Here is a 72,089-nt window from a genome sequence, read left to right on the forward strand (position 1 = left end):
CATGAGGAAGTATATTACCCGCTTAAAAGTTTACGAAATCGGCGAACCATGGTAGTGTTGATACGCTAAACAATGATTCATCTGGAAAGAACTCCTTGATCTCTCTTTGCACGTCGGTTCTATGTGGTTCAAACTCCAATCGTGAAAGGTGATCGGCAACTACATTAGCTACCCCTTTCGTGTCTCGTATCTCCAAATCAAATTCCTGGAGTAGGAGAACCCATCTGATCAATCTCGGTTTTGCATCCTGTTTAGATAAGAGATATTTTAGTGCGGAATGATCAGTGTAAACGATAACTTTTGAAAGCACAAGATAAGAACGAAATTTATCAAAAGCGAAAACAATTGCTAGTAGCTCCTTTTCGGTTGTTGTATAATTTTGTTGTGCTTCATTCAACGTCCTACTAGCAAAGTATATCGGTTGAAAATTCTTATCTTTTCGCTGTCCCAAACATGCTCCAACTGCTAAATCGCTAGCGTCACACATTAGTTCAAAAGGTAAACTCCAATTAGGACTAATCATTATTGGTGCATCAATTAACTTTTCTTTCAATAGTTCAAAGGCGGATAAGCATTCTTTAGAAAAGTAAAACTCAACATCTTTCATCAACAGTTGGGTCAATGGCTTTGAAATTTTCGAGAAATCTTTTATGAAACGCCTATAGAATCCTACATGCCCGAGAAAGCTTCGGATAGCCTTAACAGAATTAGGCGGTGGCAATTTTGCAATTACCTCCACCTTTGCCGGATCTACTTCTATGCCTTGACATGATACTTTATGGCCTAGAACAATTGATTCATTGACCATAAACTGCCATTTTTCCCAATTTAGAATCAAATTAGTATCTTCACATCTTTTAAGCACTAGTTCCAAATTATGCAAGCAACTATCAAATGTTTTTCCAAACACGAAAAAATCGTCCATGAAAACCTCCATGAAGTTTTCAATCATGTCATCAAAAATTGCCATCATGCACCTTTGAAAAGTAGCCGGGGCATTACATAATCCGAAAGGCATTCTACGATAGGAAAAAGTTCCACATGGACATGTAAAAGTTGTTTTCTCTTGGTCGCTTGGAGCAACCGGGATTTGCATGTATCCGGAATAGCCATCTAAATTACACATATAAGCATGTCCCGACAATCTTTCAAGCATTTGATCGATGAAAGGTAAAGGAAAATGGTCTTTCCGAGTGGCATCATTCAATTTTCGGTAATCAATACACATGCGCCACCCGGTTACCTTTCTTACCGGGATTAGTTCATTTTTTTCATTAGCTTGAACAGTTATACCTCCCTTTTTAGGTACGACTTGTACCGGACTTACCCAACTACTATCCGAGATTGGATAGATGATACCTGCATCAAGGAGTTTTAGAATTTCAGTTTTCACCACTTCCTTCATGCTTGGGTTTAGGCGTCTTTGAGGTTGGGCCGTCGGTTTAACTTGTTCTTCCATGAAAATTTTGTGTGTGCAAATAGAAGGACTTATTCCTTTGATGTCCGCCAATGTCCATCCGAAAGCTTTCTTGTGATCTTTGAGCACATTAATCAATTTCTCTTCCATTTCACCTGTCAAAGAAGAAGAAATTACAACAGGTAAGTTTGAGTTTTCACTTAAAAATGCATATTTCAAATGAGATGGTAAGGGTTTAAGGTCTAATTCGGGTGGCTCTTCCAATGATGATTTGGGCCTCGGTTTGTCCCCTCGAATGATTTTCTCATATTGGTCACGGATCCACATGCAATCCTCAGGGTCATAAGTCAAATTGGCAATTTCTCGATCTATCACGACCTCCTCTTGATTTGACCCGAGACCATTTAACATTACTTTTTCCAATGGGTCTTCACACATGTCATTCTGAAAAACATCTTTAACAACTTCGTCTGTTATATCAAGAAAGTTGCAATGGTCAATATTTTCGGAAGGATACTTTAAAGAATTGAAAACATTAAAAATCACTTCCTCATCTTGTAACCGGAGAATTAATTTCCCTTGTTGCACATCTATAAGTGTTCTCCCGGTTGCTAGAAAAGGACGACCCAAAATTATCGGGACTCGATCATCCTCCTCCATATCAAGAACAATAAAATCAGCCGGAAAGATGAATTTATCCACCTTAACCAACACATCTTCTACAAACCCTTTGGGGTATGCAAGAGAACGGTCGGCTAATTGTAAGGAAACCTTAGTGGGTTTCGGCTCTCCTAAACCCAATTTTCGAAAGATACTTAATGGCATGAGATTTATGCTTGCTCCAAGATCACATAGAGCTCTTTCGAAATACATACCACCGATAGTACACGGGATAGAGAAACTTCCCGGGTCCTTCAATTTGGGTGGTAGTTTATTGAGTAGGATAGCCGAACATCCTTCCGTTAATTTCACTGTTTCATTATCCTCCAATTTTCTCTTTTTGGAAAGTATATCTTTTAAAAATTTAGCATACATGGGCATATTTTCCAAGGCTTCCGCAAACGGAATATTTATATGTAATTTCTTGAAAATGTCGAGAAATTTGGAGAATTGCTTTTCTTGTTTCTCCTTGTTCAACCTTTGGGGAAATGGAATTTTTGTTTTGTAGGGTTGAACAAGTGGATCTGCAAAAAGCTTAGGAGGAGATGGATCTTGAGGTTGAGAAGTACTTACCTCATCCGTGGTATCTTTTACCTGTTTGCTCGGAGCCGATTGTAACTCTTTGTTGTTTCTCAATGTGATGGCTTTCACATACTCCCTTGGATTTGTTTCCGTGTTGCTTGGAAGGGATCCCATAGGACGTTCGGACATGGCTTTTGCTAATTGGCTTATGCTCGTTTCAAGCCCTTTTGTGAACGTCTCTTGATTTCTCTTCCATTCCTCCATACCTGCAAGACGAGATTCCATTTTTGCAAGAATTGTTACAATAGCCGAAGCTTCATCACCGTTATTTCTCTTTTCATTAGGATTAAATCCGGGTGGAGGTCTTTGCGGATTTTGCACATTTTGATTATTAGTCCATGAGAAATTAGGGTGATTTCTCCAACCATTGTTGTACGTGTTGGAATAAGGATTAGATTGCTTAAAATTTCCCACAAAGTTTGCACTAGCGGTATCCCCAAGGAATGGGTTTGCCGCTTGACAATCCTCACTCTTATGCCCATTTAAACCACATAAATCACACAAATTATTTTGGTTCAAATTAGCCATTAATAGATCCAATTTTTTATTTAACTCATCAATGCCAGATCTTGATGACGAATCAACCAAATATGTTCCCGCTCTTGTTTCGAGGTTTTTCTCCGCTTGCCAATGAGAGCACCTTTCCGCCAATTCTTGGATTAAATCATAAGCCTCCGTTTGGGTTTTCTTAAGAATGTTGCCACCTGCGGCGGAATCAATTGTGGCACAGTTAGCGGAAGATAAACCATTATAAAAAATACTAACCTGTTGCCACTTCTCAAATCCATGATGTGGGCATTTCTTCAATAGTCGATGAAATCGCTCCCACGCATCATATAGTGTCTCTCTCTCGGTTTGGCGAAAAAAACTTATCTCGTTTTTGTACATCGCCGTTTTAGATGGAGGGAAGTACTTAGCTAAGAATTTCTTAACTAACTCATCCCATGTTCCAATGGATCCGGCCTCGAGAGAATCCAACCAGTCAGCTGCATCATCCCTTAAAGAAAAAGAAAACAATTTTAGTTTAATAGCTTCTGGTGGTACCCCATTTTGCTTAAGCATAGAACAATGTTTAACAAATTTATTTAAATGGGAGTTTGGATCTTCTCTCGGATCTCCGCCAAATTGACCGGAGTTTTGTATAAGTTGGATCATTGCCGGCTTGATCTCGAAGTTGTTTGCTCCAATGGTAGGTTCCACGATACTTGAATTCATGTCCAAACGGTTCGGAGTGAGTAGATCCATGATGGAACGTTCCTCTTGCGCCATGTTTGCTCTTCGATTAGCCAAGTTCCTGTGAAAAGTACGCTCAATTTCAGGATCGGGCAATAATAAAGGCCAACTTAAACTTCTTGTGTTCATAAAAACAACAAAAATAAAAGAAAATAAAACGTCTAAATTAATAGAAGCTCGACTAGATTAATATTATAATTCTACTATCCCCGGCAACGGCGCCAAAAACTTGATGCGCGTTTTACGTATACGTGCATGTGAAGGCAAGTGTACCTTAGTCGTGTATCAAGTAATAAAGTGAAAGTAGAGTATCGTTCCCACGAGGATGGTGATTATAAGTACTAATCTCTTTGCTTACTATCTATTATTTAAACAACCGAAATGTAGAGTTTGTTGGACAGCCAAGCTAAGACTTAAGCAAGAAGTGAAATAAAAATTACACAAATTAAGTGAGAGATTACTTATAATAAAAGAAACTAAGGCTTCTAGCTTCACTTAACCTCTTTGCTTGGTAAAACACTTAACCCCTTTTAAGTTGTTTATCCTTTTTAAGATGGCGATTTTTCTTATTAACTAATAGTTCTCGAGATCGGTTCTAAACTCTCGACTAATTACTTTCCCTTGGTCCGGCTCAAGTAATTAATCAAGAGAAGCATTAAGTTTTCTTAGTTCCAAACCTTCGATTTATTACTTTCCCTTGGTCCGGCTCAAGTAATAAATCTAAGATTTGTAACAAGATTAAATCTAAACCTTTTTAACCTATTTTACCTTGGTCCGGCTAAAGTGATTACCTAAGATTCAAGAAAAACCGCTCGAGTAATTAGTTCTAAACTTTCGATTAATTACTTTCCCTTGGTCCGGCTCAAGTAATTAATCCAAAGAAGCATTAAGTTTTCTTATTTCCAAACCTTCGATTTATTACTTTCCCTTGGTCCGGCTCAAGTAATAAATTAAAGATTTGTAATAAGATTCATGAAAAACCTTGGAAAACTAATAAGCCACACTAAATGGTCATTAGGTCCAACTTATGAATTTCGATTAATCAATTTAATCACGGTCAATATAAACGATTAATTATATCCAAGTAGAGAGTTGGCTCATCTCCTACAAGCATTAAGAATCATAAGTTAGTTCTCCAAAAGGATAAAGATAACTTAAATAGGTTAAACGTAATTACCACATAATTAAGGTTAAGATCCACTTTTAGCCTTAGTTAAGAGGGGTTTAGCCCATCATTAGATTAAAACACATTTTAGAAAGATAGATAATAGTGTTCATATTAATAAAAGAGATTAAAGTTTAGAAGAAACCGTAGTGACGATTACCGAACGAACTTCTTCGATAACTTGAAACTTACTTTTATTAGATGAACTTTTGCACAAATAACACTCTAACAACAATAAGAACAACACAAACAACTAATTCTTAAGGATAAGAATCAACAAAATAACATTATAGAGGGAAGAATTAAGCCTAAGCTTGGTGTGTCTTCAAATGGCACCCAATGCCTCCTTTTATAGTAAAATGGTACACAAAATTCCAAAGACCAAGTCATCCTTATGGCCTCCCACTCCTTATCATCTGAATTTAGCATTTAAGAGAGCATGGGGGGAAGATTTTAATAATTTAGGAGTTGAAATGTCAAAGGAATCTTAGGCTTCAACATATTCATCAACTTTGGATAATTTTCTGGGCCTGATGCACTTCGAATTTGGAGATGATTATTATTAAACATTTGTTCATCTTTCTCTTAGCTTTCCAACGCATTTTGAATCGCCTCAATCCGAGTCCGTATGAGGAGAAAAGTTGAAAATACGAAAATGTGTCAAATCTGTCCTAGTGTGAACAATTAGACTCTTATCTTGCAGCACCTATCCGCGACGAAGTGCACGCTGGGTGTCACTAAAGATCCTCTTTTCTTGTCTCTTTTACTCCCGAGCTGCCGCCTTAAGCCCCGACTTGGTTATTTGTACCGAAAACCTTGCGAAAATGCCTAGAAAACACATAAAGTGGCTTAGATACATAAAATGAAGAAAAATACAAAAACCATCATTAAAATTTATTAAAATGGTACAAAATAGCTAGTAATTAAATACTAAAAATGCTATAAATTATGACGATAACAAAGTGGACAAAGCAAAAGTAGAAGTAATAGAAAAGTTAGTTGTTCCGGCCAGTGTAAAAGATGTGCGAAGTTTTCTGGGGCACGCAGGGTTTTATCGCAGGTTTATCAAAGATTTTTCAAAGATTGCGCTTCCCTTGTCTGCCTTACTTCATAAGAATTTTCCTTCAATACAAGCTGTTTAAAGGCATTTGAGCTCTTAAAAAGCAAGCTGGTCAACTCACCTATATTGGCAGGACCTGACTGGGATCAACCTTTTGAAATGATGTGCGACGCGAGCGATACTTAAGTTGGTGCAGTTCTTGGACAAAGGATAGAGAAAAAGTTTCGGCCAATTTACTATGCAAGCAAGACATTAAACGAGGCCCAACAGAACTACACCACTACAGAGAAGGAGCTTCTTGCAGTTGTATATGCCTTCGACAAATTTCGACCCTACTTGGTGTTATCCAAAGTGGTTGTGCACACAGATCACGCTGCGTTGCGATACTTGTTCGCGAAAAAGGATGTTAAGCCTAGGTTAATCCGCTGGCTATTACTGCTTCAAGAGTTTGATCTCGAAATTCAGGATAAAAAGGGAATGGAAAATGTCGAGGCTGATCATTTGTCAAGGATTTCTCACCAAGACAGTCAGGAACAACCAGAGATTTTGGAAAGGTTTCCAGACGAGCATCTATACACCGCACAGCCTGCGCCATGCAAATGCATCTAAATTATGCATTGAATTTTTCTGAGTGGGCCAAATCTCCATTGAAGCTATCAGTAATATTGATCATTTTTTCCGTGAAGAATTCAATTAAGTTAGGAAAAGAAACAATTTTCTTCTCAAAGATTTCTTCATTCCTCCACTTCCAAATCTGGTAACAAACAATAACAAAGAAAATATCACCATGCTCGAGGATACCCAACAACTTCCCACTAACTCCATCTATAAACCAATCCTAATCGGAGCGAGCTAAGAAAGTGGGAAGCAGGTTGTGAGGGAGAACTTTCCTCCACACCTCTTTACTACTAGCACAGTCCCTTAGAGCATGGCAAATAGTTTCCATATGCCCTCTACATTTGCTGCACGCACCTGAGTCCACCAGATGCCATCTATTTCTATCCGAGTTAGTGAGCAGTCTGTTTTTAACAGCAAGCCACAGGAAGCTCCTAATATGGTAAGGAATTTTCAAAGCCCAAATGGTTTTCCAAACTTCAAAATGAGGATCCGAACCATTAAGGTTGAAAGCCTCAAAGGCAGACTTGCAGGAATACGCCCCATTGTTTGACACAGCCCAACAATGACTATCCCTATCTTCCTCCCTATTACTTATCTTCACCCCTCTAATTCTTAGGAGAGTATCCAGGTTCAAAAAGGATTCAAATTTAGCCCAAATCCAATCTCCTTTAGAATGCACCACATCAGCGATCTTCCAATTTCGAATATTACTAGGCGGCTGGGATCTACACACCTCTAATAAGGATTTGCCTCCAATCCAGATATCATTCCAGAAGCTGATGGACTTCCCATTCCCTACCTCCCAACCTATCCCAGAGCAGAACTCTGAAAACACAGAACTGAGGCCTTTCCAAAGAAAAGAACAATTGACCACCCTCTCCTTGGGACCCCCAAAAATCTTATCTTTTCTATATTTGCCACAAAGGAGACGAACCCAAAGAGAATAGGGGAATTGCCACATTCTCCACAAAAGCTTCATTAATAAAACTTTGTTATTATCCTTGGCTTGTCTAATCCCAAGGTCTCCCATGATCTTAGGCTAGAAAACCTCCTTCCAAGGAACGAGGTGGATCTTTTTCCCCTCAGACAAGTTCCCCCAAAGGAAACGTCGATTGATCTTATCAAGATCATTGAGGACCGGCTCTGGCAATCTACAAGCTTGCATAATATGATTGGGAGCCGCACTATTGACAGATTGAATCAAAGTAAGACGGCCAGCAAGAGACAGAGTATTAGCTTTCCAAATGGCACAATTCCCATTAGATTTGTCAATAATATCTTTAAAGGAAGCTTTAGAAACCCTGTCACTATGAAGAGGGACCCCTAGATACTTACCCAAAGAAGTAGTCAAAGATACCAGAAATATCACTCAGCCTTTTGCACACACATCTTGGATTTTTGAATATTGATCTTTTGACCAGAAGCATCATAGAAACAGTTAAGCATGTCCATAACCACACCAATCTGCTCCTCGTTCCCTTCCACGAAGATCATAACATCATCAGCGAAGAACAAATGGGAGATTGAAGGGCAAAATCTGTTGATGGACATAGGGTGGAAATTACCATTACCCACAACCTCTTGGATTAGGTGGGACAATCTTTCCATAGCAATAACAAATAAGAAAGGACTCATAGGGTCCCCTTGACGGATACCCCGGGAGGGAGTAAACTCCTCCGACATATCACCGTTGATCAAAACCTGAAAGACATGAGAGGAAATGCAGATCTCAATCAACTTCATCCAGTCATCCGAGATACCGGCATTCTTCAGACTATCCAGAAGGAAACTCTAGTTTAAGTGGTCATAAGCTTTCTCCAGATCCAGCTTAAGAGCCACAATATCTTTCTTATCTTTCTTGATTTTCATGGAATAAACCATCTCCTGGGCAATAACAATATTATCCATCATTTGTCTACCAGGAACAAAACTCCCTTGATTTTGGCTGATAATATCAGGAAGAATACCCCGAATCCTATTAGCCACAATTTTTGTAATAGCTTTGTACAACACATTGCAAAGACTAATAGGCCTCATCTGTAAAATGGAAGAAGGTTTTTCAACTTTCGGAATTAAGACCAGAAGAATTTATTAACAAGCTTAATATCTCCAGTACCACTGAAAACTCCTTTAATAAAACTATAAATACCTTCCTTCATGGTATCCCAATGTTTATGGTAAAAGCAGGCAGGAATACCATTAATCCCAAGAGCTTTAGTAGCACCAATGCTAGAGAAGGCCAAATCAATCTCTTTCTAGTCAACATGATGGAAAGCTTCCTGAATAGTCCCCTCATACAACCTAGGAAAGGAAGTTCCAGAACGAGCTCTCTCCAGATCCACACTCTCCTCTTTGAATAAGTCCTTATAAAAATTAAGGGCCAGACGACTAATATCCTCATCCTCATAGACCTAATCTCTATTTGAATTTTTGATAGCATCAATCTGATTCCTCTGCCTTCTAATAACGGTAGAAAGGTGGAAAAATCTAGTATTGCAATCTCCATCTTTGATCCAAGTCTTCCTTGATTTCTGAAACCACAGAAGCTCTTCCTGCCTAAGCACAGCTTCTAATTCGTTCTGAAGAGATCTAAGAAGGCCATTCAAACCATGATCAAATCTAGTCTCCAGATTCCATTGAATGCCTTCGATTCTTCTCAAAAGCTTATTCTTTCTTTTGATAATATGGCCAAAGACACTTTTATTCCAACCCACCACATTCTTTCTATACCCCTTAGCAGCAAGGAGAACATTGGAGTGGGGCTGCTAATTCTCCTGAACAAAGTTTTTAAACTCAGGATGAGATTCCCAGGCCACTTGATACCTGAAAGGTCTATCCCCTTTAGGCCAACGGTTTCTAATCAAGTTAACAAGAATAGGACAGTGATCAGAATGGCGAAAAGGAAGATTTAAAACTTTGACTTCAGGAAGGCTGCATATAGCCGCCATATTCGCATAAACTTTATCCAAATGAACAAAAACATTATTGCATTTCCATGTAAATTTATGACCAGCAGCTCCTAGATCAGAAAGCCCACATAAATCCATATTCTGCTTATGATTAAGACATCCATTAACATAGTGGTTACCACTCCCTCTTTGATCACTCATTAGACCAATGCCATTAAAATCCCCTTCCACAAACCATGCATCCAAAATACTAGTGCTCATAGAATACAACACCTCCCATAACCTTTTACGATTGGCCAAGATAGGATTAGCATAAACAATGGTGATAAATAAGGGTTTATTACCAGGATAATTGACCTTATAGTGAATAAATTGTTTATCCATATTGATGATATCAATCAGAACTCGATCCGACTTCCAGAAAAGCCAGATCCTCCTAGCCCTGCCAGTAGCCTCCGATCTGACACAATTCCAGTTTCTAAACTTTCTAACCACCTCATCTGCTTTGCTACCACTGATCTTGGTTTCCAGCAAAGCAAAACAAGAAGGATTAAATTGTTTAATTAAATCTTTAACATGGATACAGGTAGCCTTACTAGCCGCACCTCTAATATTCCAAACAAAGAAATCCATCAAAAAGGTGGACTACTGACCAAAGGCCCATAACCTAAACAAGGTATTTATTTTGGGCTCCCGGGAGCCTAGACGAGGCACCAGCTGGCCCCCTTTTATCCCAAGCATCCAAAGAGCTATGGTTATTCTTCTGATTAACCTTAGGTTTTTTCATACTCATTTTATTGACCCCTATAGCCTTTCCATTAACATTATCGACACATGTTTTCAGAATACTAACCTCATTATGCTGCTTTTTCCCAAATGTGGCTTGACCCTGGGAACTTCCCAAGGTAACAACTTTGGATTCAAACAGAAGGTTAATAGTCTCCACTTTCTTGGCTTCCGGCTCAGTTGATTCTAACCCTGGCATGCTCAGCTCCAAATGCTCATTTGAATGATCATATTCGTGGGCTTCTTCAGTAGATCAGACCCCAAATCTGGATCCAGAACCGAGGACTGATTCTTTATCAGACCCAGCTTTCTTATTGGGGGGCCTCCTTTTGATCTCAGGGTCAATCTGGAGAGAATGCATCTCTTTGCTAATGTCAGGAGGACGGTTCTGAGCATCGGGTGCCCGAGTCCTTCTTCTAATTGGCCTCTTAGCTAACATCTAGGGGCCAAAGTTCCTCTCTTCACCTTGAATCCCTGCTTCTCTTCCTTTATCAGCCATCATAACCTCCTCGACCATCTTCTCTTTCTTTGGACACCCTTCGAAAGTATGGCCAAATATACCACACTCATAGCAAATATTATGAATGCCTTCATACTCAATATAGTAAACCAAATTCTGGACACAGAATTTAGACAAAAGAGGCCTAGCTAGATCAATATCAATGCAAACCCTGGCAAACTTGCCTCTTACTGCCCCAATGGTTGTTTTATCTACGTGGTGAACTTTCCCAACAAAACCACCAACTTTATTAAGAAAGCTCTCATTATAGTATTCAATAGGTAAACCTGGAAATCTTACCCACGTAAGAATCCTATTAACAGAATAGTCGTGAGGATTAAAATTAGGAACCTATGGCCTTAACGCCAAAACATGATTAGAAATGATATAAGGACCACCATTAATGACAATATTAAAGTCTTCTGTCCTAGTAAATTTGATAACATAATAGTCATTCTCAAGGTCGGTAATGGTGACTTTCCCTTTTCTTGCCCACTGTGCCTGGATCCTCTGAGCAAAATAATTGAAGCTAATTCTTTTACCAAGCACAGTCACAATTAAAGCCAGCTTCCATTTAGACCTAAGCGCCCGTTTATTCGCTGAGGATAGACGAATCACAGGACATAGTGGATCATCCTGTTCTCCATCCTTCTTGTCAGAATCAGAAAAGTCTTCCTCTAAGTCATCCTCAATGAACTCATCATCTACCACGGTATCCTCCTCGACTACTCCCATCACAGTATCCTTCCAGGATATTTTTCCCATAATTTTCTCATTAGGTTTATAAATTTCCATATTAACGGAAGACTTAGAAGCCACTTTCTCGACCCCCTCCTCCTGATTACCCCTATCGACCAAGGCTGACTCTATGGCTATCACTGCCCCCTGAACAACATCCTCGTTCCCAATTAAAATCGCCCTCCCTTTAGCCTGGACGGCAGGCGAGCAACTACTGCCAGCGCCCGAGATACCACTACCGATCCCCAAGTGGGCCGCGCCCCTTCCCTGCAAGGAGTCAAACGCTCCTGGCTTTCCTCCTTCAATCCCCGACTTTCCCCCCAGCCCCGAGCTAACAACCATCGATAAATCACCTCCACACCCAGCCTTCCTCGCGCCCCTGCCCCGATCCGGCCGCTCATCCTCCGCCCTAGATCCGCCTAAATCCGACCAGATCTCTCCCTCCTCATCCCTACCGCCATCACCTTCCACCCCATCCGGCAAAGCACGACCACCTAGCCCCTTACCCTCGAGCCGATCTGCCTCAGCCGCCCAAAACCGACCGCCCAATCCGCCGACCGCCCCTCTTTCCAACGATCTCTCCCTGACCCTTGCTTGCTCCTTCTCTCGGTCGCTTCCTTTGGACATCGCGCTATAAAAATACTAACTAATATAGGAAACAATTGCATTTAGGAAAAATAGTAAATAATTTTTATATGAATAGACACAAGTCTGATATTTTCTGGTATTTTAAATTAACCGTTTAACAAAATAATAATTAAAAATATGATTTTCTGATATTTTAAATTAAAAATACCATATGATAATAAAAGATAAAATAGATTATTAGCTAATTGTGAAATTCAATCATGATTTTCTTTGTAATTTTTCCTTAAAAAGTTGTTCTCATAGTTTTTCCTAAAAGTACATGTGGTGCATCCCACTTAGTTGTTATTTTCTACTCCCTTCGTTCCACAAAATTTATTTTTCTAGAGAATTTTTTTTTTTTTTTGAATCACTAGAGAGATATTTTTGTTTCATATTATTTGACGTTTTGATGTACATTAATTGATGTTTTACCAAATATACCATTATTTAAGTTGCATTTTTATTTTAGGAATAGATAAAAGTTAATTAGTGGATGCAATTAATACAAAGGTAACAACAACTTTTAGTTAAAACTAATTACATTTTTTTAATTCTTATGCCTAAATTTTAAAAGAGAAATATTATGAAACAGATGAAGTATTAGTTAGTAACAAACAAGACTATGAAAGTTGTAACTAAAGTTGGTTTGTTAACAATTTTAGTAACAACCAATGAAGTATCCATTAAATCCAAAATTTTCAATTTTCAAAGTTTTTGATTCATGGAAGGTGTCCAAAGTGTTAGATTTAGCGCGTGGCTTACACTTGCCAAATTTGGCGAGTTATGCGCTCTCCTTTCATTCCAGAATCTGGTTTTTAGTAAGGTAAAATTATAGTTTCGATTCACAAAAAAATTACAATTTTAGTCTATTTATAATTAATAAGTTTTTCTTTAACCTCACTGTTCGATATATATGTGTTATATTTGTAAATAAATCAAGGTAAATCAATTAGCTTAATTAGGTAAATCAATTAGCCTAATTAGCTCATTGATTATGGTATTATTAGCTCCTTGAATTATAGTATTATTATGGTATATATACTCTTTGTGATTAATGAGAACAAAAGGGGATTTCATCATCTTTCATGGTATTAGAGCACATCCTCATTTTTCCTTTCTTTTCTCTCTTCTTCCTCAGAAACCTAAATTCAATTTCCTTCCACCACCGAAATCACCATGGCCGAAACATGGCACATGGATGCGGGTGCCTCCTCCCACATGACAACGGACTCAGGTACACTCACTTCCTATTTTAATTCGAGCACTTATAATCCTATTGTTGTTGGCAATGGTAAGACTATTGATAGCTCCCATTTGTATAGGGTTTTTAGACCGTTTTTAGTTCATTTTCGCTTTGTTTCCTTTAAGTTTTCTAGTCGTTTTGTTAACTTTTAGTTAAAATAAGTAATTTCGAGTATTTATGCCATTTTCTGTGTTTTCAGGTGTTTTTAGGCTTATTCGAGTATTCTCAAACCAGACCCGAGCCTTGTGGAGCAATTCCAGACAAATCAGGGACCGTCAGAGCACTTTTGGGATTCATCAGAGACCATTAGAGCGGAATTCGGAAGCCTAAGGACCAAAACAGAGAAACGCTGGTCTTTCTGCCCCTCAGGTTGTCTGTCTCGCCTAGACAGAGGCCTGTCTCGCCGAGACATTAGGCTGTCTCGATGAGACAGCCACTCGTCTCGATGAGACAGCCTCTGTCTCGGTGAGACGAGGCGGGAGAGGCGCAAAAACGCCTCTCCCCAGCTGGAAACTCGAGCTTAAAGCCCTATTACACTATTTTAGCACGGGAAAAGACATTTTTACCCCCGGAAAACCTAGGTTAGCCGCCTGCAACTATAAATAGGCAGCTTAACTCAGTTCTAGGGGACACTTTTTATCTCTTTGTACCAGTTTTACATTTTTTTAGGTTTAGACTCAAATAGTTTGTAGTTTGAGGCTTATTTTCTTGGAAGAACAGCTCAACAGGTGGAGGATCTACCTGCTTTGTTATACTGTAATCAGAAATCGGGTTTTAGAATTCTCTTTCTCTTTCCCTTTTATCTCAATTTACGTATTAATCAAAGTATGCCTTCGTTTATTCAATTTTGCATTATAATTGCGATGAGTTTGTCTATGAACTGATCCCCATCCAATCTAAGATGGAGATGAAATTGGTATAATTGCTATGAATGTTTAGGGTTTAGGGTTTGAGAATTGGCTTTTGATTCGATCAGTTTATGCATGCTTTATGCCTAGGTGATGTTAGGAACAGGATTAATTGCTAGAATGAGCATTGATAATGATCAACTAGCGCGTTTATCTAAATAATGTGCCTAAAGCCTGTAACCTTGATAGTAGCTAGATGATAGACAGATGGATTCTTGATCATGGAATAATCTGTACCGAATTTGCATTAACCTGACTTCACTAGAGACCATTAGGAATGAGGCTTTGTGGCTGAGCTACGGCTTTAGCCTTAATTGTCAATAAACCTAATGCTTTGCATGACCTAGGGTATATGCCTAATCAAGCCATCACCCGAGTGCATGTGAATAGGAAGGGCAATACTGATCACATTAGTCCTTCACTAAGGACAATTACCTTCAATCACTAGTTGGACTTGAACCTGAACCCCTGTAATCCCATTCATAGGAATTAACCGATGGACTCCCCTGCCTAGGTTGTAACTATCATTAATCACAATCCACCCTGTGGCTAGTTCTGGCTACTGCTTTCTTAGTTTAGTTGTTCATTTTATTAGTTTAAACATGAAATTGCTCTTCAACTCTGCTAAACAGACAGACTACCCATTGAATGAACTAATTAGGATAGTAATCCTTGTGGTTCGATCTCGTGCTTAAGCATTGTATTACTTATTGCGATATGAGTCACTTGTTCTATTAAATGTTATATATTTTACGAGCATCAACTATTCCTGTTTATGGTTATAGAAGCACACCTTTACCCGAACCCAACCCATCTCTAAAACTGAACCGCGTCTTTCACGCTCCCAATCTAATTCAAAACTTAATTTCCGTTCACAAATTTACTATTGATAACATGGTTTCTGTCGAGTTTGACCCTTTTGGATTTTTTGTGAAGAATTTCCAAATGGGGACCCGAATAATGCGATGTGATAGTTCTGAGGACTTATATCCTCTCACCACAACACCATCCTCTTATTCCCATTCTTATGTTTTTCATGCTTTCAAATCTAGTTTGTGGCATTCTCGTTTAGGCCATCCCGGCAATGTTATTATTAATTCTATTTGTCGTAATTGTTTTATTAGTTGCAATAAATCAAGTCATACGTTTTGTCCTTCTTGCCCTCTTGGAAAACATGTGAGACTACCATTTATAAATTCTTTGTCTTTTACAACTATGCCGTTTGAAATTCTGCAATGTGATTTATGGACCTCACCTATTTTGGGCTTTAATGGCCACCGTTATTATGCATTATTTCTTGATGACTTTATCAATTATTTATGGACGTTTCCTATATCTCACAAATCTCAAATGAGTAATTTGTTTAAGTCCTTCCATGCCTATGTTGACACACAATTTGCATGCAAAATCAAGAATTTCCAATGTGATAATGGTCCATTCTGTCTCTTTTGTGAACAAAATGGCATTAAATTCTGTTTTTCATGTCCTTATACTTCTCCACAAAATGGTAAAGTCGAACGTAAAATCAAAACAATTAATAACATTGTTCATACATCTCTTGCTCATTCTTCTATGCCCCCATCTTATTGGCCACATGCCTTAGACCTTGCCACCTATCTCATAAATATTCTTCCTACCAGATTGCTTCATTATCGGTCTCCTACACATATTTTATATCACAAGAGCCCTACTTACTCCCATCTTCGAGTCTTTGGTTGCTTGTGTTATCCACTTATTCCATCCTCTACTATTCACAAATTAGAGTCTCGTTCTACTCCGTATGTTTTTCTTGGTTATCCTTCCAATCATCGCAGTTATAAGTGTCTCAACCTTTTCAAAAAACAGATAATCATATCTTGCCATATTATATTTAACGAAAGCGAAGTTCCATTTTCTAAGCTCAATACACCCCTGCCAATATGTTATAATTTTTTGGATTCTCCAATTAATCCTCTTTTGCTGGAAAATTTTGAGCAGCCCAATACCTTGACACCGCCCATAACACACCGCTCTCACCAGCCCATTCTAAATTCACCAGCAGACCTTCCACTTACTCAACCCAATAATCTAACACCGCCCACATCTACCCGCCTACACCCGTCCCCCCATCTCACATCCAAATCTTGTTTCTCCCCACTCACCTTCGCCCTTACCTAGCCCGCCTACCCAAAGTCTAGCATCACCGGCTCATACCACCCCTACCACCCACTCTTCTCGGCCAAGCCATTCGCATGCCCAACACCAGCCCAGCCCGCCTTATCGCCCACCACCGATGCGGTCATTACAGCCCACAACACATGGACCCTCACAACCCGCCACATCCCATGGCATGACTACACGTGGCAGATCCGGTATTATTAAACCTAACTCTAAATATGCCCTCAACGTCACCTCAACCCCAACCATGTCACCTCTTCCTAAAAATCCCATCAGTGCTCTCCGTGACCCTAACTAGAAGTATGCTATGCTAGATGAATATAATGCTCTTATTAAAAATGGAACGTGGGTTTTAGTACCTCATCCTCCCGATGTGAATGTTATTCGTTCCATGTGAATTTTTAGACTTAAAAAGCATGCAGATGGTTTTTTTGAGAGTCACAAAGCCCGTCTTGTAGGTGATGTCAGGTCTCAATAAGCTGGGGTTGATTGTGATGAAACATTTAGTCATGCTGTCAAACCGGCCACTATTCGCACCGTTCTTACTATTGCCATTTCTAGGTCTTGGTCTATTCATTAGTTGGACGTCAAAAATGCCTTTCTTCATGAGCACTTGTTAGAAATGGTATATATGCATCATCCACTGGGTTTTCATGATCCAGCTCGCCCTGATCTTGTATGTTTTCTCAAGGAATCTCTATATGGCCTCAAACAGGCTCCCCGGGCCTAGTACCAACGTTTTGCTGACTTTGTAGCTACTATTGGTTTTGTGCATAGTAAATCTGACCACTCTTTATTTATCTACTATCATGGACCTGATACTGCATATCTTCTCTTGTATGTGGATGATATTATTTTAACATGTTCTTCGGAGTCTCTTCGACTTTCTATTATGACCCGTCTTAGTGCTGAATTTGCTATGAAAGACTTAGGTCTTCTTAGTTCTTTTTTTGGCATTGCCGTTCCACATAACCCTGGTCATCTATTCCTTTCTCAAAAGCAATATGCTGAGGACATTTTGGAACACGCACGCATGGCTAACTGTAATTCTTGTGCTACTCTGGTTGATTGTAAAGGGAAGCTCAGTGCCATTTCCAGTGTTCCTTATGGTGATCCCACACTTTTCCGGCGACTAGCTGGAGCTCTTCAGTATCTTACCTTCACCCGACCCGATATTTCCTATGCAGTTCAGCAGATCTGTCTTTTTATGCATGCTCCCCAGGTCATACGCATGAATGCTCTCAAATGAATTCTCCACTACATCAAAGGAACCCTTCATTATTACTTGCATCTGACTCGGTCTTCTCTTTCCTCCTTGGTTTCCTACACTGATGCTAATTGGGGAAGGTGTCTTGACACTCGTCGATCTACTTCGGGCTACTGTATTTTTTTGGGAGATAATCTGATCTCATGGTCCTCCAAACGACATCCCACTCTTTCCAAATCCAGTGCCGAGGCAGAATATCGTGGCGTTGCTAATGTTGTCTTTGAATCTTGCTGGCTTTGGAATCTGTTACTTGAGTTACGATGCCCCATAGTCAAAGCCACACTCGTCTACTGCGACAATGTGAGTGCTATTTACCTATCAGTAAATCCGGTTCAGCATCAACGAATTAAGCACATTAAAATGGACATTCATTTTGTTCGTGAAAAAGTTCAGCGTGGTGAGGTGCGAGTTCTTCATATACCGTCTCGTTACCAAATTGCAGATGTTTTCACTAAAGAACTTCCCCGGGTTCTCTTTGATGATTTTTGTGCCAGTCTCAATGTTCGTCAACCTACCGTTTTGACTGCTGGGGAGTGTTAGATATATATGTATTATATTTGTAAATAAATCAAGGTAAATCAATTAGCTTAATTAAGTAAATCAAATAGCCTAATTAGCTGTTTAAATTATGATATTATTAACTCCTTGAATTATAATATTATTGTCAAGGGCGGAACTAGGGGTAGGGGGGGTTCGCCGGGGCTCGAGCCCCGGTTGGCCGCCCGAGAATTGAGGGAAAAAAAAAATTTAGTAACGGTGTCTCGTAATATTTTGGAGAGAATTATATTGAATATATGTAGTATTATTTCAATATATAAATGTAGATGAGATGGTTAAGTATGCTTACTCTTGTTTAAGAGGTCCTGTGTTTGATTCCCTTCAGTCTCACTGTATATATACTTGTGTGATTAACGAGAACAGAGGGGTTTCATCATCTTTCACCCACACAATTTTAAATAACAACTCCCATGTTATTAACCCTTGTTACTCCACCGGCCGATGCTCTAACAATATGGCTATAAGTTGGGCCGGAGAATGTTCAAAAAGAAAGCCCAGAAAAGCATGACGGAATCACTTTCAATGGTTTAGATTTCATCATGCCGTTTTTCTAAAACCTCCCTGACTTCATCTTTCAAAGCTAAAACCCTGTGGAAAGCCCTCCCTCCTCCTGAGGAGAATCACTCGGACTCTGTCTATCTCAGTGGCTGTGATCGTCAATTATGTATAGAATAGCTTCACGATTATCATCATCCATTCGGTATTACTTGTTTTGCTTTCATTTTTTTTCGTTTATACTCTTTCTATTTGCTCTTCCTTGACTAATACTCGTATATTTCTCTCTCGTGTTTTGTTTTCGTCCGTTCAATAGCTCCTCTGCTGCGAAGAAATTGGTAAGCATGGCTCCTCTTCTGTCTCTTTCTCTGATCTTATTTATTGCATTTTTTGTGTGTTTGATTAGTTATATTATTATGTCATTTGCATAGTTTGATTTTGGGAAGTAGAGCTTTTACTGGATTTAACAAAGTTCAGGTGGTTCATACTTTCATCTGTCGTAACTATTTTACTTTTCCACTACTTGACTACCAAATGGGGTGTGTTAAATTTCCCAAAGAAGACGCTTGTAATTAATTACTATTAGGTAGTGCATTTTCAGTTTAGGATTTCAATTCTGTTTCATTTTGGGCTTTTGTTCTGGAAAGTAATGTTTTTAATTGATTTTGAAATATATTTTGGCGGTTAACTTTTGGTTTTATTAGGTGCGTGGTAGTATTATATGCAGCAGAAGTTATGTGGCAAAGGATATCACTTTTGGGGTCGGGGCTCGTGCAGCTATGTTGCAGGGTGTCAATGAGGTAGCGGCAGCTGTGAAAGTCACAATGGGACCAAAGGTATTGGCTTCTGCTATATATAAATATGAGTAGAAACATATAATTTGTATCATTGCCAGCCAGGCCAATCTGGAGATATTTAGCCATTCAAAATAAAATACTTCTCTTCTAATAACTCAAGTAATTACGTATGTTGTCAGTATTACTTTTCAATTCCCAGAGTGACACTTTAGTCCGTAAATCACTTACAATTACGGCGGGCGGGGTTTAATACACTAGAAGAGGCTATCCCCTATTTCATGGTTAACTATTTTTAGCACATTTCTCTTCGAAACCCCCAGAAAACTGTCTCTATTGCTAACTCCATTTGGTCTCATCTCATGTATGATAATTGTTCCTATTTCACATTCTCATTTCTGAGTTTTGAAAATATTAGTCTTGTGCACCATAAGAGTTTCCTCACATTAATGGTGAAGTCACTGTAGAAGCAATTAAACTTTTTGTAATTTTTGCTCTCATTGAGTGATCAGGGTCGCAATGTTATTATTGAAAAAAGTAATGGAGACCCCAAGGTGACTAAGGATGGTGTCACTGTTGCCAAAAGCATCCAATTCAAGGAAAAGGCCAAGAATGTTGGCGCAGACCTTGTAAAGCAGGTTGCGAATGCTACAAACACTGCCGCAGGGGATGGTAATTTCTTTTTTGTTCTATTAAACTCTATGTTAGAGAAGTGTTTCAGTCTGCAAATTCCTTGGCATGCCACTATCGAAATACAATTAGGTGGATTTGTCTTCTTTATAAGCCTGAAAAACACTTTACTATCTTTTAAGCTGTAGAAGTTGGAAAGAACAGTTATCAGATACCTTGAAGGGAACTGTTTTGGGAGGGAAAAAAAGCTGCACTATGATGGAGTGAGCAATTCCTTATTCACAACTTTATGATGTTGAAACTTGATTGTTGTTTTCAGTCCGCAGCTATGATGCACAAAAACTTTGATGTTGAAGCATTTCCACCTGTCCGAAATGTTTTTGAAAGGAACTCATAGGAAACATTTCGAGTATGTTTCTACAATTTTAAAAATTTCGAAAACTCAATTCTTATAATAAAGTAGGTTGATCTCTTAGTCAATTCCTCAAACTCTCAAAATGAAAAAAACTCCTTTTTTTGTTAATATTTTGGTTTCCTACTCAACTTTAATATAATTTTTTTTTTTCATTCTATAAAAGGGCGGCCCGTTCACACTACGCGTCCCCGCTGAGCGAGGGTCCGGGGAGGGGTGCCACCACAAGGGTGTATTGGGGCAAGCCTTCCCCTGCCAATTTATTTGGCAAGAGGCCGCTCCTAAGACTCGAACCCGTGACCTCTTGGTCACACACGACAACAACGTTTACCGTTGCGCCAAGGCTCGCCCTCATTCTATATATAAAAAAAATCACAAATGCATATTTTTAAGTTTAATTTTAGAATTAGATTCTTTCTTGTCTTCTTATTATTTAGACATTTCTTTTTTGTAAAATAAGAGAGAATTGTAGAGAATGAATTGTTCTTTCATTGACAAGTATTTGAGTATATGTACAGGTAAGAGGCTCTAATTAAGGAAATAGAGCCGATACTAAATCCCTAAGATTTCTCTTATACAGCACATAATCATGTTCACATCTATGTTTACACTTGTAGACTCTATAATACTCCCCCTCAAGCTGCAACATAGATATCCTTTCTCTCCATTCTCTCTTATTTTACTTGGTATCAAAGCCTCTTAGACCAAGTAGTCGAGGGTTCAAATCCCGACAACTTCATTTTATTAGTGGAATTTCACACATGGTAGGATGAACCTGTGTTGTACAACTTCAAGCCCAAGGGGCATTTGCGCATACTTCTATACTTGAGGCATATATAAAGCTATTCTTGGACCTTACCTTATCAACTTAAGCTTTTAGGTCAATTGGTTTTGTAGTTTTCAACAAATGCTTTTTTTTCCCCATTTCAATTCTGTGTCCGTACAACGTAGGTCCATTGAAAATAAATATACTTGCAGAAGAGAATTTTGTATTGTCTTATTTACTATATTATCTTGCTAGTATGACCCTTAGAATCTATAGGCATAAATCAACGGGAAGAGATGAATGCTATGTCCCCAATCATAATCCATCCTGAATTATCATCTAGTTGGCTTCCAGCCTTCTAATATGTTACAAATATATGTTTTATGAAAGACCATACTCCTAAACTTGAGGCATGCATGAAGTGGAAAAGTCATGTCGTTTATCCCCTTTTATCTTGATCTGAGAGATTCTCATGTTCTGTCGCTTATCTGGTTGCAGGTACAACTTGTGCAACTGTTCTGACCCAGGCAATTCTTTCTGAAGGCTGCAAATCTGTAGCTGCTGGTGTTAATGTGATGGATTTGCGTGCTGGTATAAATATTGCAGTTGGTGCAGTCGTTTCTGGCTTGAAAAAGAGAGCATTGATGATTAGCACACCAGAAGAAATTACGCAGGTTTTTCAGCTGCTTGTAGAAAGTATTGTACATATTATTTCCTATGGGAAACTTTGGTATAGGATAAAAGCTTACGACTATGATATGCATACTAGTATTTGATTGGTAATATTAAAAGGAAAGCTTCGTTATTTTGTTTGAAAATCCTATCTTTCATTGTGAAAGCATGCTTCATTTAAAGTATTAGATGAAGCTTCTTAGTGGACATTTCCTTGTACAAACTTGAGTTTGATTATGATTTCTTGATGAGAGGAGTGTTCATTTATGTTCCTAAAGCTGGTGTCTGAATCTGCTAGGATCTTTGTGTGTCCTTACACTCATTTCATGGATATTTTGTTTTTGGCTTCATAGTTGTCCATTGTTATCTAATAAACAGTAAACAGGTTGCTACTATCTCAGCAAATGGTGAACGTGAAATTGGAGAATTGATAGCTCGAGCAATGGAGAAAGTCGGCAAAGAAGGAGTCATTACTGTTACCGTGAGCAAAGTTTCTTCTTCTGGTGTTGCATTATTGTAATTTGTTTTGTATATAGGCTATATACATCATCTTGAATTTTGCAGGATGGGAATACTTTGGAAAATGAGTTGGCAGTAGTAGAAGGAATGAAGCTCGCCAGAGGTTATATATCTCCTTATTTTATTACTGACGTCAAGACTCAGAAATGTGTAAGCTAATGCCCCTGCTGCTTCTACTATTAACTAGATATGCAATAACTAGAAAGTGAAAAAAGTTCTACCATGAAGCTTTATCTCAAATACCATGGGAATTTTTGGGAACAATTATTATAGGGTGGTTGGAGTTGGAGAGTTGGTGTTCCTTGTGCTAGTGTAACAATCAGTTAAACAATAAGGTCCGGTTTGACTGTGAGGTGGCACAGTTGTGTACACTCCATAGAACTGAAACGGCAATTTTCTTGACAAGTAACAAGTTGCTGTTTTGGATTCTCAGCTTCTGTGGAGAGCCTGTTTGTGGCACAGTGAAACCCTCTCAAAGTCAGGCGGGTTAAAGCAGAAGGATGGGCTAAGAAACAAAGGGATCAAGAGATGACTGTTGCCGTCATATTGGGACTTTAAAGAATTTTGTACAAATTAAAATTTTGGTGGGCTGTTCTGAGCTTCCATTTGTATTATGTAGACATGCATTGAGATTGGCTTCTTCTATCTCCATGATGATTGTCCTCCCCCTACCCACTCACATCACTTGTGAAATTTTTTTGTGCATCTCTCAATATCATCTCTACTAATCAATAATTGCATGATTGCAGGAACTTGAAAATCCTTTGATCCTGATTCATGAGAAGAAAATTTCAGACATGAATTCACTTGTGAGAGTATTGGAGCTGGCAGTAGAAGTACTTTACTCAAACTTTCTTGATTCTTTTTAAATTTTCTGGTGTTACGGTGATATCAATATATGAATTCTAACTCATTTATTTTCTAACCACTGAACTATAAACAGAAAAACAGACCACTTCTAATTGTAGCAGAGGACGTGGAAAGTGAATCGCTATCTATGCTTATACTCAATAAGCATCATGCTGGAGTAAAGGTAATCAATTATACTTGCTTTGAGTTGCACTGGTATGCATACTGCTTATGATGCATGAACTCATAAATCTTGATGGCATAGATGCTATAATGATGTCGAATTGTTTACTTTTGATGACATGGTACATTGAATTGTTGTGTTTTGTTAATATGACATGTTTCACTTGATGACACGTCAAATGGTGTTAAACTCCTTCTTTTGTTAACATTGTAAACCACATGATGCCTTATGTAACAAAAAATTCAGATTCCTCGCAAATAAGCGAAACTACATGGATTTTTTTTTGTACTTTTCCCAATAAAATAACAGTTGGAGGGCATAATTTTGTAAGAGTTATTCAGGTAATCTTCAAACAAATACAGATCTATATGTGCATATAATCTTCAAACAAATACATTGTTATGCTTAAAAGGATACCAAATTTACTAGGCAAAAGCAACGATAACATTCATGATGTCTGATACAAATACTGGTGATGGGCTTTTATTGGGCCAATCTTCTTCAGGAGGGGTGTGTTGGACTCGGAAATAGACCTCTGCCTTAGAGATCCAACCTCTCGCGTCTTGGCCGGAAAATGAAGGAATCTGAACTCTAGGAGTGGAGAATGTGAAATCGGAGTGGCCTTAGTGATTTACCTTAAGTAAATCATTGAGGCTGACATTAGTGCTTTTGGGTTGTTGAATTTGTGATTGGGAATGGATATAAACAGAGCCTTCAGGATTGAACTCATCTCCTTTAACCAGCATTTCACTAGTAGTTTCTCCTTCTTCTGTTTGAGATTGCTTCCCCTGTATCTTTTCTACACTTAGCAATACTTTTTCGATTGTTTGTTGCATCGAGTTCGTAAGGTGTTGCATCGAGTTCGTAAGGTGTTGCATCTATGACATAACAGAGGAGAGCAAAAGAAGGAAATAAGAGGCAACCCTTATGATTCAACCGAATGGAAAGCAAGAACAATTCCCAATACAACGATAAAAATAAAGAAACTAGCCAAACAAGGGAAAAAGTATATTCAGCAGAGAGGATCTCTTGCTGCCCAAGCTCTAGGCTGAAGGAATAACAGAAAAACACTCCATATCCTACCGCTGCCCCCCAGCTACTGTCTAATTTAACCAACTCTCTCCAATCGCAAAGCATAACTAACTTTTCTCATCATCACTAGCAATGGTCCTCTCTTTTTTCTCCTAACATAAACCTTAGGACATGTGAGGAGAAAAAAGAGAGGACACATGGCTAGCGATGAGGAGAAAAGTTAGTTATGCTTTGGGATTGGAGAGAGTTGGTTATATTAAACACTAGCTGGGGGGCAGCGGTAGGATATGGCGTGTTTTTTCTGTTATTCCTTTTGGCCTAGAGCTTGGGCAGCAAGAGATCCTTTTTGCTGAATATACTTTCCCCCTTGTTTGGCTAGTTTCTTTACTTTTGATCTTTGTATTCTGCATTGTTCTTGTTTTCCATTCGGTTGAATCATAAAGGTTGCCTCTTATTTCATTCTTTTGCTATCCTTTTGTTGATAATATTTGCAGTGCTTGGCATTTTATTTTTCAATGTCCATCAACTAACATATTATAACTTAGATCTTTAGAAGTTCCAGGCTTCTAGATATGTATGGGAAAGCGTATGGAATACGAAAATTCCATATTTAGTTTTTAATTATATTTCCTAAATTTTCACTTGCAACTTTAATTTCTTGTATCTCAAGGAATGGGTGTATTCTACTCACTAATGATTTTGTGCTGTATAGGTCTGTGCCATTAAAGCTCCTGGTTTTGGGGAGAACAGACGAGCGAGTTTAGATGATCTTGCCATTTTTACTGGCGGAGAGGTTATATGATTTTTCACATCATGTATCTGTTTTTATATATGATAATGATGTCATGATTAAGACTAATTGTTTAGTGTTTATGATATACAGCTTATCAATGAAGCTCGTGGTTTGACCCTTGACAAAGTAAAAATTGAAATGCTTGGTACTGCTAAGAAGGTTTGGGAATAAACTTCTAGTGTGTTTATTAGATTATTTGAACCTTACCAGACTGAATCAAAGTTATGTTTTATTGACCAACAATTCATCATAGGTTACTGTTTCTCTTGATGACACGATAATTCTCCATGGTGGTGGGGATAAGAAACTGATTGAAGGTCGGTGTGAGGAGGTATGGTCCATGGTTAATCATTAGGATTCATTTACACAGCCTGAACAATTTTGGTCAGACAAGTTCGTTTTGTAAAGATTAAACCATTTGAAGAGGATTTTTGGAGAGGATTTATTTTTCCGCTCTCTAATTGATGTACTGATAACAAAAACATTGTACAGTTGAGAACAGCAATGGAAAAGAGTACTGCCATGTTCGACAAGGAAAAAGCACAAGAAAGACTTTTGAAGCTCTCTGGTGGAGTTGCTGTGTTCAAGGTTGGGGGTGTTAGTGAAGCTGAAGTTGGAGAAAGGAAGGATAGGGTCACAGATGCTTTGAACGCGACCAGAGCCGCTGTGGAAGAAGGAATCGTTCCAGGTAAGTTTGTTTAAACAAATAATGGTTCAGTACATGATCATAGTCTGAATGTGATTATCTGTATTAGGTGGTGGCGTTGCTCTTCTATATGCTACAAAAGCTTTGGAAGACCTTGAAGCTCAAAATGAAGACCAGAAGAGAGGCATACAAATAATTCAGAATGCTCTCAAGGTTTGGCTTTGTCAGATAGACTTTGTTTTCAGCTAAGCTGTCATTTTGTTATCTCATAACTGAAATTGAATTTCTATAGGCTCCTACGAGTACAATAATTTCGAATGCTGGATTTGATGCTGCTGTTGTTCTTGGCAAATTGTTGGAGCAAGATGATTATAATTTTGGTTATGATGCAGCTAAAGGTTTGTGCAATTCAGTTTGGAATATATTAAAAAAGCTATACTTGGTTGGACTTGGAGTTTTTCTTTCCTCTAACTTAAAAATCTTTGTTATTTATGGTAATTTATAATGATTTTTTGATGTCATTGCCTAATCTGTAATGATGGTTGTGAAAAAACAGGTGAATATGTGAATATGGTAAAGGCTGGAATCATAGATCCCCTTAAAGTTGTAAGGACAGCCCTTGTAGACGCTGCCAGGTGAATATGGAGTTTTTGATTGTGTAAAATTTATATTTGCTTAATACATCCCTAGATCCTGTATTTGTCCAGAAAAGTCAATTGTCCCTTTAGGCTTTAGAAACGTCCTATTTACCTTCTGAACTTATTTAAAGTGACTTATTAACTTTGTGAACTTTCTTAGAGTGACTTATTGGCCACCCTGAACTTGCTTGAAGTGATACACGATTCAATTTGTCAAAATCCCATTTTGTTGTGCCACGTGGTCTTAGACTTTAAACAAGCTCAGAGTAAATAGAAAGTGTCCAAAATTTTGGGGATAATTGCCGTTCCTGGACAAATCCAGGGAATAGGAATGTATTAGGACTATTATTATTAGGTTTAATATGGATATTTATATTGTTAACATTTGCTTGTATTTGCAGTGTTTCGTTGCTGTTGACAACGACAGAGGCAGCTATAGTAGAAAATCCAAATCAGAAAAAGCCTCCTAGCAGAATGCCCAATATGGATGATTTGGATTATTAGACAGACTTAGTGCTCATTTTTTAATTTCAACTGTACCCTAATTCTTCAGAATTCTAGTAGTAGAAACTTGGACACTTCTTTGGAATGAATGAATGAATTCCTCAAAAGTCTTGAAGAATTCATTTATAATTCCATTTCTTTTTTATGTTTGGAATGAATGAAAAGGAAATTAAGAATCCAGTTTCAGCATTTGGATTCTAAGGAATTGGAATTGCAAATGAATTTCTGAGTTTATAGAAAAGAAAAAATTTGAGCCAATAATATTTTCATTTCAAAAATGTGTTCCTCCTTGAAAATCTGAGAAATTGATTACACTAATTATTTTCTTGTGTTAGAGTAATAGCTGATATAATAAATTCACTTTCTTTCTCTTCATCTGAGTAATATGTATGAATGACAATTTGGATTGTTGTGTTATAATTGTATTATATTATTTATATATTTCATATAATTATATTTGCTGTACATATACTAAAGTGATAACTATGATACATGGATCGTGTCAATCACGAGGTTCTTTGTTATCTGTTATAAATTACCACTCCATATAGCAAAAATCATTTAAAAAAAAAATTAGTATCAAAATGAAGAAAAAGGAGTGGTAATTCCAATCCAGGCCGCCTCAAAGTTACAAAAGGATTACGAAATAGAACCCAAGTAGAGTACATAAAGAGTCGTTTCCTTACAGCTGAGTTAGATATATTCTAAGCAACTTTGCTTAACGAAAATATTTGGACTCTGTTCATTAGACTGGGATTGGTGTTCTTTTCCAGATTTCCTAATGTTATTATAGTTTGACCGTGAGTGTTAAGTTTCTTTTCATTCTTTTATGGCTTTTCACATTTAACCACAAGCTCTCTAATACACACATAAACCATGTTGAAGTCTCTACTCACATATGAAACCCAAATTCATTCATCTATAAAGATTTGAACTTCATATGAATTAACATTGTACATATATAATTTAGAAATCCTACCTAAAAACGGACAAAATCAGATTTTAACTGCCAAAACATAGAACTTCTAATCCATCACCTTCTGTGAAATGCTCAGCTGATGTCAGTAGTTTTTGTTGTTCAACAGATTTAATCATCTCACCCACCATTAGATTCTTCAGTAATCCTCGAAAAAGCTTGCTCCAAATTATTAACAATGTTTGTTATGGTTGGTCTGTTGATTCCATCTGAATTTACACAATGAAGTGCAGTATATGCCACCATTTCAATTGCTTCAGCTTCATTAACAGACTCAGGTGGATCAATCCTAGGGTCTAAAATCAGGGGCAATTCATTCCCCAAGATTTTAGGAACCGAAAACTGTACTAAATTTGTTTCCTTATCGAATATAGCCATCTTTCCTGTCAATAGTTCTAGTAATACGACACCGAAAGAATACACATCACTCTTTGCAGTTAACACATTTTCACCATTGTACTCTGGATCAACATAACCATCTCTTTCTCTTTTTGCTGCCATCTTTGATTTGTACTCCTGTTCAGATTCAAGACCCATCAATCCAAAGTCTGCGATTCTAGCTGTCCAATTCGCATCGAGTAAGATGCACGAGGAATTTATGGCTCGATGAATTATGGGTGGGACTGCATAATTGTGAAGATAATCAATTCCTCTTGCAGCATCTAATGCAATCCTGATCCTCATAACCCAGGAATCAATCATCCTACTATCGTTGTGAAACAACTGGTGATACAGTGATCCATTCGCCATGTACTCGAAAACCGCAAGCCTTTCGGTTTCTTGTTCACAGTATCCTACAACTCTAACCAAATGTTTGTGGTGAAGCCTTAAAAAGTAAGCCAGTTCAGATTCATATGCACTATCTTCCTCAATGCTCTTATGTTGACCTATGTATTTCCTCTTGATTACCACTTCACGGCCGTCCTCTAACCGCCCTTTATAGACAATGCCAAACCTGCCATCACCGAGCTTGCAGTCATCTGAGAAGTCATAAGTGGCAGCAGCAAGTTCAGCCAGAGTGAATTCCTCTTCTCTATGAAGTTTTCTTAGATTCGAGGCGGATCTTGTTTGTAGAAGATTTCCTGAAAGTTTCGTATATAATAGACCAAAGGCAAAGAATATAGGCCAAGTCGAGACTTTGACAGGATTGTCAGTGTGTCGAGACAAAAACGCAAATGCTATTGATGCAAAAATCCATTGAAAGAAGGCACAAACTAACCCAATAATATCGGGAAATGTTCCGAAAGGCTTAGAATTCGGGTAAGGGCAATAAAACCATGGCAGCAAACCCTTCTTCATCAAAGAAACTCTTTCTCGTTTACCCTTGTAAACAAGATCAAGGACAGAAATGACCAAAACTGTGAAAGACATTAACATACTAAGTAGAGCGAATTGGGGCTTATGAACTGATGACAACTGGTCGAAAACAGCTGATGGTAGCTCCAAGACGAAGTTTGAGACGAGGAAGATGCTTTCCAGGGAAGTGATCTGTTGCAAGAAAGGATTATGAAATGTCCATCTTGCAATCATATAAAAAACATGCTGTTATCATCTCCAATTTTACTAACCTTTTGATTGAAGCCATCTTTCCTGCTATGCGCCTTTTCACTGCTCTTGGTTTCCTGTTCAATATCTATTTGAAGAGATTCAGCCATACCATGTGGGAGTAGCAAATTTTGTGGAAGAAACCAAAACCCAGAAGCAAGTTATAGTCTTCAAATTTCAATTTGGTAACAGATTGAAAATGAAAAGAGAAACAAAAGTCATAAGGTGCTTTCTCATCAACTGGCTCCACACGGCAATAAAATATAGGCCTCTTAAAGGCACCTTTTTGACTTTCAACTGGTGAAATTTGACTCTTCATAACGTGGTTGTGGTCTTAATTATTCCACCAGCACAATCTGATATTTTAATTTATCTTAAAAACAAAAATTAATCTGGGAAACCATAAATTTATGTCCTCAACAGCAAAGATGACAATTTTGGATATGGCCATCTGGAAATATCCCAAAAGTTCATTGAAAGATGCCACAAAATAATCCTACTATATGGGAAAAGGTTCCAAAAGGCTTGGAATTTGGATATGGGTAATAAAGCCTTTCTTCACCAAATAAACTCTTTCCTTTTTTCAGTTTTTTCACCAGCATATTGAAGAAGTTGTACTAATTTCAATTTCATGATCATGTCTTTGGCTCTTCATTTGAAGTGTCAAATCATCAAGAATTCTATAAACTTGCTCTAAACCCTCTTGCACATTGTTTGCAGAGAATGTGTAAACATTCTTCTTCAGTTTAATCCAACTCTGCCCTGGGTTTTTCTTCAAACCTTTTGTTCTAGCTGACATTCTCAGTCTTGCAGAATCCTCCCACCTACCACAGGCAGCGTATATATGAGAAAGCAACATGGAATTCCTTGTCATTTCCTGCAGGTTGAGATTAAACATGGATGCCGTTTCTTCTGCAATTTCTGTATTATTGTGCATTCTACAAGAGTTCAAAAAAGCACTCCAAACACAGGCATTTGGTTCTATTGGCATGTTTTTTATAATTTCACTTGCTTCTTGCAATAGCCCTGCCCGCCCAAGGAGATCAATCATGCATGCATAATGCTCCATCTGGGGTTCGATCTTGTACTCTCTACGTGCCTGATCAAAAAGTTTACGACCCTCAGGAACAAGTCCAGCATGACTGCAAGCAGAAAGAAGAGCAATGAAAGTAACACCATCTGGCTTAAATCCGAGATTAATCATTTGATCAAAAGTTTCAAGAGCATTTCTGCCAAGCCCATGCATCCCATACCCCATGATCATAGAATTCCACGTGATTAAATCTTTCGTCTTTATTCTCTCGAATATAGCATGCCCTTCTGTAAAATATCCACACTTGGTGTACATGTTAACTAAGCCATTTTGCACCAGAATGTTTTTGTCTATCCAGGTTCTAATAACATGGCCATGGATTTCCCTACCGAGATGAAGTGCAGCTAACTCTGCACAAACTGATAAAACAGTAACTATTGTCACACCGTTGGCTGATACCCTAGCATTCTGCATTTGTCGAAATAATTCCAACGACTCCTCTCCACGTCCGTTAGAAGCAAAACCATCAATTACTGCACTCCAAGTTACAACATTAGGTCTCAACTTCGAACATTGATCTGATCTCCTCAACTGCAGAAATATCTCAAGGGCCGCATCACATAAACCAGCTTCTGCGTGTGATGTTATCAAGGTATTCCAACTCGCTATGGTCTTATTTTTCAATTCCGCGAACAATTTATATGCACAATTTACATCTCCATGCTTCCCATACACACTCACCAGTGCAGTTTTGACAAACGAATAATCTTCAAACCCACCCTTTATAACATATCCATGAATCACCTTACCCCTATCAAATACACTCAAACCTGCACAAACTGATAAAACAACAGCAATTGCTTCAGCAGTCACCTCAGTTCCTCTAGACCTCATTAAATCAAACAACTCCATTGTTTCCCCAAGATACCCAGAACGCGCATAGCTTGACATCAACGATGTCCATGTCACAAGATTTGGCTCCAATCCCTTAATCTGCATCCTCTGGAAAATCTTGAAAGCACCATTGCAATCATAATTAAAAGCATAACCTGAAACCATTGTATTCCATGAAATATAGCTCTTAACAGACATTCTATCAAACACATTGACTGCATTTTCCATTTGACCTAGTTTTGCATACATTCCCATCAACTCATTACCAACATAAAGATGGCTCTGAAAACCCAATTGGAAGGCATGGCAATGAATTGTTCTGCACAAAGTAGAGTAGCCAATAAAAGCACATGCCCTTGTAACCAAAGGGAAAGTAAATCCATCGCCAAAAGCTCCAACGTTTCTCATTCTAACATACAGTTTAAGGGCATTTTCATAGTATCCATGAGAAACATTAGCTCTCAAAATTGCATTCCACAAAAGCAAATTAGAGATTCGCTCACAAGGGGTAGTGTCAAATATTTTGTGAGCATCAATGAGACATCCAAAACGAGCATAGACAGATACCTTACGAGCAGCCAAGAAAGCAGAGCAGTAATTACCAGTAACGATGACATGGGCATGGATTTGTTTACAGTTGAATAGTGATGCATTGTTGAAGAAGTTGATCGAAAAAACCAAGAAGCTCATTAGAAGGTTGATAATAGCAACGGATTACAGAGATCGAAGAATTGAGATTTGAAGGGAATTTATGAATTCGTAATAAGAGAGGTTGAAAAGAAGCAGCAGCATGAATCATCAAGATCAATTATTCAGAAAGCTGAGAATAGATCCTACTGGTTGCTTAAGATTGGAATTAAATTTGGGCGCGAAATATGAATGTTAATTCTAAATTCTAAATTCTAATTCCATTTCTAGGGCTTGGTTCGAACCTTAAATTTGGCCAGGAAAACTATAATCTTTGCACCCTGAACTTTGTGCAATCTTTCAATCATATCCTCTTTGTGATACTTTTTTTTCTGTAAGTTTAAGAGAAAAGAAAACGACTTTACTATATGAGCTCTTACTGTAACAGTAGAAAATAATTAGAGATTAACTAAATATCAATAATCAACTGAAGATTATAAGGATTAATAAGATTACATGTAGTTCAAATTTAAAAATACAACAATACATATCAAGAATTGAAAGTGAGATTTGGATAGTAACTTGATAATAATGTTAGCTCTTTGATCGGGACGACGACAAGCCCGTTCGATTTACTTGTTGTTTAACGTTGTTAGAAAAAGTTGTTTTTCTAAAAACAATGATTTTCTGCTTTTGTAAAAAGTCACGCAAATGCGAAATTTCTAACCAAACATCTAAAGAGATAAGCAAACAAGAGAAAAAATAATAAACAAACACTCCCTATAGAAATTCTTGTTAAATTTTAGTGAGAAACACTATTAAACTACACATACACCTCACGTCAAGAGGAGAAGAAGCAGTAAATGTTCACCAAGAGTAGTGGAAGCTAAATAGTAAATTTTTTTTTTGGATAGAAAGCTAAATAGTAAATTGAACAGGAGAAAATAGGCATCACAATCTTTCGTGTTTCACTGAGCAATAAACCAATCAGATTACAACCGAGTTTCAAAGGCCTGAACAAACGGTCAATATGCAGAACAAGACCATCAAGAATAACTTTGACTAAATTGACAATTTTGTTAAAATAATATAATAAACATCCGTTATATAAAAATAATAATTAATATGCAAATGTGAAGGGTGATCATATGAGTGTGTTTCTCAATGCAACAAGAATTAAAATATCGGCCATCCATATAATTATGCTATTGAATAATTTGGTAGACTTGATCACGTGGGCATTTTTCAGCATGCAACAAGTCAAATGAAGGTATTGTGCCCGCTCAACTGAAAGTAAATCAACCGATTTACGATTAACCCCGCCCCCTAGCTTGAGCGGTTCTAATCAGTTTTCAAAGGTGAAAAATCGAATCACCTCCAACTTGAAAATGTAACCGGTTTTAGTTGAACCACTCGGTCCGATGTAGGCCTGACAACTATGATTTAACTAATATTATTAGTATTTGATAGTATGTCATGTTGATTTCAACAATATGATACTTGACTTTAATGATGTGATATGTTAACTTGTTGACTTTGCTAATAAGTTATTAATTTTAGCCAATATAAGTTAATCACAATTTTTTTTTTGTCAAACTGTCTAAAATATTTAATGTGCTATTAGTATAGTTACAACAAAAATCAATCAAAAGTGTTCGAATCTGCTTCAATTTATGGATAAACTTATTTAGAAGGTCCAATGTGACAGTTAAGTAACAGTCAAACCAATGTTTTTAAATTTTCGATAATCCATGACTAAAATTGATCTTAGTTGGAAACGTTAGAGTTAAATTTACATAATTTCATACATTAGGTCTAAATATGCAATTCATTTGAAACATTAGAGTTAAATTTGACTTTTATTCCTAATAATTGTATTTATATAAGAAACAATAAAAATAAAAATTATATTAATCCCCAACTACTCCCGATTAATCCTAAGAGTACTATCCACCCGATTAGTGCTTAACGTTTTTACAACCTTACAGTAAAACAATTAATTTTGTATCTAGCTATCTTTTCTGTTGTTTTTATGCTAGAAATAATTAAAAAAAAGAAAGGTAATTAGTACCTCTATTTTGATAAAACATACTGTTTAGTCATGTATTTTCAAAAACACATGGTAAGGTCTCTAACATTTTTCTCAATGAACTGTTTAGTCATTCCGTTTGTTTGTTAGATTTTTTTTTACCGTTTATGACTTCGGAAATAACTAAATTATCCTTTACTATTTACCTTCAAACTTTAGAAGAGGAAATCCAATTTAGAATAAGAAGCCTTTTGTACGGGGAACAAGAAAAAGAAAAGACCCAATGCTTACGAATTTGGACGATTAAGAAGAAAATCAAGAAGAATAACACTCAAAGTTAATTTCAGATTCATTAGAGTGTAAAGGAAAGGAAAAGAAGAACGCAAATTCAAATTAACTAACAAAATCTTCATGAGAGTCTAATGACAATGACTCAATAGTTCACCGAGAAAAACGTTAAGGACTAAACAGTTCATCGAAAAAAAGATTAGAGACTTTATTATGTGTTTTTGAAAATACAGAAGCTAAATAATGTGTTTTGTCAAAATATGAAAACTAATTAATTAATTACCCAAAAAAATAGCATCACAGTGAGGATACGATGGTAACATTGGAAAAAGTTCACGGGGCCAAAGTTAGATTATCAATTTATACTCACCATCGGTTTAGGTCTATTCACAGACCAAAGCCCTCTTGTGAATAAATTGATTATTAAATTAGATCGACGTCTCTTATCGATCCCATTACGTAATCCTAAATTCCTTTCAATCTCAACCATACGATCTCTGTACCTTCAAACCTATATATATCCATCCGTATCAAACTCCTTTTTCTAATCCTAACCGGAGCCAGTTTCCAATCCTTACCTGGAAACTACTACACAAAACAAGAACTATATAAACCTAAACCATGATTTCTTCACCAATTCACTCGTCTTTCTTACTTAAATTCATCGTTTCACTTTGTTTGTTCTTTCTCGCAACCATGATTTTCGAAAACCCCCAAATCAACAGTTTCCAAACCAAATACTCCGATACAGTAAATTCCGATTACAGGAACGGAACAACTCTGAAACTCACAACTGGCTCTTTCTATCTACCTAAGGATAACAAGGTCAGACCCCAAGGCGAAGATGCACACTTCACCTGCAAAGCAAGAAACACCATTGGTATCGCGGATGGAGTTGGAGGTTGGGGTTCTAAAGGCATAGATGCGGGTGAATATGCTCGAGAGCTCATGACAAACTCTCTAACCGCAGTTCTCAATCAAAATAAAGGTTCAATCAATCCAGTTAGAGTGTTGCAATCGGCATATCGTACAACTCATTCCAAAGGATCGTCGACTGCTTGTATTATTGCTCTCAATGACAATAATGTGCTTAGATATGCCAATTTGGGAGACAGCGGATTCATTCTGTTTAGGGGGAAGAAATTTCTGTATCGATCGCCAGTTCAACATCATGAGTTTAACTGTCCGTATCAGTTAGGTAGTGGTAGCAGGGATACTCCAAATTTGGCTTACGAGGAAGAGATTCAGGTGGAAGATGGGGATATTATTGTTGCGGCTACTGATGGATTGTTTGATAACGTTTATCCTCACGATATTGAGAAGATTTTGAATCGTAATAAAAGTGATGATCCTTACAAGTTAGCTTCGGAGATTGTTGAACATGCTTTGATTAATTCTGTGGATGAAAATTACTTTTCTCCCTTTGCTAAAGCTGCTGCTGCAGAAGGGTTTAAGCATAAGGGCGGCAAATATGATGATATTACTGTTGTTGTTGCCAAGATTGAACTAGACTTGCATAAATCTTCGTAGATTTAAGTTTGTTTTTTGTAATGATTTGCATAAATGGTGATATTTTGTTCAACTGATGTTTTTTTAATTATTGTTCTATCTTGTAATAAGACTTTTGTTCGCTACATTTTCATTTTATAATTCACTTCCGATGATAATTATAGAACTAAATTTGTAACTTATCGTTTTTAAGGAATAATGCATAAATTTACTTTTATTCTTATTAGAAAATAGTTAATTTAGTTTAAGCACAAAATAATTCAATGTCTTATTAAAAAAAAGATATTTCTTTTCTCATATGCAATTTATGTTCTGACCACTCGGCAACTTCTAGCATTCTGGCAAAAGAAGACTCATTGCACTGTAAGAAAATTGAATTTTTTTTTTTTGACAGTGAAGCATGTTGTTGTAGAAGCAATGAAATCACATTTTCTGATACGATGTATAAATGCAACGACTTTTTGTTGTTGCAATTGTATATATGTAGCAATGACACTCTTGTTGAGTTAATTGTCGAATTGAAATTTGTCTTTTGCAGAAATTTATCGTAACAATACATGTTGTTGCTATATTCTGACTTTTCACGACACTTGTTTTGACTATATATTCTGAGATACATAGTGTTGCTATAAAAGTTTCCGTTTTGCAAGTAATGTCATTGCTAATACGATATTAACAGTAACAAGTATGTTGACAAAGTAATTTTCATAAATTTTAAAAAATATATATTTTATTTTCGCAAAATTTTAAAATTTATGATTTATTTATTAATTTATTTGGATTAAATCGTATATATATTAACAAATACGAATAATACAAGAAATTATCAGTTAGTATATAAATGGGATTATTATGCATGGGCTAGGCTTGTATTATCACTTAAAGAATACAATGTTTTATGAGTATATTCTTGTATCGTAAAAAAAATATATATATATATTTCCTAAATTTATTCAAAAAGGTGTTGGGTTTTGAATTTTGAAAATGTTCCGATAGTTCTTTCAATTTGTATTATATGTTTAGTTAGTCTTTTAAACTTGCGTAAAATGTAATCAATTAATCACTCAATTAAAAAAAAAGTAAACTGCATTTGGAAGATATGTTGCACGTGCTTTTAGTGTTATTACATAATTCACAGAATAGATTAAAACGGAGGTTCTTATTTGCTCAACTGTAAAACTTGTTTTTTTTAATATTAGAACTGCATACCTTGTTTTTCTTTTCTTAAGACTCGTGCAACACATCTTCCGCACGAATGTTACTTTTTTTTGCAACCAAATAATTAATTGATTACATATTATACACGTTCAATGGGCTAACTCTTAGAATAGAAGAATTACAAGATGAAACTTAGTATACAATTGGGGCAAGTAGAAATAAAGCCCATACATAAATAAGCCCAGGGGAATTAGTATAAATAGAACAATACCTTACTAAGAATGTAATTTGATTTTTTCTATTCTTCTTCAGATATAATATAGATTTGTTTCCTTCTTTACTGGTTCATATTGTTAAGATGGTATCAGAGCCATGGTAGGAAGGAAGCCTAAGAAAAATCGAAATCCATAATCAATAGTGGAAGAACATACAGTTGTTGATCAAGAAATTGATTCAATAGAATCGGAAGAAGTTAAGGTTGAAGACGACTCTTTCTTTGAAACAGAAGATTTCAATACCGATCAGATGCAGAACAATAATTGCAATCGCGATCAGCCTAATCCTCCAAACAATTGCAATCAAGATAATCCTCCGCCTCTCAATCAAGCGCAATCGTGCTACAGTCATTATAATCCAGGAGCAATTTTGGTTAGTAATCCTCTTACCAACAACAATTATTTTACTTGGTCACATGCCATGGTGCGAGCCCTAACTGTGAAGAAGAAGCTGAAATTCATCCATTCCGATGATCCTCCTCCACAAAAGGAAACTCCAGCGTATGATGAATGGAAAGAAAAGGATTGTTTAGTAATAGCATGGATCTTGAACTCAATACACAAAGATTTTGCTGAATCTTTTATTTTCGCATCTTTTGCTCGTTCCTTGTGGAAGGAATTGGAACAATGATTCGGTGATAATAATTCACCCATGCTATTCAGACTAAAACGATAGATTTGCACAAAAATCCAAGGTAGCCAGTCTATTTGTTCTTATTTCTCTGTTTTGAAGAAACTATGGGATGAACTTAGTCTATTGAGACCCTTGCCTGAATGTCAGTGTGGTGCTATTAGAGAATGTGTTTGCAATGCTTATAAGCGTATTTTAGATATGAATGAGGAAGATCGGTTGATGCAATTTCTTACTGGCTTGAATGAAGGATATGAACACGTGATTAATCAGATCTTGTTGCTTGATCCTTTGCCTCTTGTGAATAAAGCATTTTTTATGGTCATTAAGATCGAAAAGCAGAAAGAAATTCATATTGATCAGAACCTAGAATTTGCTAATTACACTATGCGTCAGCTCTCTAATTGTCATCCCTCTAATAACAATAGACACAAACAACAAGATTTTGAGAAGAAGGATGACAAGTTTTGTGTTTACTGTCGAAAAATAGGACATATCAGGGAAGAATGTTTCAAACTTATCGGATATCCCGACCGGTTCAAGGATCCTATCAAGAGGAAGAATAAAGGGAAACCTAATGGCAATGGCAATAGAGGTGGATCGAACAACTCAAATAGAACACATATGGCAGCGGTTGCAACAGATAACAAGTCCACACCAATTGATGATGACTGTGCAGATGAGGAGGGGGAAGAAAAACTTGATATAAGGCTATGGAACACATGTTACCGGAAGTCTATAGAATGCTGAAAGGGAAAAATCAAATATCACAACAACCTACAATTGATTTCTCTGCCATCCTTGGATTTTCTGGTAATGTGAATTCCTCTCCTTTTATTACTGAAACTGAGTGGATACTGGATAGTGGAGCAACAAGTCATATGTGCTCATCCTTGACTCTATTAAAAAATCATAGATTAGTCAAAGGAAATAGGTTGGTAAATATGCCTGATGGAAGCAGTCAAGCTGTCAAACATATTGGTGATGTAGAGCTTTCCCCTATGTTAACACTACGGGAAACTTTGCATATCCCATTCTTTAGATACAATTTGTTATCTATAGGACATTTACTAAAACAATCCAAAATTGCGGTAACATTCCATCATGACTGCTGTTACTTGCAGGAATTGACAACATCTAAAATCATAGGGGTTGGAAGATTCTCTGAGGGTCTTTACAAGCTATATACAGATTCGCTCACTACTACTGGAATGGAGAGTATTGCACGTAGTAAAAGAAGTCTATTTTTTTCTGATTGTTCTTTCATGACTGAAAATAAAGGGCCAAGTGTTTGGCATCTTAGACTAGGACATGTTTCAAATGAAGTCATTAGTCATATCCCAAACATTTTGTTTACTGATAAAGACATTGTATGTGATGTTTGCCCAAGTGCAAAACAACATCGATTTCCTTTTCCTCATAGTTCTATTACTACTGCATATAGATTACAGTTGATTCATTTGGATCTTTGGGGTCCATACAGCATACCTTCTAAAACAGGAGCTCGTTATTTTTTAACCTTAGTTGATGATTTTACTCGCATGACGTGGGTAGTATTATTACAAGATAAATCTCAAGTTCCATCTGCTATTGAATTTTTTTTAAACATGGTTGAGAAGCAATTTGCAGTTAGAATTCAGATAGTCCGAAGTGACAATGGTACAGAATTTGTCAATTCTCGGTGTCAGAATTATTTTTAGAATAAGGGTGTGCTTCACCAACGCTCTTGCGCATACACTCCACAACAAAATGGAGTTGTTGAACACAAACATCAGCAACTATTAAACATTGCCAGAGCTTTCCTTTTTCAATCCGGTTTGTCAAAGGAATCCTGGGGAGAAGTCATTTTGCTTGCTGCTACTGTGGTAAATATTTTACCAACTAAAATCTTGCAATGGAAGACTCCTTTTGAGTTGTTTCACAACAAACTTCCCAATTACCTAAAGTTTCATCCTTTTGGGTGTTTGGCTTATTACACAAACAATCATCCACACAAAGAGAAGTTTGATCCAAGAGCTTACAAAGCCATTTTCTTTGGTTTTTTTTAACGCCAAAAAGGATACAAATTGATGGATATAGCTACCAAGAAAATACAAGTTTCAAGAGATGTGGTTTTCATGGATATAATTTTTCCTTTTTCTCAAAGGCAGCATATTGATAATTGATGCTCGTAAAATATATAGCGGTTAATAGGACAAGTGTATCCTATCGCAGCAAGTAATACAGTGCTAAGCACAGGATCGAACCACAAGGACTATTTATCACAACTAGTCGGCCCAAGGTAGGAACACAATTGTTCGAAAGGTTAAATATGTGGTGGAGTGATTAAAGAGGCAAATTTTCTAAAATAAAAGATAAAAACGTTTGACAGGGAAGAATTCGAATTAATTGATGGCACAATCTAAGATGGGGATTCCCTTAATTGGATCCCATGTATAATTTACTGGGATTTAGTTTCATATCATAATGATAATTGACAGTAACCACCTAATTAACCACGTGGAGATTGTCAGTCTCCTGTAGTCTATTCACATGCATTTGGTTGACGGCTTGATTAGGCATATAACCTAGGGCATGCAAAGCATTAAGGTCTGTGGTGGTTAAGGCTAAAGCCGTAGCCCAGCCACTAGCCCGCACTCCTAGTGGTCTCTAGCGAGGTCAGATTATGCTAATTCGGATTAGGTAATTCCTTGGTCAGGTATCTACCTATCTGCAATCCTATATTTGTCAGACTCAAGGCATTAGGTTCTGCTATGTCAGGCTAGTTGATCATCATCCTATCACGTATAGATGATAAAAGTGTAGATGATGACTGTGATTGCTCAAGTTATAATTAAAAACAAAGTGAACCTCAGATAAATCTCCAAAACTGATTAATTAGTTTTATCAACCAACACTTTGCGAAAACGAAAAGGCGAGGACTATGATTGCTAGCTCACAGGTGGTCGCTCTTGCACTCAAGTGTTTGGGTGAAATATGAATTTGGCAAACGCTCTACAGTCTATTGCACAAAATGGTCACGTTGGAATTGCATCATTCATCCAGTCGAAATTACGCATCACAATCAAACAAGATTATAGGTCTTCAAAGGGTTGTAACATAGGCTAAGGTTTGGGGGTAGGAAAAAGGGAATTTAGGCAAAAAGTTAACGACTCAACTAGCTGGAATATTTTTGCAAAAATTGGCACTTTTCCCACTATATGCGAGATAGAAGCTCAAGGTTGATTTATTTCAGTTTGGGAAGTAATTAAAGAATGCCTTTTATCATTTCCTCCATAATTTATTCAGTTCAATTTTGAACCATATATATTTCTTTTCTTTTCTTTTGAGATAGAGGGGACAAAGGGTCAATTTGAATTGGTTACTTCTTCTATTTAGAATTACAACCTTTCAATGGTAGATAATGGAAATTTGAAGGATGTGTGCCTAAGGATTTTCTAACCGAACTTGAGTCAATTAACTTGGGTGAGAAAGGGTATTTAGGAAGGCTAAGGCCTTGTAACAAGGTTGATCAAAGAAAAAGGGTAAATAAGGCTCAAAGGGGCTTATCTAGTGGAATTGGTAAGGGATTTTGGCTTATCAAAGAATAGGCTAAGTTCACAAAGGGCTAAACCTAGATCGCCTAATCATTTCAAGTTCGATTATAACACGATATTCAACCAGTATTGGATGCAATTCCTATGAGCATAATGACAATAACTGTAATCCCACACCTAAGAGATTGATTGTTCCTAAAAATGAGTCTAAAATATTGATCTTTAGGCTCTAGCTCACAATTTAGGGGTTATTTGAAACAATCCTAGCCTCACCTAACGAAACGTTCCATGTCAATCTTAGTTAAATAACACTCTTTGGAGACTCAAATGTTGTTCACAAGTTTTTGCATGCATCGATTTCAACTGAGCTTTCAGACTTTCAAAGCACAATTTCAACTGTAATGTCAGGATTGCTAGATGCATCAAAAATCAATTGCCTAAGATTATTTTTATTTCTAACTACTGAAAGCGAAATATTGAAAGCAAAAGCTAAACATGCCACAAAACACAAATACAAATAGTGGCATAAAACATGCAATTGGTACATGTACAAAATGTCCTATCCTATTGCCTCCTCCCCCACACTAAATCATGCATTTAATTCCAAAAGATGCATATTTATGAAATTGAACAGTAAGTGAAAGAAAAGAGATAGGATAGGAAAAACTCCCTCAGGGGGCCTCTATGTAACGCAGTGTTTCTACTACGCCCAAGTTATCTTCATAAATTTTTAGACGCTGCCCGTTGACCTTGAAAGGGGCATTGTGGCCGTTTGTGATCTCGACTGCTCCGGAGGAGAATAACTGGGTGACCTCAAACGGTCCATACCACCTCGACTTCAGCTTACCAGGGAATAATCGCTGCCTGGAGTTATACAGTAAAACCTTATCCCCTACCTCAAAATGGCCTTTGATTATTCTCTTGTCATGCCATCTTTTCGTCCTCTCCTTGTAGATCCGTGAATTCTCATAGGCACTGAGCCTGAACTCTTCCAGGGCATCAAGCTGCAATAACCGTTTCTCACCTACAACTCGTGTATCAAAGATTAGAAAACGAGTAGCCCAGTAGGCTTTATGTTCGAGTTCTACAGGGAGATGACATGCCTTATCATAAACTAGCCTGAATGGGGACATGCCAATTGGTGTTTTGAACGCTATCCTATATGCCCACAAGGCATCATCTAATTTGAGTGACTAATTATGCCTAGAGGAATTTACTGTTTTTTCAAGAATGGTTTTGATCTCTCTATTTGACACTTCAGCTTGACCACTGGTCTGGGGATGATACGGGGTAGCCACTTTATGAGTGACCCCGTATTTATGCAGGACCTGTTTAAAAGCTTGGTTACAAAAATGAGACCCGCCATCGCTAATAATGGTGCGGGGGGTGCCAAACCGTGTGAAGATATTCTTTTGCAAGAATCGGATGACAACCCGCGCATCATTACTAGGCAGGGCTACAGCCTCCACCCATTTAGAAACGTAGTCCACGGCTACAAGGATGTACTCGTTATTGAACGACTTCGGGAAAGGTCCCATAAAGTCTATCCCCCAAACATCAATGATTTCACAGACTAAAATTGGTTTCATAGGCATGGCATGTCTCTGTGAAATGTTACCAGTTCGTTGACACTTATCACAGTTTTTAACAAAATTAAAAGCGTCATGGAAGATTGTGGGCCAATAGAACCCACTCTGGAGTACCTTAGCTGTAGTTCTGTCCTCGCCATGGTGGCCACCTACCTCTTTAGAATGACAGAATGCAAGGATAGAAGCTACCTCCTCCTCAGGAATGCACCGATGGATGATGTTGTCGCCACAAACCTTGAATAGGTAGGGATCATCCCAGAGGTACTGCTTTGCGTCATGCAGGAACTTCCTCCTCTGCTAGTAAGAGAGGTCTGGAGGGATCAGCTTTCCTACAAGGAAATTAGCAAAATCGGCAAACCAAGGGACATGTCTAATTGACAGTAAGTGCTCGTCGGGAAATGTCTCCTGGATGTCTGCATCGGTGTCTGTATGCACCTCCTCTTGTTCCAATCTAGAAAGATGATCAGCAACCATATTTTCAACTCCCTTCGTATCTCGTATCTCCAGATCAAACTCCTGCAGTAATAGAATCCACCTAAGGAGTCTAGGTTTGGCATCCTGTTTTGAAAACAAATACCTCAATGCAGCATGGTCAGTGTAAACAATAACCTTTGAAAGAACCAAATATGAATGAAACTTGTCAAGTGCAAAAATCACAGCTAATAACTCTTTTTCTGTGGTGGTATAATTTAATTGAGCGTCATTCAGAGTTCTACTAGCATATGAAATTGGTCGGCAAATTTTATCCACTTTGTGACCTAAGCATGCACCTACAGTTGTGTCACTGGCATCACACCTTAGCTCGAATGGTAAATCCCAGTTGGGACTAACCATTATGGGAGCTTTAATCAATTTGTCTTTTAAAGTGTTAAAAGATTCAAGACATTCAGGTGTGAAAACAAAATTGGCATCCTTCAGCAACAATTGGGTCATAGGCCTGGCAATTTTAGAAAAATCCTTAATAAAGCGCCTATAAAAAACCAGCATGGCCTAAAAAACTCCTAACTGCTTTGACATTGGAAGGGGGAGGTAGTTTTTCAATGACCTCAACTTTAGCCGGGTCTACCTCAATCCCTTTTCGTGATACCTTATGCCCTAAAACTATACACTCAGTGACTATAAACTGACACTTTTCCCAGTTTAGGACTAGGTCAGTTTCCTCACATCTTTGCAGCATTAATCCCAAATTATGCAAACAGCTATCAAAAGTGGTACCAAAAACAGAAAAATCATCCATAAAGACCTCCATGAATTTTTCTATCATATCAGAAAATATAACTGTCATACACCTCTGAAACGTAGCAGGTGCATTGCATAACCCGAAGGGCATCCGTCTATATGCAAATGTCCCAAAAGGGCAAGTGAAAGTGGTCTTTTCCTGATCATCAGGATCCACTGATATTTGCATGTAGCCCGAATACCTATCCACACAACAAAAGAAAAACTTACCTGCCATGCGTTCAAGCATTTGATCAATGAACGGAAGAGGGAAATGATCCTTCCTGGTGGCGTCGTTCAATTTCCTGTAGTCCACGCACATTCGCCACCCGGTGGTTTTCCGCACCGGGATTAGTTCATTCTTCTCATTCAATGTCACTGTTGTGCCCCCTTCTTCGGCAACATATGCACAGGACTCACCCACTGGCTGTCAGAGATTGGATAGATCATCCCTGCATCAAGCAACTTAATTACCTCAGCCTTCACTACTTCCTTCATTTTTGGGTTGAGTCTTCTCTGTGGTTGAGCAGTCGGCTTCACCTTATCCTCCATATAGAGCCGGTGTTCACAGAGAGACGGGCTGATTCCCTTGATGTCAGACAGTTGCCATCCAAATGCTCCCTTATGCTTCCTCAGTACCTCCACTAAGCGATCTTCCTCAGGACCTGTAAGTTCAGCCGAAATAATCACAGGTAAGTGTAAAGGAGGTGCCAAGAACACATATTTTAAATGGGCAGGTAAGGGTTTGAGATCGAGGGTTGGTGGTTCTTCAATTGAGGTCTTAGGCCTTGTCTTGGTTCCTCTGTCCAGGAGTTCGTCGTGTTAGGCCCAATGACAACCCTCTTTACCTTCTCACTCGGTCTCCAAATCTAATGGCTCCTCATCTAGTTCAATACTCAGGTTCCGTTCTTCAGTTTCCTGGAAAACATTCTCAACCAAAGAGTCAGTTACGCTCAGAAAATTACAACATTCATCATCAATAGGAAATTTCATAGATTTTAGAATGTTGAATTCAACTTCCTCATTTTGAAGCCTGAGAATCAGTTTGCCTCCCTCAACATCAATCAGTGTTCGCCCAGTGGCGAGAAAAGGCCTCCCTAACAAGATCGGGACTTGATCATCTTCTTCAATGTCCATGATCACGAAGTCAGCTGGGAAGATGAACTGATCTACCTTGACCAAAAGGTCTTCCACCACTCCAACCGGACGCCTTATAGACCTGTCAGCCAACTGAATTGTGACTGACGTAGGCTTTAGGTCTCCCATTCCTAATTTCCTGTAAACAGACAACGACATAAGATTTATGCTTGCACTAAGATCACATAAAGCACGTTTAAAATGAACCTTGCCTATTGTACAGGGAATGCTAAAACTACCAGGATCTTTAGATTTTTTAGGTAACGGATTTGTTAGCATGACAGAACATTCCTGGCTTAGCATTACAGTCTTATGATCTCCTAATTTTCTCTTTTTAGAGATCAGCTCTTTTAAAAATTTTCCATACACAGGCATATTCTCAAGAAGTTCAAGAAACGGGAGGTTAATCTCGATTTTCTTAAACACATTCAACATTTTGGAATAATCCTTGTCTAACTTAGCTCTCCTAGAAGTAGGATAAGGCAAGGTAACTTGTGTTGGTGGTACATCAATTTCAGTAATCGGAGTTGGATCAGAAACACTTACCTGTGGAGCAGACGGGGTAGAGATATTACCAGGAATGGGGTCTGAAGCCTTGTCTTGCTGAGGCACAAAGGCTAGTGCGCTTACCTGTGTTCCGCTCCTAAGTGTGATTGCTCGTGCTTCCTCTTCTACCAATTTACTGACCTCTGTTTGAAGCCTTTGGCAGAAAGCTTCATTGTGTGCCAATCTTCCTTCTATGGCACTCAGGCTCTCTCTCAGGACATCTATACTTCTCTCCCATTCAGTCTCAGAACCTGATCCTCGATGTCTGTTCTCCTGCCAATGCGTGCTATTTGACCCATACTGTTTTAGTTAATGGATATGTTCAAGTACAATCGGGCACTCCACGTTCTTGTGCCCTCCGCTGCAAACCTCACAGCTTGCTACTGGTTCCAATGATTTCAGGTGGGTTCCCAGTAGATCTACTTTTTCTGTAAGCACTGCTATCTGATGATTTGATTCTGAAAATATTCTAGGGAACTCTTTGGCTGTTGTGCCTCTTCTTGGAGCCGGCTTCTTGATGCGATTTCTTGCGAAACCTCACTAAGGGATAAGTGTACCCCGTCGTTATCAAGTAATAAATTTCTGGTTTAAGTCCAGGTTATCGTCCACAGGATTTATTTCTGCAAGTATCAAGCTACTCGATCTCGGATGTTATCTAGGCTTAGGGGGGTTTTGAGTTTGGTTTGTTTAATTAATCTACTCCTAGGTTGAATTATGCTAATCCTAGTTAAGTTATCTAATTCTAACTAAGTTATCTAATTCTAGCTAAGTTATTCTAACCCTAACTAAATTACTCTACCCCTAATTGATCTTTTACCAAAGCAATTAACTGAATGAACATGAAGGAATACGATGATAACAATGATAGAGTGTTTAAGCAATTGAATTGAAACTAAGTCGCTTATGTCCAAGGCGATTAACCCGACCTATCCTCCTAAAGTCCCTAGTTTGTGATTCCCTTGTAAGGCCGAAACTAGCTGTAAGGCTCAGTAATTTGGGCTTAATCTTCTATAGGGTCGTCAATCCTATAGGCACTGACTAGGTCAGATTCAGCTCGCAATATGTGCCAACCTAATTTTGGGATTATCGAATGAGTTAAACCAATCAGACAAATCGTAAGACAAAGATTAAAACATCAAAACAATTGAATGAACAAAATCTATATTATATATCAAAGATGAAGGAATTGTCACGAAGTTACAATAAACCTAGAATTCATAGCATGTATCAGAGGCTAGACAGAATATAAAAGAAGAAAAATCCCTTTCAGGGAACCTGTCTACCAATGCAGGCGTCTTTCTAGGATTTAAGGATGGAGCTTGAGTAATCCTCGGTGAACGGAGCTTCGGAGGTATCTTCAATGGAGGTTTGAAGGTTATGGAGGAGGTGGAGAGGATTTCTCAAGGTGGAAGCTAAGCTAATTACAAAAGTAAAAGATATCTAATTTACAATTGAAAATTCCTATTTATAGACGCGTCTCGGGCCTCGTTTTGACCTATTTTCGTGTCCTTGTTGGTGTAGGAAGACGTGGGGCCGAACGTGGCTTCGTGGGGGCGGAATTGGTCTTTTTGACCAATTCCCGCAGGGCTGCTCGCCGAGCAGAAAAGGCTGCTCGGCGAGCAGGGCTGCTCGCGCCGAGTAGCCCCCTGCTCGCCGAGCAGGCGCCTGGTGGCCTGCTCGTCGAGCAGGCTCTTGCTCGCCGAGCAGGCCTCTGGCGGCCTGCTCGGTGAGCAGAAATGGCCCGGGGGGGCCCTGCTCGCCGAGCGTTTTCGCCCGAAGCGCGCTCGATCCAAGCTCGATGAGTTCCGTGACCTTTTTCGTCCGACTTCACACCTGCACACGCATAAAAACTCCGGAAAACATTAGTCCAAAAGCCAAATTGATCCGCCAATCGCTTATTTTGAGCAAACGCTTCGTTTGGTGCGACTTTTGACGGACCAATTAGCTTTAAAAGATAACGGAATTCTAATACGCATGCTATTTCGGCCATATTTGCCTAAATTGATTACAAAACAAGCCTAAACGACGAAAAGTAAATAGAATGTTCTCAATTTCTAACTAACTCACACAAAAGCATTTAAATACGAGAATTGCTCGCTTATTAGCCAAATAAACCTAAAAACCGTCCTAAAACCATACCCAAAGATAGGGGTTTTTGACCCCTATCACTTCTCAACTTGCCAACATGCGCTTCGTTCAGCTAATTCTTTCATCAGATTATATGCTTGAATTGCAGTCTTGTTGAATAGATTTCCTCCCGCTGCTGCATCCAGAAAGGCACGGCTGACAGGAGATATTCATGAGTAGAACATGTCAACAAGTTGGTACCGCTGGTAACCATGGTGGGGGCACCGTCTTAACAACTTCTGGAACCTCTCCTAGGCTAGATGCAAGTTCTCACCGTCGGACTGCCTAAACGAGGTGATGTCGCTTCTGAATTGTGCAGTCTTTGACGGAGGGAAGTACTTTGCTAGAAACGATGATACTGTAGTGTCCCAGTCAGTGAGAGACCATGGCTCAATGGATTGTAGCCATTCTGCAGCTTCTTCTTTCAAAGAAAATCTAAACAGCTTCTGGAAGATCTGTTCAGATGTGACGTCTTCACACTTGAAAGTGCTGCAGTATTCCATGAATTTGTCAAGATGTGAGTTAGGATCTTCGTAGTAATCCCCACCGAACTGTCCCGAGTTCTGGATCATCTGAATCATTGTTGGTCTGATTTCAAATGGCATTGCTATTATTGTCGGATCGAGGATGCCAGAGGTGCTTATAGGCCGCTTTGCCCTCAACAGCTCCATGACCGACGGATCTTCGGCCATTGTGTCACCCTTTTACGTCCTGCAAGAACAATATCAGCTTAAGAATCAAAATGCAATGATGAGTAATTCCCAGAACCTCGGTTCTTGGAATTCCAAACAATTATATAAACCTATCACCAAAAGTAAACTAGTTATAAACAAAAATAGTCCCCGGCAACGGCGCCAAAAACTTGATGCTCGTAAAATATATAGCGGTTAATAGGACAAGTGTATTCTATCGCAGCAAGTAATACAGTGCTAAGCACATGATCAAACCACAAGGACTATTTATCACAACTAGTCGGCCCAAGGTAGGAACACAATTGTTCGGAAGGTTAAATATGTGGTGGAGTGATTAAAGAGGCAAATTTTCTAAAATAAAAGATAAAAACGTTTGGCAGGGAAGAATTCGAATTAATTGATGGCACAATCTAAGATGGGGATTCCCTTAATTGGATCCCATATATGATTTATTGGGATTTAGTTTCATATCATAATGATAATTAACGGTAACCACCTAATTAACCACGTGGAGATTGTCAGTCTCCTGTAGTCTATTCATATGCATTTGGTTGACGGCTTGACTAGGCATATAACCTAGGGCATGCAAAGCATTAGGGTCTGTGGTGGTTAAGGCTAAAGCCGTAGCCCAGCCACTAGCCCGCACTCCTAGTGGTCTCTAGCGAGGTCAGATTATGCTAATTCGGATTAGGTAATTCCTTGGTCAGGTATCTACCTATCTGCAATCCTAAATTTGTCAGACCCAAGGCATTAGGTTCTGCTATGTCAGGCTAGTTGATCATCATCGAATCTCATTCTAGCAATCATCCTATCTCTGAAAAATCTAGACATTAAGCTCACATAATCTAATCAATTGGAAACAATCCAGTAAACTAAATCCCTAATCATACATGGTCACGCAATCAATTCATCCCCATCCCAGATTGGATGAGGATTAGTTCATAGTTAAATTAAAAAAGCAATTATAACATGCATTATAAGCCTGAATCATCATTAATTCAAATAAGCAAAGAGCAAGAGATAGAATAAGGAATTAGGAATATAAAACCCGATTTCGTCTGATTCTGATTACAAATCGGGAGAGGACTCTCCTATATCAATCTTCCCCCTAAGCTAAGAACTGTTACAATGGAAGTAAAATAGTAAAATTGAATACAAGGAAAAAGAGAGAGAGAGAATAACAAAAAGGCAAAAAGAAGAACCCTAACAAAGATGCCATCAAGTTCTATTTATAGTGTAGGCTTAGTTAGGGGTAGTTTGGGCATTTTGCAGGTTGAAATTCGCGCCTAAGGAGTGAGGAAACGCTGGGAAATTGCTTCCAGCGTTTCGTCTTGTCGAGACAAGAGGTGTCTCGACGAGACACTAGGCGTCTCGTCGAGATACCACGCGATGGTTCCTTTTTGGGAACCATCGGCCCGCCTCATCTCGTCGAGATGGGCAGTGTCTCGACGAGACAAGGGCCTGTCTCGACGAGACATGCACTATCTCGGTGAGACAGGCACTAAATTGGGGCTGAGTCTGGTTTTTTTCTTTGTTTTGGTCCCTGGACTTCCAAAATTTGCTCCCTGAATTGTCCGGAGGTGCTCCACAAGGCACGGGTCTGGTTCGAAAATGCTCAAACAATCCCAAAACACCTGAAAATACAGAAAATGCCATAAATAATGGAAATTACTGATTTTGACTGATAGATAGCAAAATGATACTGAAATTGAATGGAAATAAAGCAAAAACGAACTAAAACAATCCTAAAAACCCTATATAAATGTGAGCTATCAATAATCATCCACTTCAAGTGGACTTGGAGGACCCACTATCTCATGCTTTCAGCAATGATAACCTTCCTTTTGAAGCTTTCCTGAACCAAAATACCTCTTTATCACCAAGTCCAACCACACTTGTCTATTCTTCAATTATCAATTCACCACCTGTACACACTAACACAATTCATAAGACAAATACACCCCAAACCATTCCCACTTTAACTCAACCTTTACTTGATAAAAGAAAAACTCATAAACCAAAATGGATGGCAGATTTCATTTGTTTATCCCAAGCCACAAACCCATTTCCAATTCCCAATTCGAAACTTCCTGCTATTTCACTTAATTCCCAGGATTCTCTTACTTTTGTGTTAAATGTTACAGGAGAAAGAGAACCGAAAAATTACAAAGAAGCTTGTAAAGATGCTAGATGGATTCAGGCCATGGATGCAGAACTTGCGGCACTTGAAAGCAATAATACATGGGAATTTACTGACTTACCTCCAGATAAAAAAAAGTATTGATGCAAGATGGATTTTCAAGCTCAAATATCTGCCTGATGGGAAAATCGATCATTTTAAAGCTCGTCTTGTGGCTAAGGGATATAATCAGACTCAAGGGGTGGATTATCACGAGTCTTTTAGTCCTATCGCCAAAGTGGTCACAGTCAGAGTATTGATTGCAGTGGCTTCTGCCCGTAATTGGCCGATACACCAAGTGGACGTTAGCAACGCATATCTTCATGGGTTCTTGGATGAAGACCTATACTTAACTCCACCAGATGGTTACACGAAATTTCCTTCAAGCAAGGTATGCAAATTAGTAAAATCATTATATGGCCTTAAACAGGTCGGAAGACAGTGTCATAAAGAAATATCAAAAAAATTGGTTGATTTTGGATTTCATAGACCCTGTCATGATCATTGTTTATTTACTAAGATGAACGTGGATGGTACATCAACTTTTCTCACAATCTACGTTGATGATATCCTAATCACTAGTTCACAAAAGACTCACATTGTGGATGTGAAAACGTACTTACACTCATTGTTTAAAATTAAAGATATGGGACTTGTTAGATATCTTTTGGGCGTTGAGGTTACAAAGACAGATGCAGGTACATTGCTGTCTCAAACAAAATATGTGTTAGATCTCCTGCAAGATGCAAAAATGGAAGAATCTACACCTGTAAGCAGTCCCATGTCTCACAGATTACAATTGACAGAAAAAGGAGAATTGCTACAAGATCCTCAAGTTTACAGAAGACTTGTAGGTAAGCTTCTTTACTTAGGATTCACCAGGTCTGATATTGCCTTTGCTAGCCAACAACTTAGCCAATTTATGCAAGAACCCTCTAAACATCACTTACAAGATGCATTACATGTATTGCGGTACCTTAAAGGAACTGCGAATTATGGTATTTTTTTTATCCCGTTCAATCAGAAGACCAGTTAAATATCACAACCTTTTGTGATGTTGATTGGGGTACTTGCAAATTAACAAGGAGATCATTAACTGGGTTTTGTGTATTTGTTGGTGGTTCATTGATTTCTTGAAAGGCTAAGAAGCAAACTGTGGTTAGTAAATCGTCCGCTAAAGCGGAATATAGGAGTATGTCACAAGCAAGTTACGAGGTGAAGTGGATAGACTATTTGCTTGAAGAGATGGCTGTGAAGAGCATAAAGCCTATTCCATTATATTGTGACAATGAAGCTGCAATTGCTATTGCAAGGAACCCGGTTTTTCATGAAAAAATCAAGCACGTGGAAATTGATTGTCACATAGTTAGAGATTATATAATTTCTGGTTTTCTAATTACACCGCATGTATACACACATAATCAGTTAGCTGACCTATTTACAAAGCCTCTAAGTCATCATTCGATGCTTCCGGCTTTGGTTAAAATGGGAGTTGTTAAAATTGTACACCAAGTTCCATCTTGTGGGAGGAGTCTTAGAATAGAAGAATTACAAGATGAAACTTAGTATACAATTGGGGCAAGTAGAAATAAAGCCCATACATAAATAAGCCCAAGGGAATTAGTATAAATAGAACAATACCTTACTAAGAATGTAATTTGATTTTTTCTATTCTTCTTCAGATATAATACAGATTTGTTTCCTTCTTTACTGGTTCATATTTTTAAGACTAACTGAACAATTTATGCAAGTTGAGAGGACTATTGGGACATTTGAGAGCAAATTATTGCTAAATATTTATTTCTTGGGGATAAGTTGGAAATCATAAAAAAGAAGTCGGGCTTCCTCCATAGCCGAAGCCCAGTGGTCTGACTCCGACTCTGACTCCGAGTGCTTTTGTTGGTGAATTTTCCTCATCAACTATGGAAATGCACAAGGCAGAGGGAGGTCTAAAGTATCAATAGTGACAGGATATTTATTTCTAATCTTAATCAAAAGTGCAATTTTGATCTTTCTTGTATAGAGGTATTGCTCAATAACAAGTTATGTAGTGCACATCTAATAAGGGCCGGTCCTGACGTTTTAGGGGCTCCAGGCGAAATAAGAGATAATAAGCCCTTAATAAAAAAAATTATACAAAAAAATCTAAAAATAGAAATTTTGGTACATTTTAGACCTAAAATTTCATATTATTTGGTCAATTTTAGACCTAATGGGTATTAGAACTAAATTTATAACAAAAAAAAAGTATATATTCAATAAAATTAAAAAAATTAGACTCCTTTTTGCCTTGGGCCTTAGGCGGCCGCACCCCGAGTCTATTGTCACGGACACAACCTCTTGACTATCTGTCGACCGTGCGGCACTAGTAATTTCACCCCTATTACTAGTTCAGCCTTAACCTCGTATGCTAGCTTGCACGCTAGGCAACATTATGCAGCGGAAATACAGGATCTTGCACAAATGCTAAGTGAGGAAAACACTCTTTATTAAGAAAGAATGCTTTACAAAGGTTAACTTTACAAAGGAAAGCTCTCTAATGCCCTCAACTTCTTCACACTTTGATGGATGATTTACAAATGAGGCTACACTCCTATTTATAGCCTCCCTAAGAAGATTCTAGAATAATTACACTTAAAAATCCTAGAAAAATCTAGAGAAAGAACAAATAAGAAAGGTTGGGACATTTCTACATTGTCCCTAGAAGCTTCTTGGGCCATTCCCGCACTTTCCGGAATATTTCCCGTACCTTCCGTACTATTCGGACACGTTCCGGCACATTTCGGCACGCCCCAGACCAATCTGGCACGTTCCGGAAGTTTCTGGCCCGTTCTGGCACGCTCTGGGCCCGTCTGGAATTTTCTGGGCCCGTAGCTCGGCAACCTGAGGCTCTGTTGGCAGGCTCCCTCGCAGCTCCTGGCCGTCGCTCGCAGCTCCTTGCAGTCCCTGGGCCTGCTGCCTACTCACCCCGCACGAACAAAGGCTAATTGTGCCTGCTGGCACGCACACGGGCCCGGCGGCTCCAGCTCGGGCCCGTACTTTTCCACCATGGCAATTTTCCTTGCCATTAATATTGTCCCCGCATATAACTGAGCACATAGCTCCATATGGATCCCAAGGAACCACATACCAAATATGGACGCATTTGGAATCGTCTAGACATACCTTGGGAAAACTTGTGGTGTGTGGGGCTTGACAATGTTCTCCGACAGTGTGTCTCAAGTTGGTATAAGACACACTATAGGGGGGGACTATCTCTTGGCCAAATCCTCCCCCGGCAGGCACGGGCCCGCTGCCCGGCTGCCTTGTGCACTCCTGCACATACAATTGGCCCGATGTACTTGGTGTCCACCGGCATGTCCCACAACGTCCCGATGAACAGGAAAATGACCGTTTTGCCCCTGGACCATTTCTCTTAGCCCTTTGGGCAGTTGGCTTGGGCCTTCCCTCGGATGACTTTAGGCGGGCCGTGACATCCTCCCCCACTCCATTTGGCAACGTCCTCGTTGCCATCCTTGGGTGTGCCACGCCTCCTTGCCCACCATGTCGCTTCGCGGCCTTGCTTGGACGTCTCCTCCTTGCTCGGCCCTTCGGTTTGGTCGCTGCCCCTTCGGTATGAGCAGTTTCCTTGATTGGTTGTTGCTTCCTTGCAACTTGTCGTTCCTTCGACGACTTGTCCACACAATGGCCAACCCCTTGACCTACAACTTTGGAGATTTGGCCCTCCATAGCCATACTTTTCTTCGACCTCCGCCTCCTTGGCTTCTGGTCATGCTTGTCTTCGGTTGGCAGCTGTCCTTCCACAAGCCTTGATTGGCAAGCCTTCCCTCGCTTGGCCAACCTTCTCCCATCGGCTTTCGGACCCCGCACCTTTTCCCCATTGGTGCACGCTGCCTTAGGAATCTTCGGTCGGGTGAAGGCACCTTGCTCACCCTTGCTGCTAGCATCCTTGGCCACCCGTTTGGCCTTGGATTTCTTCCTTTGCTCCCCCGCTCCCTTGGGTGAAGTCTTCGCTGGTTGGTGCTCCGCCTTGCCCTCTGACGGCAACACATTGTCGGTAGCGTCCTCGGTCATCCTTTTGGCCTTGGACTTCATCTTCTTCACCACTCCCTTGGGTGAATGCTCGATAGGTTGGTGTTCCGCCTTGCCCTCTGACGGCAACACCTTGCAAATCTCTCTTGGCTTGAGCTCCACCTTGCCCTCTGATGGCAGCTCAATCGGCATCGATGGTGGCTGAATGCCCTTTCTCCCTCGGACATTCATGGCTTGTTCGGGCTCGACGCTTGAATTTTCTCCCACTCCACGGGGAGATCTTGGTGTTGAGGGGCTTGAGGTCTCGTCATCGCTTCGTCCCTCAACCCTCATTGCACCCAAATGATGTAGGGACCCCATGTGCATCTCGGCTGGTCGCTCATGCACCTCCTCGTCGTCGCCTCGAAGTAGACGCTCTCATTCCTCGATGAGCGCATTCAACTTCTTCCTCATCAGGCAGTCCCTTGTCAAATGCTGGCCAGTACACAAGTAGCACTTGAGCGACCTTTCCACGTTGCTGCCCTTCAATGGCTTGGCCTCTTGTGGCTTTGGGACGTTCTTGCTTCGATCGTGGGCGTCTCCCCCACTTTTGCCATTGGCTCCTTCGTCTTGGCCATTCCTATCCTTGTCATGGCCGAAGCTTTGCCTTCCCTTGTCGAACTCAACTAACGAGTCGGCTACGGCAATTGCGGTAGAAAGTTCCTTCACATTCCTGCGTTGGACTTCTAGCCTAGCCCATGGCTGCAATCCTTCCAAGAACAGATAGAAGGCCTCCTCTTGTGGGTAGCTGGGCAGCTCTAGGAGAATCTCGGAGAATTCCTTGATGTACTCCCGCAAACCACCTCGTTGCTTCAAATGTCGCAACTTCGCCCTCTTCTCGAGCTCACCCGCCTCCGGATAGAATTGGCTTTAAACTCACGTTTGAAATCGTCCCAAGTAGCGATTGAACACGTACCTCGGCGCATTTCTTGCTCCTTCAATCACCACCACACCATGGTCGTATCTTGCAAGTAGAGTGGCACGACGTCGATCATCTTGGCATCACTCGCAATGCCAAGTGCCCTGCAATACTTCTCCAAACTCCATAGGAAATTGTCGATCTCCTTGGAATTCCTCGAACCACCATACGCCTTCGGTTTTGGTACCTCTAGTCGCTGCGGACTAAATGCACCTGAAGTTGACGCATCGCCATGTGCAATGGCCCTCTTGCACAAGGCTAACTCCTCCTTTGTCGTGACTAACTCGGCAAGAGCTCTCTCTAGATCTTGCCTAAGAGAAGCAATTTGAGCTTCCAAGGCCTTGTCCCTTTCCTCACAATCATCGGCGACCTTATTCACCATGGCAAGCACCTCTTGCCGGAGCTCGTCACCTTCGAGCACTTCCACGCGTTGCTCCATGGCCTCGAACTTATCTCGGTCTTCGACTATGGCAAACTCCACTTTTTCCAGCCTACCGTTGATGTCTACTAGGACGTCTCGCGACCTTGATCTTCCCCTCTCGCTCTTAGTTTGCTCCTCCCCATGCACGCTAGTCGATTCGACCTCACTTCTCTTCGGCATCGTGCAATCCGTCACCAAATCAGAATTCCGTAGGCAATTCTGTCGCAAACCCAATGCTTGCAAACCTGGCTTTCAAACTTCGAACTGTTGGCTTTCGACCTTGGGCTCTGATACCATTTGTCACGGACACAGCCTCTTGACTATCTGTCGACCGTGCGGCACTAGTAATTTCACCCCTATTACTAGTTCAGCCTTAACCTCGTATGATAGCTTGCACGCTAGGCAACGTTATGCAGCAGAAATACATGATCTTGCACAAATGCTAAGTGAGGAAAACACTCTTTATTAAGAAAGAATGCTTTACAAAGGTTAACTTTACAAAGGAAAGCTCTCTAATGCCCTCAACTTCTTCACACTTTGATGGATGATTTACAAATGAGGCTACACTCCTATTTATAGCCTCCCCTAAGAAGATTCTAGAATAATTACACTTAAAAATCCTAGAAAAATCTAGAGAAAGAACAAATAAGAAAGGTTGGGACATTTCTACATTGTCCCTAGAAGCTTCTTGGGCCATTCCCGCACTTTCCGGAATATTTCCCGTACCTTCCGTACTATTCGGACACGTTCCGGCACATTTCGGCACGCCCCGGACCAATCTGGCATGTTCCGGAAGTTTCTGGCCCGTTCTGGCACGCTCCGGGCCCGTCTGGAATTTTCTGGGCCCGTAGCTCGGCAACCTGAGGCTCTGTTGGCAGGCTCCCTCGCAGCTCCTGCCCGTCGCTCGCAGCTCCTTGCAGTCCCTGGGCCTGCTGCCTCCTCACCCCGCACGAACAGAGGCTAATTGTGCCTGTTGGCATGCACACGGGCCCGACGGCTCCAGCTCGGGCCCGTACTTTTCCACCATGGCAATTTTCCTTGCCATTAATATTGTCCCCGCACATAACTGAGCACATAGCTCCATATGGATCCCAAGGAACCACATACCAAATATGGACGCATTTGGAATCGTCTAGACATACCTTGGGAAAACTTGTGGTGTGTGGGGCTTGACAATGTTCTCCGACAGTGTGTCTCAAGTTGGTATAAGACACACTATAGGGGGGGACTATCTCTTAGCCAAATCCTCCCCCGCCAGGCACGGGCCCGCTGCCCGGCTGCCTTGTGCACTCCTGCACATACAATTGGCCCAATGTACTTGGTGTCCACCGGCATGTCCCACAACGTCCCGATGAACAGGAAAATGACCGTTTTGCCCCTGGACCGTTTCTCTTAGCCCTTTGGGCAGTTGGCTTGGGCCTTCCCTCGGATGCTTTAGGCGGGCCGTGACACTATGCCCAGGGCCGGACCTGCATCTAATATAACATTAATTTATATAATTCTTTTTCAGTATATGTTATATAACAACTAACTGTCCAATTTACTCTTTACATGTATTTATACTTCGACCAAATGGCTATAGCGAAACTAGTGGCAAAGGGAGGTGTGCACGGGATTTATTGTATTTTCAGTCACCAGAATTAATTGTCACGGACACAGCCTCTTGACTATCTGTCGACCGTGCGGCACTAGTAATTTCTCCCCTATTACTAGTTCAGCCTTAACCTCGATTGCTTAGCTCACACCCTAGGCAACGTTATGCAGTGGAAATACAGGATCTTACACAAATGCTAAGTGAGGAAAACACTCTTTATTAAGAAAGAATGCTTTACAAAGGCTAGAACACAAAGCAGCACTCACACTTGCCCACACTTTTGTGTCTTGTGTCAACTCTTCTATCTTGTATCTTATAAATGAGCACCTTCCCTCCTATTTATAGGCAACCTAGGAAGGTTCTAGAATACTTTACACATAAAAATCCTAGAAAAATCTAGATAAAGAACAAATAAGAAACATAAAGAAAGGTTGGGACATTTCTACATTGTCCCTAGAAGCTTCTCGGACCATTCCCGCACTTTTCGGAATATTTCCCGTACCTTCCGTATTATTCCGACACGTTCCGGCACATTTCGGCACGCCCCGGACCAATCTGGCACGTTCCGAAAGTTTCTGGCCCGTTCTGGCACGCTCCGGGCCCGTCTGGAATTTTCTGGGCCCGTAGCTCGGCTACCTGAGGCTCTGTTGGCAGGCTCCCTCGCAGCTCCTGGCCGTCGCTCGCAGCTCCTTGCAGTCCCTGGGCCTGCTGCCTACTCGCCCTGCACGAACAGAGGCTAATTCTGCTTGCTGGCACGCACACGGGCCCGACGGCTCCAGCTCGGGCCCGTACTTTTCCACCATGGCAATTTTCCTTGCCATTAATATTTTCCCCGCACATAACTGAGCACATAGCTCCATATGGATCCCAAGGAACCACATACCAAATATGAAGACATTTGGAATCGTCTAGACATACCTTGGGAAAACTTGTGGTGTGTGGGGCTTGGCAATGTTCTACGACAGTGTGTCTCAAGTTGGTATAAGACACACTATAGGGGGGACTATCTCTTGGCCAAATCCTCCCCCGGCAGGCACGGGCCCGCTGCCCGGCTGCCTTGTGCACTCCTGCACATATAATTGGCCCGATATACTTGGTGTCCACCGGCATGTCCCACAACGTCCCGATAAACAGGAAAATTACCGTTTTGCCCCTGGCTCCTTTCTCTTAGCCCTTTGGGCATTTGGCTCGGGCCTTCCCATGGATGACTTTAGGCGGGCCGTGACATCCTCCCCCACTCCATTTGGCAACGTTCTCGTTGCCATCCTTGGGTGTGCCACGCCTCCTTACCCACCATGTCGCTTCACGGCCTTGCTTGGACGTCTCCTCATTGCTCGGCCCTTCGATTTGGTCGCTGCCCCTTCGGTATGAGCAGCTTCCTTCATTGGTTGTTGCTCCATCGCAACATGTCGTTCTCCCAACGACTTCTCCACACATTGGCCAACCCCTTGGCCTACAACTTTGGAGATTTGGCCCTCCATAGCCTTAATCTTCTTCGACCGCTGCCTCCTTGGCTTCTGGTCTTGCTTGTCTTCGGTTGGCAGCTGTCCTTCCATAAGCCTTGATTGGCAAGTCTTCCCTTGCTTGGCCAACCTTCTCCCGTCGGCTCTCGGACCCCGCACCTTTTCCCCATTGGTGCTTGCTACCTTAGGAATCTTCGGTTGGGTGATGGCACCTTGCTCACCCTTGTTGCATGCATCCTTGGCCACCCGTTTGGCCTTGGATTCCTTCCTTTGCTCCACCGCTCCCTTGGGTGAAGTCTTCGCTGGTTGGTGCTCCGCCTTGCCCTCTGACGGCAACACCTTGTCGGTAGCGTCCTCGATCATCCTCTTGGCCTTGGACTTCATCTTCTTCACCGCTCCCTTGGGTGAATGCTTGATAGGTTGGTGCTCCGCTTTGCCCTCTGACGGCAACACCTTACAAATCTTCGTTGGCTTGAGCTCCACCTTGCCCTCTGATGGCAGCTCAATCGGCTTCATTGGTGGCTGAATGTCCTTTCTCCCTCGGACATCCATCGCTTGTTCGGGCTCGACGCTTGAATTTTCTCCCGCTCCACGGGGAGATATTGGTGTTGAGGGGCTTGATGTCTCATCATCGCTTCGTCCCTTGATCCTCATTTGTCCCAAGTGACGAAGGGACCCCATGTGCATTGATGCGCCCCCACCTACGGTTAGATGAGGACTCACTAAGGGATAAGTGTACCCCGTCGTTATCAAGTAATAAATTTCTGGTTTAAGTCCAGGTTATCGTCCACAGGATTTATTTCTGCAAGTATCAAGCTACTCGATCTCGGATGTTATCTAGGCTTAGGGGGTTTTGAATTTGGTTTGTTTAATTAAGCTACTCCTAGGTTGAATTATGCTAATCCTAGCTAAGTTATCTAATTCTAACTAAGTTATCTAATTCTAGCTAAGTTATTCTAACCCTAACTAAGTTACTCTACCCCTAATTGATCTTTTACCAAAGCAATTAACTGAATGAACATGAAGGAATACGATGATAACAATGATAGAATGTTTAAGCAATTGAATTGAAACTAAGTCACTTGTGTCCAAGGCGATTAACCCGACCTATCCTCCTAAAGTCCCTAGTTCGTGATTCCCTTGTAAGGCCGAAACTAGCTCTAAGGCTCAGTAATTTGGGCTTAATCTTCTATAGGGTCGTCAATCCTATAGGCACTGACTAGGTCAGATTCAGCTCGCAATATGTGCCAACCTAATTTTGGGATTATCGAATGAGTTAAACCAATCGGACAAAGCGTAAGACAAAGATTAAAATATCAAAACAATTGAATGAACAAAATCTATATTATATATCAAAGATGAAGGAATTGTCACGAAGTTACAATAAACCTAGAATTCATAGCATGTATCAGAGGCTAGACAGAATATAAAAGAAGAAAAATCCCTTTCAGGGAACCTGTCTACCAATGCAGGCGTCTTTTTAGGATTTAAGGATGGAGCTTGAGTAATCCTCGGTGAACGGAGCTTCGGAGGTATCTTCAATGGAGTTTTGAAGGTTATGGAGGAGGTGGAGAGGATTTCTCAAGGTGGAAGCTAAGCTAATTACAAAAGTAAAAGATATCTAATTTACATTGGAAAAACTCTATTTATAGACGCGGTTCGGGCCCTTTTCTTGACCTAATTCGTGTCCTTATTGATGTAGGAAGTCGTGGGATCCGTCGTGGCTTCGTGGGGGCGGAATTGGTCTTTTTGACCAATTCCCGCAGGGTTGCTCGCCGAGCAGGCAAGGCTGCTCGGCGAGCAGGGCTGCTCGCGGCGAGCAGCCCCCTGCTCGCCGAGCAGGCCACTAGGGGCCTGCTCGGCGAGCAGGCCTCCAGAGGCCTGCTCGGCGAGCAGAAATGGCCCGGGGGGCCCTGCTCGCCGAGCGTTTTCGCCCGAAGCGCGCTCGATCCGTGCCAGATGACTTCTATACCCTTTTTCGTCCGAATTTACACATGCACACGCATAAAAGCTCCAGAAAACATTAGTCCGAAAGCCAAATTGATCCGCCAATCGCTTATTTTGAGCAAACGCTTCGTTTGGTGCGACTTTTGACGGACCAATTAGCTTCAAAAGATAACGGGATTCTAATATGCATGCTATTTCGGCCGTATTTGCCTAAATTGATCACAAAATGAGCCTAAACGACGAAAAGTAAATAGAACGTTTCTAATTTCTAACTAACTCACACAAAAGCATTTAAATGCGAGAATTGCTCGCTTATTAGCCGAATAAACCTAAAAACCGTCCTAAAACCGTACCCAAAGATAGGGGTTTTTGACCCCTATCAAACCTCTTCGCACTTAAAACTTTACTTGTCCCCAAGTAAACTAAAAAACTAAACCCGCCATCGCAAGCAAGCTAGAAAACTTCCCAGTTTGACTAGGTGCTTGACACAATTTCGAGCATCTGTAATTACATGCATTTGGAAATACAAAGTAGAGACACGATATCCAAAAGCCGCATTTCAATTACAATAGGTCATAGTTTTAAGTAAACGGAAACATGTTCAATTAAACGAGCTTGAGGGGATCGCTAAGTAAAACACCTCACCATAGGTAGTTCACTCATTCACACAATTTTTGGTGGCTAAGGTGTTTACTCTCGGCTTATGTTCTTGCTTAGGATTACGTTGATTTTGCACGTTCATCCGAGTTCCTCTACTATGCTATATGACTCCGATGATATCAAAAACAGCCTCTAATTGGGGTTGTAATGTGGTTAGAGGGTTAAAGGTACAATAAAGGTTAAACGTTCTAGCGCTATAAAAACAGAGTTTAAATGGCTTTAGCAAATATGAAGTGACTGAGCTTTTTATTCATCCCTTATTGTTATTATTATTATTATTTTTTCTTTTTTTTCTTTTTGGGGTGTTTTCTTGAGACGTTTTTGATTTTTAGGAACTGGGGGATGAAGTTTTGTTTCCCCCTTTTTCGTCTCTTTTCTTTTCTTTCCCCCCCCCCTTTTTTTCTGTTTTTCTTTCCTCCCTTTTTTTTTTTTTTTTTTTTTTGGGATAGTGATGCTCATTCACTTTTTAGCCTTTTGGCTTGCTACTGTAATGCCATAAACAAAGACAAAGCGCTAGAAGAAAACAAAGGCTCAATTCGAGCTTTGCAAAAACAAAGGTTAAGTAGCGAACCAAGTTGAGGTTCGCAAAAACGGGTTAGAACGGAAGAAAAATCTACAAACTACAAAAATGTCGGCTCAAAGGGGCTTCCTAGAGTGGATGAAAAAGAAAAAAATAAGGTAAAGAAAAGGGTTAATTCTAATGAGGCTGATTCATCGTTTATCATCTCAAATCATTGCATGTAGGTTCAACACAGTATTAGGTGCAAAATCTGTAATCTTCCACAAGTCAAAGCATTCACACAAAAATGTCAAGAAAAAGAGCTTTTTGATGTTCGCTCTTAGGCTCAAATTCAGCTCACAATTCTTTGGGTTTTAATTTGTGTTTACTAGGTTTCCCCAAACTCAAGTTTAATATCACATGCCTCCAATTCTTAAGTTATCTACCTAAGTAATGATTTTAGCATTTCTTCAAAAGTAGGGTCTAAATGCAAACTGTAGCTCATGCTTTTACAGATACAAGAGTTGTGTCCTACGCCTAAACTAGTTGTCATGCAATTTTAGATTCGGTTTTCAGCCCTCAAAGACAAATAACGAAGTTTAGATTCGAAGGGGGTTCACGGTTTTAGGTCCTAAACATGCAAAAACATAAATAAAACACCAAAACGCAAACCTAAACTAGACACGACGCAACAAAAATTCAAAAATTTAAACAATTTTTGTAAGTTTGTCTACCCCTCCTCCTCACACTTAAAATATGCAATAAGTTCCAACATTGCATCATAAATCATGAAATACGAGTGAAAAAAGTTAGGGTGGAGAAGACAACTTACTGATCGGCCGGGGGGTATGGCCAAGGCATGTTGTAGCGCTCGCAGTAATCAGCCGCTACGTATTCAAGACCCGAAAGCCTTCGGTCCATATTCTGCTCAAAGTTGGTGAACCGTTGGTCCATCTGTTGAACAGTGTTAAAGGTCCGAAGGTTGAGATCCCGCATTTCTGCCATCATGGTGTTGATGGCTTGGAACTGGGCCTCCGTCCCCGGCGCTTGGTGTTCCCTTTGGTCTCCTGCCGTTGCAGGTTCTTCTTCCTCAGGTTCTTCATCCCTCCTCTGTTGTGGAACTCGTGCTCTTTTCCTTCCTCCTCCGCTGGAGCTTGCTCCTCCAGTTGGGTTCCTGTTTAAAACTTCTTGAAAAGTAGATTTCCCCAAAAACTTGGAGTTTAGCAGAGTAGGATAAATAGCAATTTCGGGATTATCTAAGTTCTTGAATTGGCTCTCAAGTAGGTTGGTAACTAGGTGCCCAAGACCTAGGGAACCACGTTTCCTACTCGTTTGGCTTGAGAAGCCTTCAAACACGGTCTTAACATTGTTCACCTGCTTATGGTTGGCCACACACCATAGTACGAGCAATTCCGTCTTTGAGACTTTATTGCTCTCATTTTTGCCCAACAAGTTATGGGCCACAAACTTGTGAACGAGATTGAGAAGTGGGTCTCAGAGAGCGACTGGGCTAGCAGTCTGGGAGTCAAATTTTGATATGCCTGTCAGTTGTTCCCAGGCAATATCTTTTGTTATAGGCTTCTCAAAATCTAAGATCGCCTCTGGGTGATTATAAACCCCCATTAAGGCTGCTAGTGTGGTGGCATCAAGGCGGTAAGGTTTACCGTTTAGCCTAAAGGAATGCTTCCCACCGCCCAAGGGTAACTCCTTTTTCCAAGTTGTCAAGAATTCTATGGTAAAATTGTGATAAACCGGAGTCTGTGTTGTGGCTAGTCTATACCAGCCGTGGAATTTGAGGATTTCATTGAAATCCTTCTTTAAGCCTAGACTCGATAAATAGGTTTGATCGACAACTACATGTGTAGCAAGGTCTTGCTTGAAAAACCTATCATATAAAAGTCCCTCACGTTCATCAATAAGACCAAAGGGTGGATCATACTTAGCTTGGAGGCTCTCGTCGAACTCGACCTCCGATTCGGCTTCGTTCTCGACGACGACCTTAGCTTTTCCTTTCCGACCCATATTTCCTGAGGAATAGACCAAGAATATGGAAGAGTTAGAAAATATTTACAAGTTTCAACATAAACCCCCAATAAACCATTCATAGGCAACAATCATAGCTTAAGGTACTTAGGGACGAAACCATAAGAATTTGGTCCCTAAGTGTTTTACCCGAAATTCACAAAATTCATGCAAAATTGAAGATACCCAATGACTAAAATATGAAAATAATGCAATTCACAACTCTATTGACAAGTTTCTAACTATAAATTGAATAGTTGAACTTTGAGCTAAAATGGGGATTTTGCCCAAATTGAGCAATTTCTCCAAATATTCACAAATTGAGAATAGAAATCACACTCAAACTATAGATTAATCATCATGTTAACATAAATTGCAAGGAAATCAAGAATCTAGGAGCAACAAGACATTAGTTTTGAGAAAGGGAAAAAAAATCCAAATCTTAGGTTTTTCTCAAACCTAAAAAATTATCACCCTAAGCTAAAATCTAAACCTATAAACATGTTAGAAATAAAAAATAGGTAAAGATTCATACCTTATATCTTGAATTCGGGTTAGAATGAAGAATTTGGGGGGTTAGGTTTTGAAGAAACAAAAGAGAAGGGGAAGAGAAGAATGGAAGAATGTGATAAAAAGAAAAGAAAGAAGAGAGAAGGGAAGAAGAAGGTGGGGAAGGGGATGATGAGTCATCCCCCCCCCCCTTTTTTTTCTTTTCTTACCCTTTTCTTTCTTTTATTTTTTTTTGGCTCGGGATTTTTAAAATCTCGAACAGCCCTCGTCGGCTGAGCCGGCTGGCTCGGCCGACCGGCCTGGCGAGCTGGGCAGTGCCTAGCTCGCCTGGGTTGGACGATTTTTTTTTTTTTTTTAGAGTGCGGGGGAACAAAGTTTGATAGTAAAAACAAACGAGATCAAAATTCAATTAACCAAAATAATAAAAGGAAATAATAGCAAAATAGAAAGAAAAGAAAATGCAGAATTAAATTGTTCAAACTTTGGATTAAAACCGAGGAGAACCCGATTTCTCCCCCTTACTCAATCCTTTCTCAGGATCTTTAGATTCTTTTCCGTTGTGCTCGGGAGAGAACCCTGTGGCCTTTCCTGCCTGTCCCTATTAATCTGAGCCACCTGATTGCTCAAGTCCTTGCAGAAGGCTTCGTTGTTGGCAAGCCTAGCTGAGATCTCCTTCAGAAGAGTGATCACTTCGTCAGATTCCTTAGGGTGTTGCACTGGCCCTTGGTTTTGCTGTTGGTATGGGGACATGCCAAGCCCCTGCTCTCTATGCTCTTGAACAAATCCGCTAGGAGGTCGGAGCACATTCTGATTTGAATTCCCGTAAGATAGGTTCGGGTGTTGGGGCCTCCTATAGTTGCCATTGTTGTTGTTGTTGTAGGAATTGTAGTTGTTGGGGTTACCGTTGTTGTAGTTCTGATTGTATCTCGGCTGTCCCCCAACGTAATTGACCATCTCCACTCCATCTCCAGCGAAAGGGCTGCCTGCTTGACAATCCTTCCCATTGTGGTCCCCGCCACAGTGCACGCAGGTGGGAGGTCGGCTAAGTGTAGCCAATAGTACATCCATCTTCCTACTCAAATCCGCGACAGCCGGATTTTGTTCCTGTTCTTCCACAACAAATACCCGCTGCCTAGTGGGGCCGGCGAGCTTCTGTTCTTGCCACTGCACACTCTTTCTGGCCAGCTCATTAATCATGCCATATGCCTCTGCCGCTGTTTTTCTAAACAAATCTCCACCCGCTGCGGAGTCGACAATGGCTCTGTTGGTGGGCGTCAGTCCGTGATAGAAGACGCTTACCAACTGATGCTTAGGTATGTCATGATGAGGGCACATGCGCAGCATTTTCCTAAATCGAGTCCAAGATGTGTGGAGCGCCTCATGCTCGGGTTGGTGGAAGGATGTGATATCACCCCTGAGCATTGCTGTCTTTAAGGGAGGGAAGTAGTAGGACAAGAATTCCTTCTCCAATCATGCCCATGTTGTGATTGAACCAGGCTCCAGTGTTCTCAGCCATTCCAAAGCTTGCCCCGTCAGAGAGAATGGGAAAAGTTTCAGCCTAGCAGCATCTTGGGGGACCCCGTTGGTCCTTGCAGTGTCTGCGCACATTAGGAAGCGATCCAGATGATCATTCGGGCTTTCATGTGCTTCTCCTCCAAACAACCCAGTCTGTTGGATCAAGTGAATTATTCCAGACTTGATTTCATATGTATTTGCCTGAATGTTTGGAGCAGCAATGCCTGACAGATGCTGATGTCGATGCGGTGCCAGGATCTCACTCATCAGACGAGTGTCGGTCTCTGGTCTGGTGTTCTCAAAGTTCCGCTTATTGTTTCGTTCATTGTCAGTCATCTTGAGAGGCTTGATAGGCTCGATGATCTCGTCTTGCTTCAGCTTTCCGGTCTGTTTGCTCCTGCGAAGAGTACGTTCAAGTTCAGGGTTAAGAGGGACAACCGGTATTTTTGCTGATCTCGTAGGCATACGCTGAGAAAAGGTAAATACAGAAATAAATGAAAGCTGAAAGGGAATCATACAAATCATACAGTTTTATACAAGCATAGGAATGGTACATATAAACATATACAGATACGTATAGGTGAAGTCGATAGCTACATGTTCGTAAAACGAATACACACAAGCGTAAGTATAAACAAGGATGGCTATCATAAATGAGTATATATAAATAAGTGTATACAGACAAGTATAAACGGTATAGGTGTGTGATACAAAGAATCATGATTATAAACAACTATATGATATTAACAAGGAAAGTATTCACAAAGAATGCCTAAACTAACAAGTCGACCTTTAGTTCGATATTGCAGAAGAAATAAATCCCCGGCAACGGCGCCAAAAACTTGATGCGCCCCCACCTACGGTTAGATGAGGACTCACTAAGGGATAAGTGTACCCCGTCGTTATCAAGTAATAAATTTCTGGTTTAAGTCCAGGTTATCGTCCACAGGATTTATTTCTGCAAGTATCAAGCTACTCGATCTCGGATGTTATCTAGGCTTAGGGGGTTTTGAGTTTGGTTTGTTTAATTAAGCTACTCCTAGGTTGAATTATGCTAATCCTAGCTAAGTTATCTAATTCTAACTAAGTTATCTAATTCTAGCTAAGTTATTCTAACCCTAACTAAGTTACTCTACCCCTAATTGATCTTTTACCAAAGCAATTAACTGAATGAACATGAAGGAATACGATGATAACAATGATAGAATGTTTAAGCAATTGAATTGAAACTAAGTCACTTGTGTCCAAGGCGATTAACCCGGCCTATCCTCCTAAAGTCCCTAGTTCGTGATTCCCTTGTAAGGCCGAAACTAGCTCTAAGGCTCAGTAATTTGGGCTTAATCTTCTATAGGGTCGTCAATCCTATAGGCACTGACTAGGTCAGATTCAGCTCGCAATATGTGCCAACCTAATTTTGGGATTATCGAATGAGTTAAACCAATCAAACAAAGCGTAAGACAAAGATTAAAATATCAAAACAATTGAATGAACAAAATCTATATTATATATCAAAGATGAAGGAATTGTCATGAAGTTACAATAAACCTAGAATTCATAGCATGTATCAGAGGCTAGACAGAATATAAAAGAAGAAAAATCCCTTTCAGGGAACCTGTCTACCAATGCAGGCATCTTTCTAGGATTTAAGGATGGAGCTTGAGTAATCCTCGGTGAACGGAGCTTCGGAGGTATCTTCAATGGAGTTTTGAAGGTTATGGAGGAGGTGGAGAGGATTTCTCAAGGTGGAAGCTAAGCTAATTACAAAAGTAAAAGATATCTAATTTACATTGGAAAAACTCTATTTATAGACGCGGTTCGGGCCCTTTTCTTGACCTAATTCGTGTCCTTATTGATGTAGGGAGTCGTGGGGTCCGTCGTGGCTTCGTGGGGGCGGAATTGGTCTTTTTGACCAATTCCCGCAGGGTTGCTCGCCGAGCAGGCAAGGCTGCTCGGCGAGCAGGGCTGCTCGCGCCGAGCAGCCCCCTGCTCGCCGAGCAGGCGCCTGGCGCCCTGCTCGCCGAGCAGGCTCCTGCTCGTCGGGCCTGCTCGGCGAGCAGGCCTCCAGAGGCCTGCTCGGCGAGCAGAAATGGCCCGGGGGGCCCTGCTCGCCGAGCGTTTTCGCCCGAAGCGCGCTCGATTCGTGCCGGATGACTTCTATACCCTTTTTCGTCCGAATTTACACCTGCACATGCATAAAAGCTCCAGAAAACATTAGTCCGAAAGCCAAATTGATCCGTCAATCACTTATTTTGAGCAAACGCTTCGTTTGGTGCGACTTTTGACGGACCAATTAACTTCAAAAGGTAACGGGATTCTAATATGCATGCTATTTTGGCCGTATTTGCCTAAATTGATCACAAAACGAGCCTAAACGACGAAAAGTAAATAGAAACGTTTCCAATTTCTAACTAACTCACACAAAAGCATTTAAATGCGAGAATTGCTCGCTTATTAGCCGAATAAACCTAAAAACCGTCCTAAAACCGTACGCAAAGATAGGGGTTTTTGACCCCTATCATGCATCTCGGACGGTCGCTCTTGCTCGTCGTCGTTCTCGCCTCGAAGTAGACGCTCCCGTTCCTCGATGAGCGCATTCAGCTTCTTCCTCATCGGGCAGTCCCTTGTCAAATGCTGGTCGGTACACAAGTAACACTTGAGCGGCCTGTCCATATTGTTGCCTTTGATCGGCTTGGCCTCTTGTGGCTTTGGGACGTTCTTGCTTCGGTCGTGTGCGTCTCCCCCACTCTTGCCACTGGCTGCACTGTCTTGGCCATTCCTATCCTTGTCATGGCCAAAGCTTTGCCTCCCCTTGTCGAACTCAACTAACGAGTCGGCAACGGCAATTGCGGCAGAAAGCTCCTTCACATTCCTGCGTTGAACTTCTAGCCTAGCCCATGGCTGCAATCCTTCCAAGAAGAGATAGAAGGCCTCCTCTTGTGGGTAGTTGGGCAGCTCTAGGAGAATCTCGGAAAATTCCTTGATGTACTCCCGCAAACCACCTCGTTGCTTCAAGTGTCGCAACTTGGCCCTCTTCTCGAGCTCACCCACCTCCGGATAGAATTGGGCTTTAAGCTCACGTTTAAAGTCGTCCCAATTAGCGATTGAGCACGTACCTCGTCGCATCTCTTGCTCCTTCAATCGTCACCACACCCTGGCCGTATCTTGCAAGTAGAGTGGCACGGCGTCGATCATCTTGGCATCATTCGGTATGCCAAGTGCCCTAAAATACTTCTCCAAACTCCAAAGAAAATTATCAATCTCCTTGGAATTCCTCGAACCACCATACGCCTTCGGTTTTGGCACTTCTAGTCGCTGCGGACTAAACGCACCTGAAGTTGACGCATCACCATGTGCAATGGCCCTCTTGCACAAGGCTAACTCCTCCTTTGTCGTGACTAACTCGGTAAGAGCTCTCTCTAGATCTTGCCTAAGAGAAGCAATTTGAGCTTCCAAGGCCTTGTCCCTTTCCTCACAATCATCGGCGACCCTGTTCACTATGGCAAGCACCTCTTGCCGGAGCTCGTCCCTTTCGAGCACTTCCACGCGTTGCTCCATGGCCTCGAACTTATCGCGGTCTTCGACTATGGCAAACTCCACCTTTGCCAGCCTACCGTTGATGTCTACTAGGACGTCTCGCGACCTTGATCTTCCCCTCTTGCTCGTAGTTTGCTCCTCCCTACGCACGCTAGTCGATTCGACCTCACTTCTCTTCGGCGTCGTGCAATCCATCACCAAATCAGAATTCCGTAGGCAATTCTGTCGCAACACCACTGGCCTTCAACCTTAGGCTCTGATACCACTTGTCACGGACACAGCCTCTTGACTATCTGTCGACCGTACGACACTAGTAATTTCTCCCCTATTACTAGTTCAGCCTTAACCTCGATTGCTTAGCTCACACGCTAGGCAACGTTATGCAGTGGAAATACAGGATCTTGCACAAATGCTAAGTGAGGAAAACACTCTTTATTAAGAAAGAATGCTTTACAAAGGCTAGAACACAAAGTAGCACTCACACTTGCTCACACTTTTGCGTCTTGTGTCAACTCTTCTATCTTGTATCTTATAAATGAGCACCTTCCCTCCTATTTATAGGCAACCTAGGAAGGTTCTAGAATACTTTACACATAAAAATCCTAGAAAAATCTAGATAAAGAACAAATAAGAAACATAAAGAAAGGTTGGGACATTTCTACATTGTCCCTAGAAGCTTCTCGGACCATTCCCGCACTTTCTGAAATATTTCCCGTACCTTCCGTATTATTCCGACACGTTCCGGCACATTTTGGCACGCCCCGGACCAATCTGGCACATTCCGGAAGTTTCTGGCCCGTTCTGGCACGCTCCGGGCCCGTTCTGGCACGCTCCGGGCCCGTCTGGAATTTTCTGGGCCCGTAGCTCGGCTACCTGAGGCTCTGTTGGCAGGCTCCCTCGCAGCTCCTGGCCGTCGCTCGCAGCTCCTTGCAGTCCCTGGGCCTGCTGCCTACTCGCCCCGCACGAACAGAGGCTAATTGTGCCTGCTGGCACGCACACGGGCCCGACGGCTCCAGCTCGGGCCCGTACTTTTCCACCATGGCAATTTTCCTTGCCATTAATATTTTCCCCGCACATAACTGAGCACATAGCTCCATATGGATCCCAAGGAACCACATACCAAATATGAAGACATTTGGAATCGTCTAGACATACCTTGGGAAAACTTGTGGTGTGTGGGGCTTGGCAATGTTCTCCGACAGTGTGTCTCAAGTTGGTATAAGACACACTATAGGGGGGACTATCTCTTGGCCAAATCCTCCCCCGGCAGGCACGGGCCCGCTGCCCGGCTGCCTTGTGCACTCCTGCACATACAATTGGCCCGATATACTTGGTGTCCACCGGCATGTCCCACAACGTCCCGATGAACAGAAAAATGACCGTTTTGCCCCTGGCTCCTTTCTCTTAGCCCTTTGGGCATTTGGCTCGGGCCTTCCTATGGATGACTTTAGGCGGGCCGTGACATAATCCTCCGAGGGTGGTTTTGGTGGAGACCAATGGCCCTTTGCCCCGAAAAGAATACAACAATTGTATTTTCAGACTCTTTATCTGGCACCTGCACTATGTAAGATTTTGAAATGTTGT

The 72,089-nt window shown here is 40.3% G+C and overlaps 3 protein-coding genes, 2 non-coding genes and 1 pseudogene across 5 annotated transcripts; 4 read left to right on the forward strand and 2 right to left on the reverse strand.

Annotated features, from left to right (window-relative positions):
- Nucleotides 1-3,440: 3,440 nt before the first annotated feature.
- On the forward strand, nt 3,441-3,547 carry LOC136225253 (small nucleolar RNA R71). The gene has a single exon (XR_010686978.1). It is a non-coding gene; the product is annotated as a small nucleolar RNA R71 (small nucleolar RNA).
- Nucleotides 3,548-18,861: 15,314 nt separating this feature from the next.
- On the forward strand, nt 18,862-27,658 carry LOC136222941 (chaperonin CPN60-like 2, mitochondrial). Its single transcript, XM_066010637.1, has 17 exons — nt 18,862-19,127; nt 19,239-19,260; nt 19,627-19,758; nt 20,229-20,388; nt 22,023-22,198; nt 22,582-22,677; nt 22,761-22,865; nt 23,465-23,551; nt 23,659-23,748; nt 25,493-25,573; nt 25,664-25,732; nt 25,827-25,904; nt 26,066-26,261; nt 26,329-26,432; nt 26,512-26,617; nt 26,776-26,854; nt 27,259-27,658. Exons 1-17 carry the CDS (start codon nt 19,090-19,092, stop codon nt 27,359-27,361), a joined length of 1,722 nt encoding a protein of 573 aa, XP_065866709.1. The 5' UTR covers nt 18,862-19,089; the 3' UTR covers nt 27,362-27,658.
- Nucleotides 27,659-28,238: 580 nt separating this feature from the next.
- Nucleotides 28,239-30,123, reverse strand: LOC136223119 (putative serine/threonine-protein kinase-like protein CCR3). Its single transcript, XM_066010941.1, has 2 exons — nt 29,906-30,123; nt 28,239-29,825 (listed from the first exon to the last, which is right to left on the reverse strand). Exons 1-2 carry the CDS (start codon nt 29,990-29,992, stop codon nt 28,458-28,460), a joined length of 1,455 nt encoding a protein of 484 aa, XP_065867013.1. The 5' UTR covers nt 29,993-30,123; the 3' UTR covers nt 28,239-28,457.
- Nucleotides 30,124-30,276: 153 nt separating this feature from the next.
- On the reverse strand, nt 30,277-32,625 carry LOC136223118 (putative pentatricopeptide repeat-containing protein At1g17630; annotated as a pseudogene).
- Nucleotides 32,626-35,233: 2,608 nt separating this feature from the next.
- LOC136224683 (probable protein phosphatase 2C 55) lies at nt 35,234-36,313 on the forward strand. Its single transcript, XM_066013091.1, has one exon. It carries the CDS (start codon nt 35,375-35,377, stop codon nt 36,281-36,283), a length of 909 nt encoding a protein of 302 aa, XP_065869163.1. The 5' UTR covers nt 35,234-35,374; the 3' UTR covers nt 36,284-36,313.
- Nucleotides 36,314-48,686: 12,373 nt separating this feature from the next.
- Nucleotides 48,687-48,793, forward strand: LOC136225259 (small nucleolar RNA R71). The gene has a single exon (XR_010686984.1). It is a non-coding gene; the product is annotated as a small nucleolar RNA R71 (small nucleolar RNA).
- Nucleotides 48,794-72,089: the final 23,296 nt, after the last annotated feature.

The sequence above is a fragment of the Euphorbia lathyris genome, chromosome 3 (assembly GCF_963576675.1).
Source record: "Euphorbia lathyris chromosome 3, ddEupLath1.1, whole genome shotgun sequence".
In the NCBI taxonomy this organism is placed as follows: domain Eukaryota; kingdom Viridiplantae; phylum Streptophyta; class Magnoliopsida; order Malpighiales; family Euphorbiaceae; genus Euphorbia; species Euphorbia lathyris.

Bases quoted from the DNA above. Each gene is read 5' to 3' on its own strand.
- LOC136222941 (XM_066010637.1), top strand. From the start codon at position 19,090: ATGTATAGAATAGCTTCACGATTATCATCATCCATTCG. The intron at 22,678-22,760 runs GTGAGCAAAGTT...TGAATTTTGCAG, and splicing joins AAGGAGTCATTACTGTTACC to GATGGGAATACTTTGGAAAA. The intron at 25,733-25,826 runs GTTTGGGAATAA...AATTCATCATAG, and splicing joins TGCTTGGTACTGCTAAGAAG to GTTACTGTTTCTCTTGATGA.
- LOC136224683 (XM_066013091.1), top strand. From the start codon at position 35,375: ATGATTTCTTCACCAATTCACTCGTCTTTCTTACTTAAATTCATCGTT.
- LOC136223119 (XM_066010941.1), bottom strand. From the start codon at position 29,992: ATGGCTGAATCTCTTCAAATAGATATTGAACAGGAAACCAAGAGCAGT. The intron at 29,826-29,905 runs GTTAGTAAAATT...TTCTTGCAACAG, and splicing joins AAGATGGCTTCAATCAAAAG to ATCACTTCCCTGGAAAGCAT.